Here is a 72089-nt window from a genome sequence, read left to right as displayed (position 1 = left end):
AGCATTACTCGATCTGCCAAATGATACAGTTTACATGTGAAACAAGAAAAAGTTACTTTCCTGATTTCACTTACTATGTTACTTACCCATTCCTCCATCCAAAGCACCGGTTTCAGGATGCCTCGTTAAAGGCATATTACTAATATATAAGAAGGTATTTATTAAAGCACAAAGAGATAAAATTGTGAGAGATAAAGTACCAGACAATCAGCTTCCGCCTTAGATTTTACAGACTGTGGGCCTTTTTCAGGTTTTCCCTATCAGGCGCCAGTGCGCACGTGCAGGTCCCGTCCTGTGCTCCCCTCCAATGCAATGTGATCTTGTCTGATTGAAAGGCAGAGGCATTTGCGGGGAGGCGACGTGGCGTTGCAGGGTGCTTCAAACGGGGGCAGGGCAGCTGTGCGATGTCACACGCAGCCGCACCGAAGGAAAAACTGGCGGCGGTGCACCTGCGGCAAGGGCCATCCACAGTTGCTGCGATGGCAATTCAATTGCGGTTGCAGCCGCAGGGTGGGACCGTCACAATGCTGGGCAACCTTGCCCTATGCTGGGCGGCCCCCAGCATGGGATAGAAACAATTGCACATTCTGTAAAAAAGCAGACTCTGCAATCCAAACAGAATAAGGTCCTGTGTTAGAAAGATGACAGTTACACCCCTTTCAGAGTCTAGCAATCCGGTACTTCAACTCTGCTAGTATCCCAGGTTAAACACGTGTTCAACCCGGATCGCTGTGGGGTGTGAACGGTAATCCGCACCCATTCACCATTTTGGAAGATCTGAACTCCAAGCGCTGCCGCCACCACCATGACTGACATCACCGACCCGGCAATATGCCGGGTTGGTGACACAGTCTGAAAGGGTTCTCAAGCGTGTCGCACACGGGAAAGAGCCGTGTACATGTCCCGGGTGTGACCTGCGTAATGCGGTCTAAAAGGGGTATTAGGAGCTGATTGGTTGGTACTTTATCACTCACAAATTTCTCTATCCAAGCTTTAATAAATCCCCCCCCAACTATTTACTAACAACCATATTACACAGTGCTGTATAGATTTCAGCTAGGATTCTCACAGAACTATGAAAACTGGAATAACTGTAATTCAGGGAGAGACGATATCACTCACCATGCTCTACAGCTTCACAGATAATAGTGGTTGGAACAAACATTGATGCAAATGTGTCATGGGGCCAACAAATAGCACAAAATGAGTCTTATAATTCAGTATTTACACCATATCCACAGGCATTTTCTCCCTTCATGGCGTGTCCAGCCACATTACAAATTATACAGTGCCAATCTCTCGCTCCTGTACCTTAAAACAGAACACCAATAGTGAGTGCTCATTGGGACATCACACAAGAAGGGGGATGTGCAGAATTTAACGGATCAGCTTGTGTCCTCATCATCCTATTGTGCAGGCAGAGCAGCATTTTGGCTTCCATGATGTAACTCATTCACTGCCAAGGCACAGTAGCCTTTGCCTTGTAAAAGTGAAAGCAGCACTTTTCTCAGTGGAAACAATTACATACTGTAGGTTGGGAGATTTTCAGTTGTCATGACTGGGGTTTACATGTTACAGGCTTAGGACATCCACAGTCACTCACTGCTTAAGACTTGTAAGGGCTGTCAATTAAGGGGTTAAATAAAGTGTAAGGCTGTGGGTTTTGTTTTTTCAATTGTATAAATCAATGTGTCATTAATTAATACTATGCTGGGATAAATAAGTGGTATATTTACTAAGCAGTATATTTTCAAAACTCTTTTTTGTAGATCTTGCTGCCGTATTTAAAAGGGCAATAATATTTAAAACAAAACAAGCCTGATTTTACATTTACTATTATTGCCTTTTTTTAAAATGGCATGCAAAATCAGCAAAAATCGTGGGAGTTGAAAATCCATTGCTTAGTAAATATACTCTGAGCCGCACAGGTGATATCTCCAAAGTGCTCTAACGAATGCTACTGCTGTTCTACTTAATATTTAGGGAATAATCCCTAGCAGCCTTGTAGACACGGCAATGAAAGAGAACTGCAAGTTACTAAAGCGTGCACCATGCGGGGGCAAGAGGGAGAGTTAAGGAAGGGGAAGAAGTGGCCTACCTGTATCCTCCTCATAGTGCAGGAAGCAGCAACACAGCGCTCTTCAGGGAAGGGACCATCCCGGGAGATATGATGGAACTTTGCAGCACACAGTTGCTATAGCTGTGTATAATGTTACTGACTGTATGTGTACTTGGAAGTCTCTATCCCCGGCGATGCTCCTCCTCCAGGATCCAGCAATTCCTCCAGATCAGAGAGAAGAAGGGGGGCAGGCAGCTTGGAGCTCCTAAAGCGAGGCTGGAACAGTCAGCATCCCCTCCTACTCCTCCAGCATCATTCACCGGCATCACCACCCACCTAAAAGTTACAGCCCTGGAGACCTGATACTGCAACACCAGTTATATGACACCTTCTCCAGCAACAGCACCTACAGCACTCACTGGCATCCCCTGCTGGGCTGTACATAGTTTCCATCTGCACTCTATGGTCCACCTTGGATGCTAGATTCTAGGTCGTTAGTACTAGGGAATGACATGCTATGAAGGTATATTCAGATGTCCTTACTGAGCTTAACCAAGGAAATCTGATTTGTACTGGATTATAGTAAACTGTCAGTACAAAGTCTTGTTTTTATAAAACTGTTACAGAAAGTATACAGCTTGCATTGTGCGCTTGGGTTGAGTATATATAGGTGCATACACACTTGCCGATAAAGTGAACGACGTCGCTCATTTTCACTCTTTCTGAGCGACGTTTACTTTCTCGGCAAGTGTGTATGCTGGTGACGACGAGCCATGAACGGCCACGCGGGTCGTTAACGACCCTCGCTGTCGGCCGTGCATGCAGCTCAACTTGGACTGTCGTCCAAGAGCTGCCTGCACGGCCCAGCCGTGGTGTGACATTACTGAGCAATATGGTCGTCATATCACCTATCCACCTGGGGTGTCAACATTTGTATTTAGATATTACAGAACTGAACACAAATTATTACAGTAAAAAATAACTTTGTTACAGTCCCTTTTTTGGGGGGGGGGGGGACTGGAACTAAGTTATTATTTTATTGTAATAAAGTGTCAATTTAGTAATGTCTAAACATAAATATTGAACCCCCCACCACCACCAGTTATACTCACCCCAAGCGCACAAAGCAAGCAGCATATCTTCTCTAACAGTTTTCTAAAATCAAAACTGTGTACTGACCGTTTACTAGAAGCATCCAGTACAAATTACAGTTATTTAGTTTAGAAAGGAAATCTAAATATACCGTACTTCCATTCCATGGATTGCTTGCTTTCTTTTCTTCATATATTCTTAAATTGCATAGGGAAGGTGGTCACCTTGTTACTATAAAAAGAGCCAGCCAGCTGTTTCCAGGCTCGGACTGGCCCACAGGCCAGGGGTACAGGGGAAACAGCCGGTAGGCCCCACTGCCTGGGGGGCCCGCCTCTTCTAGGGATCAGGTTCTAGCTGGGCACTTGAATTATATATTATACATATGTTACCTTATACTTCACAGGATTATGATGTATTTTCTACCGTACATTGCTGTCATTAATCTGGCACATTATCATGCATGCACTAGCATTAATTACTATATAAGTTATAAAGGAGTCCAGACCAGGTACTCTATAATGGTTAGCCAAACCTCTGTGGTGGCTGGCCACACCCCCTTTGGAGGCTGGCCACACCTCTAATCATGGGCCCCTACCACTGCATACCCCCGGAGGGCCCTTCATGCTCCAGTCCGACACTGGCTGCTTCCATTGGTAATTTGTTTGACACACTGGCAGGACCATTGCTGGGATACTGTAGTTGCCAACCCCTGCAACCTGCAAATTAGCATCCTTCTTTTATACAAAATAATAATATTTATTTACATCTACAGAACTAGCTGGAAGGGGGGGTTACACTGTGCCTGCCCAGCTCCCGTACTCTCCACCATATGGATAGATTCATTTTTCTGGGCTGCAGATATCTGTATGCAGTCTTCCAAGTAAAGGGCCCCATATGTACTGTACATCAGGCGGCCGATTCCTCAATTCATCCAGAACCGCCAATGCGCTAACCAGTGACGATCGTTGATCGGCGATCATCTGGAAAATTCGTCATGTCTAATGACCATTTTCGGGTCAGGATCTGGGAATTAAGATTTTTCAAACTCTTGAGTATCTCCGATTTACCGACCTGGTGTCTGGATTGTAAAATTGCGTCAATCAGTTGCAGATGCATAGGATCAAAACTGTTGTAGACTTGTAGACAGAATCACTATCCGATCTTAAATTGAATCTAACCCTCACCAGTGATGCCTAAACCTGACCCTCCCTTCCCCTTTCCAGTGTCCTAAACCAGATCTCGCTGGGTTAGTTACATTAAATATAATATATATTAATAACTTAAATACAAAAGCACAGGGGGCAAACACTTATTCTTTATGAGTTTATCATTGGAGATAACTATGACTAGTATTACTGTAAACAGGTTTGTAGGTTCTCTTTTCAGGTAGCGCATTCATTTTTACCCAGATGTTCATTCAAAGTACAGTGTGTACACAGGTTATGGATGAATGGGTCTACATGGCGCCATTGTGATCACAGCACATGGGCAGGCTGCTATAATCGCTCCATTGCATGAACATCGGCCATTGCCCTAACACTCATATTCTAGTCTTGTTACCACTAATGTGGAGAGGATCTACAGAAAACTGTACAAGAAGCATCAGGCAATGAGAGGCTGGGCTATTCTCACTATAACATGGAAACCCAAAGTGTTAGGAGTCCCAGCTTGTTTAGGAAAAAGGTAATTTACAGATCCTCATTACAGATAGATCTCCAGGAGAAACTTAAGGGCCCTACAGACTGTGCGATCCGCCGCCGAGCTACCCGACGGTGGATACGGGCGACCCGGTGGCGGGGGGAGTGAAGTTTCTTCACTCCCCCCCCCGTCACCCGGCTCCATAGCAGTGCAGGCAAATATGGTCGAGATCATCCATATTGGCCTGCATGCACAAGCGACGTGGCACCAGCGATGAACGAGCACGGGGCCACACATCGTTCATCGCTGGTGCCTCCACACTGAAAGATATGAACGGTATCTCATTCATTTCTCTGACGTCCTAGTGGATGCTGGGAACTCCGTAAGGACCATGGGGAATAGCGGCTCCGCAGGAGACTGGGCACATCTAAGAAAGATTTAGGACTACCTGGTGTGCACTGGCTCCTCCCACTATGACCCTCCTCCAGACCTCAGTTAGATCTTGTGCCCGGCCGAGGTTGGATGCACACTAGGGGCTCTCCTGAGCTCCTAGAAAGAAAGTATATTTTAGGTTTTTTATTTTACAGTGAGACCTGCTGGCAACAGGCTCACTGCATCGAGGGACTAAGGGGAGAAGAAGCGAACCTACCTGCTTGCAGCTAGCTTGGGCTTCTTAGGCTACTGGACACCATTAGCTCCAGAGGGATCGACCGCATGGAACCGGCCATTGATGTTCGGTCCCGGAGCCGCGCCGCCGGCCCCCTTACAGAGCCAGAAGCAAGAAGAGTCCGGAAAATCGGCGGCTGAAGACATCAGTCTTCTCCAAGGTAGCGCACAGCACTACAGCTGTGCGCCATTGCTCCTCATACACACTTCACACTCCGGTCACTGAGGGTGCAGGGCTCTGGGGGGGGGGGCGCCCTGAGTAGCAATAAAAACACCTTGGCTGGCAAATATATCACAATATATAGCCCCAGAGGCTATATATGTGATAAATACCCCTGCCAGAATCCATTAAAAAGCGTGAGAAAAGTCAGCGAAAAAGGGGCGGAGCTATCTCCCTCAGCACACTGGCGCCATTTTCTCTTCACAGTGCAGCTGGAAGACCGCTCCCCAGGCTCTCCCCTGTAGTTTTCAGGCTCAAAGGGTTAAAAAGAGAGGGGGGGCACTAAATTTAGGCGAAATATTATATATACAAGCAGCTATTGGGGAAAATTCACTCAGTTATAGTGTTAATCCCCACATTATATAGCGCTCTGGTGTGTGCTGGCATACTCTCTCTCTCTGTCTCCCCAAAGGGCTTTGTGGGGTCCTGTCCTCAGTCAGAGCATTCCCTGTGTGTGTGCGGTGTGTCGGTATGGCTGTGTCGACATGTGTGATGAGGAGGCTTATGTGATGACGGAGCAGATGCCGATAAATGTGATGTCGCCCCCTGGGGGGCCGACACCAGAGTAGATGGATAGGTGGAAGGTACTAACCGACAGTGTCAACTCCTTACATAAAAGGCTGGATGACGTAACAGCTGTGGGACAGCCGGCTTCTCAGCCCGCGCCTGCCCAAGCGTCTCAAAGGCCATCAGGGGCTCAAAAACGCCCGCTCCCTCAGATGGCAGACACAGATGTCAACACGGAGTCTGACTCCAGTGTCGACAAGGTTGAGACATATACACAATCCACTAGGAACATCCGTGACTTGATCCCGGCAATAAAAAATGTGTTACACATTTCTGACATTAACCCAAGTACCTTTAAAAAAGGGTTTTATGTTTGGGGAGAAAAAGCAGGCAGTGTTTTGTTCCCCCATCAGATGAGTGAATGAAGTGTGTGAAAAAGCGTGGGTTCCCCCGATAAGAAACTGGTGATTTCTAAAAAGTTACTGATGGCGTACCCTTTCCCGCCAGAGGATAAGTCACGTTGGGAGATATCTCCTAGGGTGGCTAAGGCGCTCACACGTTTGTCAAATAAGGTGGCACTGCCGTCTTAGGATACGGCCACTTTGAAGGTGCCTGCTGATAAAAAGCAGGAGGCTATCCTGAAGTCTGTATTTACACACTCAGGTACTATACTGAGACCTGCAATTGCCTCAGCATGGATAGTGCTGCTGCGGCGTGGTCTGATACCCTGTCTGATAATATAATACCCTAGACAGGGATAATATTTTGCTAACATAGAGCATATTAAAAGACGTCGTCTTATATATGAGGGATGGGATATTTGCCGGCTGGCATCCAGAATTAATGCAATGTCCATTCTGCCAGGAGGGCATTAGGGACCCGGCAGTGGACAGGTGATGCTGACTTTAAAGGCACATAGAGATTCTGCCTTATAAGGGTGAGGAATTGTTTGGGGAGGGTCTTTGGGACCTTGTATCCACAGCAACAGCTGGGAAAAAAAAAAGTTTTACCTCAGGTTTCCTCACAGCCTAAGAAAACTGTATTATCAAGTACAGTCCTTTCGGCTTCAGAAAAGCAAGCGGGTCAAAGGCGCTTCCTTTCTGCCCAGAGACAAGGGAAGAGGGAAACAAAAATCTTCCCCGCTTCCTCTGAGTCCACCGCATGTTACTGGGACTCCACTGGTGGAGCCAGGTGCGGTGGGGGCGCGTCTCGGGAACTTCAGCGACTTCTGGGCTCGCTCACAGGTAGATCCCTGGGTTCTGCAAGTTGTATCACAGGGATACAAGCTAGAGTTCGGGGCGACTCCCCCTCGCCGTTACCTCAAATCAGCCTTGCCTGCTGCCCTCGGAGAGGTAGTACTGGCGAAAATTCACAAGCTGTACTTCCAGCAGGTGATAATCAAGGTACCCCTCCTTTAACAAGGCCGGGGTTACTATTCCACAATGTTTTGTGGTACCGAAACCTGAGAGTTCGGTGAGACCCATTTTAAAATTGGGATCCTTGAACACATATATAAAAAAATTCAAGTTCAAGATGGAATCGCTCAGGGCGATTATTGCAAGCCTGGACGAGGGAGATTACATGGTATATCGGGACATCAAGGATGCTTGCCTGCATGTCCCATTTACCATCCTCACCAGGAGTACCTCAGATTTGTGGTACAGGATTGTCATTACCAATTCCAGACGTTGCCGTTGGGCCTGTCCACGGCACCGAGGGTATTTACCAAGGTAATGGCCGAAAGGATGATACCCCTTCGGAAAAAGGGAGTTTTAAATTATCCCATACTTGGACGATCTCCTGATAAAGGCGAGGTCCAGGGAGCAGTTGTTGGTAGGGGTAGCACTATCTCTGAAGAGCTACAACAGCACGGTCGAATTCTAAATATTCCAAAGTCACAGCTGGTCCCTACGACACATCTACTGTTCCTGGGAATGGTTCTGGACACGGACCAGAAATAAGTGTTTCTCCTGGAGGAGAAGGCCAAGGATCTGTCATCTCTAGTCAGAGGCCTCCTGAAACCAAAACAGGTGTCGGTGCATCACTGCACGAGAGTCCTGGGAAAAATGGTAGCTTTCTGCGAAGCAATTCCATTCGATAGGTTCCATGCAAGAACTTTTCAGTGGAACCGGTTGGACAAGTGGTCCAGGTCGCATATCAGATGCATCGACTGATAACCCTGTCTCCATGGACTAGGGTGTCTCTGCTGTGGTGGCTGCAGAGTGCTCATCTTCAAGAGAGCCGCAGAGTCGGCATACAGGACTGGGTCCTGGTGACCACGAATGCCAGCCTTCAAGGCTTGGGGGCAGTCACACAGGGAAGTATCTTCCAGGGACTATGGTCAAACCAGGAGATTTCCCTACACAAAAATATTCTGGAACTGAGGGACATTTACAATGCCCTAAGTCAAGCAAAACCCCTGCTTCAAAACCAGCCGGTACTGATTCAGTCAGACAACATCACGGCGGGCGCCCATGTAAACCAACAGGGCGGCACAAGAAGCAGGATGGCGATGGCAGAAGCCACAAGGATTCTCCGAGGGGCGGAGAGTCATGTGTTAGCACTGTCAGCAGTGTTCATTCCCGGAGTGGACAACTGGGAAGCAGATCTTCTCAGCAGACACAACCTCCACCCGGGAGAGTGGGGACTTCATCCAGAAGTCTTCCAAAGGATTGTACACCATTGGGAAAGGCCACAGGTGGACATGATGGCGTCCCGCCTCAACAAAAAGCTATAAAAGATATTGCGCCAGGTCAAGGGACCCTCAGGCGATAGCTGTGGACGCTCTGGTAACACCGTGGGTGTACCAGTCGGTGTATGTGTTCCCTCCTCTGCCTCTCATACCCAAGGTACTGAGAATAATAAGAAGGAGAGGAGTAAGAACTATACTCGTGGTTCCGGATTGGCCAAGAAGAGCTTGGTACCCAGAACTTCAAGGAATGATCTCAGAGGACCCATGGCCTCTGCCGCTCAGACAGGACCTGCTGCAGCAGGAGCCCTGTCTGTTCCAAGACTTACCGCGGCTGCGTTTGACGGCATGGCGGTTGAACACCGGATCCTAAAGGAAAAAGGCATTCCGGAGGAAGTCATTCCTACGCTGATTACGGCTAGGAAAGATGTGACCGCAAAACATTATCACCGCATATGGCAAAAATATGTTGCTTGGTATGAGGCCAGGAAGGCCCCAACAGAGGAATTTCAACTGGGTCGAATTCTGCACTTCCTACAGTCAGGAGTGACTATGGGCCTAAAATTGGCTTCCATTAAGGTCCAGATTTCGGCTCTGTCAATTTTCTTCCAGAGAGAACTGGCTTCACTGCCTGAAGTTCAGACATTTGTAAAGGGAGTGCTGCATATTCAGCCCCAACTTGTGCCTCCAGTGGCACCTTGGGATCTCAACGTGGTGTTGAGATTCCTAAAATCATGGAGCTACTTAAAACCGTGGATCTGAAATATCTCACGTGGAAAGTGGTCATGTTGTTGGCCTTGGCTTCGGCCAGGCGTGTATCAGAAATGGCGGCTTTGTCAGGTATAAGCCCTTATCTGATTTTCCATATGGATAGGGCAGAATTGAGGACTCGTCCCCAGTTTCTCCCTAAGGTGGTATCGGCTTTTCAATCGAACCAACCTATTATAGTGCCTGCGGCTACAAGGGACTTGGAGGATTCCAAGTTACTGGACGTAGTCAGGGCCTTGAAAATTTATGTTTCCAGGACGGCTAGAGTCAGAAAAACTGACTCGCTATTTATCCTGTATGCACCCAACAAACTGGGTGCTCCTGCTTCTAAGCAGACTATTGCTCGCTGGATTTGTAGTACAATTCAGCTGGCGCATTCGGCGGCTGGACTGCCGCATCTTAAATCAGTAAATCTCTAAAAGCCCATTCCACAAGGAAGGTGGGCTCATCTTGGGCGGCTGCCCGAGGGGTCTCGGCTTTACAACGTTGCCGAGCTGCTACTTGGTCAGGGGCAAACATGTTTGCTAAATTCTACAAATTTGATACCCTGGCTGAGGAGGACCTGGAGTTCTCTCATTCGGTGCTGCAGAGTCATCCGCACTCTCCCGCCCGTTTGGGAGCTTTGGTATAATCCCCATGGTCCTTACGGAGTTCCCAGCATCCACTAGGACGTCAGAGAAAATAAGATTTTACTCACCGGTAAATCTATTTCTCGTAGTCCGTAGTGGATGCTGGGCGCCCATCCCAAGTGCGGATTGTCTGCAATACTTGTATATAGTTATTGCCTAACTAAAAGGGTTATTGTTGAGCCATCTGTTGAGAGGCTCTATTATGTTCATACTGTTAACTGGGTATAATATCACGAGTTATACGGTGTGATTGGTGTGGCTGGTATGAGTCTTACCCGGGATTCAAAAATCCTTCCCTATTGTGTCAGCTCTTCCGGGCACAGTATCCTAACTGAGGTCTGGAGGAGGGTCATAGTGGGAGGAGCCAGTGCACACCAGGTAGTCCTAAATCTTTCTTAGATGTGCCCAGTCTCCTGCGGAGCCGCTATTCCCCATGGTCCTTACGGAGTTCCCAGCATCCACTACGGACTACGAGAAATAGATTTACCGGTGAGTAAAATCTTATTTTTTTGAACGAGATCGTTCATATCTTTCACTGATATCGCCCAGTGTGTAGGACCTATTACTGTATTTACCACACACTGAAGACACAAAATCTGTTTGCAGGAATCTGTAGGTGTTGGAGATTCTTATCAGCCTGGCCTGAGGATTCACATTCGCAACATTACACTGTGGAGGGCAGGGCAACAATGATGTGATTCACAGCAAATAGCGTCAACATGCTCTTGTCACACCCATATCATGAGTGAAGTGGGTAGGATCTATTGACTACTCTTCCCTGGACTCAGGAGCTACCTCCCTATGCAGGAGTCTCTCTGAAAATTCAAGATGAGTAGGCATGTAAGATTCACATAGACCAGGGGTATTCAACATGGGGCCCTGCTGTGGAACTATACAGCGGCTCTGCTCTTTCTCTGAGTTGAGCCACCAGCATAGCACCAGAGCGGGTGCAGACTGCACAGATTCGGCTGCAGGCCTACAACGCTGCCTGTGGGGTAGTCTGGGTATGCCGGAGTTGGGGGGAGAGAGGTTTCTGGCTGTCCCTAACAAATATGGCAGCTGGTCATGGAGGAGGGCTGCTGCGCATGCCTAGCTGCAGCAGCTCCTCCTTCCATGGGCCTTTGTGGAGTCAGTCTGACTATGGGCAGTCAGCCACCACCACCCTCCTACCCCTACCACAAAGTAGCAACAGTGCAGGGATGGACTGAAGTCACACAGCACAGTGCTAGAAATAGTTTTTAAAAAGTAAGTTTTATGACAATATGGGGCAAACGCACATTTTTAAATGTATTCAAATAAGTGGCACTGTGTGAAAATAGGATACTCGCTCACATATATGTGTGTGTGTGTGTGTGTGTGTGTGTGTGTGTGTGTGTGTGTGTGTGTGTGTGTGTGTGTGTATATATATATATATATATATATATATATATAGTTTACATACCCCAGTTCTTAATACCGTGTATTGCCCCTTTAACATCAATGAGAGCTTGAAGTCTTTTGTGGTAGTTGTGGATGAGGCTCTTTATTTTCTCAGATGGTAAAGCTGCCCATTCTTCTTGACAAAAAGCCTCCAGTTCCTGTAAATTCTTGGGCTGTCTTGCATGAACTGCACGTTTGAGATCTCCCCAGAGTGGCTCAATGATATTGAGGTCAGGAGACTGAGATGGCCACTCCAGAACCTTCACTTTATTCTGCTGTAGCCAATGACAGGTCGACTTGGCCTTGTGTTTTGGATCATTGTCATGTTGGAATGTCCAAGTACGTCCCATGCGCAGCTTCCGGGCTGATGAGTGCAAATTTTCCTCCAGTATTTTCTGATAACATGCTGCATTCATCTTGCCATCAATTTTGACCAAGTTTCCAGTGCCTTTGTAGCTCACACATCCCCAAAACATCAGCGATCCACCTCCGTGTTTCACAGTAGGAATGGTGTACCTTTCATCATAGGCCTTGTTGACTCCTCTCCAAAAGTAACGTTTATGGTTGTGGCCAAAAAGTTCAATTTTGGTCTCATCACTCCAATGACTTTGTTCCAGAAGTTTTGAGGCTTGTCTCTGTGCTGTTTGGAGTATTGTAAGTGGGATGCTTTGTGGCATTTGCGTAGTAATGGCTTTCTTCTGGCGACTCGACCATGCAGCCCATTTTTCTTCAAATGCCTTCTTATTGTGCATCTTGAAACAACCACACCACTTTTTTTCAGAGAGTCCTGTATTTCAGCTGAAGTTATTTGTGGACTTTTCTTTGCATCCCGAACAATTTTCCTGGCAGTTGTGGCTGAAATTTTTGTTGGTCTACCTGACCGTGATTTGGTTTCCACAGAATCCCTTATTTTGCACTTCTTAATCAGGGTTTGAACACTGCTGATTGGCATTCACAATTGCTTGGATATCTTTTTATATCCCTTTTCCTGTTTTATACAGTTCAATTACCTTTTCCCGCAGATCCTTTGACAATTATTTTGCTTTCTCCATGACTCAGAATCCAGATACGTCAGTGCAGTACTGGATGAAAGATGCAAGGGTCTTTCAGGAGTCCAGAAACTCACTGACCTTTCTCTGACGTCCTAGTGGATGCTGGGGACTCCGTAAGGACCATGGGGAATAGACGGCTCCGCAGGAGACTGGGCACATCTAAAGAAAGCTTTAGGACTATCTGGTGTGCACTGGCTCCTCCCCCTATGACCCTCCTCCAAGCCTCAGTTAGATTTCTGTGCCCGGCTGAGCTGGATGCACACTAGGGGCTCTCCTGAGCTCCTAGGAAGAAAGTATATGTTAGGTTTTTTATTTTCAGTGAGACCTGCTGGCAACAGGCTCACTGCACCGAGGGACTAAGGGGAGAAGAAGCGAACCTACCTAAGTGGTGGTAGGTTGGGCTTCTTAGGCTACTGGACACCATTAGCTCCAGAGGGATCGAACACAGGACCCGACCTCGTCGTCCGTTCCCGGAGCCGCGCCGCCGCCCCCCTTACAGAGCCAGAAGCAAGAAGGTGGTCCGGAAAATCGGCGGCTGAAGACTTCTGTCTTCTCCAAGGTAGCGCACAGCACTGCAGCTGTGCGCCATTGCTCCTCATGCACACCACACACTGCGGTCACTGATGGGTGCAGGGCGCTGGGGGGGGGGGGCGCCCTGAGCAGCAATATTAACACCTTGGCTGGCGAACTGACACCATATATAGCCCCAGGGGCTATATAGGTGTTTATTAACCCCTGCCAGAACTTTTACAATAGCGGGAGAAAGCCCACCGAAAAAGGGGCGGAGCCATCTCCCTCAGCACACTGGCGCCATTTTCCCTCACAGCTCTGCTGGAGGGATGGCCCCCTGCTCTCCCCTGCAGTCCTGCACTACAGAAAAGGGTTAAAAAGAGAGGGGGGGGGACACAAATTAGGCGCAGTATATATATATATATATATATATATTATGCAGCTATAAGGGAAAACACTCTATAGGTGATATCCCTGTGATATATAGCGCTCTGGTGTGTGCTGGCATACTCTCCCTCTGTCTCCCCAAAGGGCTTTGTGGGGTCCTGTTCTCTGTCAGAGCATTCCCTGTGTGTGTGCTGTGTGTCGGTACTGCTGTGTCGACATGTATGATGAGGATAATGATGTGGAGGCGGAGCAAATGCCTGTGAATGGGATGTCACCCCCTGCGGGGTCGACACCGGTGTGGATGGACTTACGGAAGGAATTACGTGACAGTGTCAACTCCTTACATAAAAGGTTTGATGACATAGGACAGCCGGCTGCTCAGCTTGTGCCTGTCCAAGCGTCTCACATGTCATCAGGGGCTCTAAAACGCCCGCTACCTCAGATGGCAGACACAGATGTTGACACGGATACCGACTCCAGTGTCGACGACGATGAGACTAGTGTACCTTCCAATAGGGCCACCCGTTACATGATTGAGGCAATGAAAAATGTATTACACATTTCTGATAATACCCCAGATACCACAAAAAAGGGTATTATGTTTGGTGACAGAAAACTACAATGTAGTTTTCCTGCATCTGAGGAATTGATATGAGGTATGTGAGGAAGCGTGGACTTCCCCCGATAAGAAATTGATAATTTCTAAGCAGCGTACCCTTTTCCGCCAGAGGATAGGTCACGTTGGGAAATAACCCCTAGGGTAGATAAAGCGGTTACACGCTTATTAAAAAGGTGGTACTACCGTCACGGATACGGCCGCCCTGTAGGACCTGCTGTTAGAAAGCAGAAAACTACCCTTAAAGCTATATACACACACACGGGCATTATATTGAGACCTGCTATTGCCTCGGCATGGATGTGCAGTGCGGCAGCTGCGTGGTCAGATTCCCTGTCGGATAATATTTATACTATAGATAGGGACCATATTTTGCTGAAAATAGAGCATATAAAAGACGCTGTCTTATACATGCGTGATGCACAGAGGGATATTTGCCGACTGGCATCACTAATAAGCGCTATGTAAAACCATTGCCGCCAGACGGGGGTTATGGACTCGGCAATGGTCGGGCGATGCCGATTCAAAACGGCACATGGAAGTTTGCCCTAGAAGGGGGTGGAACTGTTTGGGGATGGTCTTTCAGACCTCGTTTCCACAGCTACGGCTGGGAAATCAAAACTTTTGCCACAAGCTACCCCACAGCAAAAGTAAGCACTGTATTATCAGGTACAGTCCCTTCAGCCCAAGAAAAGTAGAGGGCTAGAGGCTCATCTTTTCTGCCAAGAGGAAAAGGTAGAGGGAAAAAGCTGCAGCACACAGCTAGTTCCCGGGAGCAGAAGTCCTCCCCTGCGTCCGGTAAGTCCACAGCATGACGCTGGGGCTGCTCAGGCGGACCCGGGTACGGTGGGGGCCCGTCTCAGAAATTTCAGCGCACAGTGGGCTCTCTCACAGGTGGATCCCTGGGTTCTTCAAACAGTATCTCAGAGGTACAGGCTGGAATTCGAGACGTCTCCCCCCCGCCGTTTCCTAAAATCTGCCTTACCGGCAACTCCCTCTGCCAGGGAGGCAGTGTTGGTGGCTATCCAAAAAACTGTATTCACAGCAAGTGATTATCAAGGTACCCCTCCTTCAACAGGAAAAGGGTTACTTTTCCACAATGTTTGTGGTACCGAAACCGGACGGTTCGGTGAGACCCATCTTAAATTTAAAATCCTTGAACACATGTAACAAAAGATTCAAGTTCAAGATGGAATCGCTCAGGGCGATTATTGCAATCCTGGACAAGGGGGATTACAGGGTCTCTCTGGACATCAAGGATACTTACCTGCATGTCCCCATTTACCCTCCTCACCAGGAGTACCTCAAGATTGTGGTACAGGACTGTCACTATCAGTTCCAGACGCTGCCGTTTGGATTATCCACGGCACCGAGGGTCTTTACCATGGGTAATGACCGAAATGATGATACTCCTTCGCAAGAAGGGAGTTTTAATTATCCCGTACTTGGACGATCTCCTGATAAAGGCGAGGTCCAAGGAACAGTTGGTAAGGGGGTAGCACTTTCTCGGGAAGTGCTGCAACAGCAGGACTGGATTCTCAATTCCAAAGTCACAGCTGGTCCCGACGACACGTCTTCTGTTCCTGGGAATGATTCTGGAAACAGACCAGAAGAAAGTGTTTCTTCCAATGGAAAAAGCAGAGGAGTTGTCATCTCTAGTCAGAAACCTCCTAAGACCGGGACAGGTGTCGGTACATCAATGCACACGAGTCCTGGGAAAAATGGTAGCTTCGTACGAAGCAATTCCATTCGGAAAGTTCCACGCAAGGATTTTCCAGTGGGACCTATTGGACAAATGGTCCGGGTCCCATCTCCAGATACAGCAGCGGATAACCCGGTCGGCAAGAACCAGGGTGTCGCTGCGGTGGTGGCTGCAGAGGGCTAATCTACTAGAGGGCCGCAGATTCGGAATACAGGACTGGGTCCTGGTGACCACGGATGCCAGCCTTCGGGGCTGGGGTGCAGTCACACAGGGAATAAAATTCCAAGGACTATGGTCCAAACAGGAGTTTTTCACTTAACATAAATTTTCTGGAGATAAGAGCCATTTACAAGGCCCTAAGCAAAACAAGGCCCCTGCTTCACCAGCCGTACTGATCTAATCAGACAACATCACGGCGCTCGCCCATGTAAACAGGCAGGGCGGCACAAGAAGCAGGAGGGCGATGGCAGAAGCCACAGGGATTCCCCGTTGGGCGGAAAATCATGTGGTAGCACTGGCAGCAGTGTTCATTCCGGGAGTGGACAACTGGGAAGCAGACTTCCGCAGCAGACTCCACCCGGGAGAATAGGGACTTCATCCAGAAGTCTTCCAAATGCTGGTAAAAAAACCACAGGTGGACATGATGGCGTCCCGCCTCAATAAAAAAGATATTGCGCCAGGTCAAGGGAACCTCAGGCGATCGCTGTGGACGCTCTAGTGACACCGCGGGTGTACCAGTTGGTTTATGTGTTCCCTCCTCTCCCTCTCATACCCAAGGTACTGAGGATAATAAGAAAAAGAGGAGTAAGAACTATACTCATTGTTCCGGATTGGCCAAGAAGAGCTTGGTACCTGGAACTTCAGGAGATGATCTCAGAGGACCCATGGCCTCTGCCACTCAGACAGGATCTGCTGCAGCAGGGGCCCTGTCTGTTCAAAGACTTACCGCGGCTGCTTTGACGGCATGGCGGTTGAACACCGGATCCTGAGTGAAAAAGGCATTCCGGAGGAAGTCATTCTTATCCTGATCAAAGCCAGGAAGGATGTCAGCCTGAAGTTCAGACGTTGTAAGGGAGTGCTGCATATTCAGCCCCTTCTTTGTGCCCCAGTGGCACCTTGGGATCTCAATGTGGTTTTGGAGTTCCTGGAATCACATTGGTTTGAGCCACTTAAAACCGTGGATTTGAAATATCTCACATGAAAAGTGGTCAGGTGTTGGCTCTGGCTTCGGCCAGGCATGTGTCAGAATTGGCGGCTTTGTCATAAAAAGCCCTTACCTGACTTTCCATATGGATAGGGCAGAGTTGAGGACTCGTACTCACTTTCTCCCGAAGGTGGTATCAGGTTTTCACTTGTACCAACCTATTGTGGTGCCTGCGGCTACTAGGGACCTGGAGGATTCCAAGTTACTGGACGTAGTCAGGGCCCTGAAAAATTATATTTCCAGGACGGCTGGAGTCAGAAAAACTGACTAGCTGTTTATCCTAGATGCACCCAACAAGCTGGGTGCTCCTGCTTCTGAGCAGACTATAGCGCGCTGGATTTGTAGCACTATTCAGCTTGCGCATTCTGCAGCCTAAATACCGCAGCCTAAATCTCTAAAAGCCCATTCCACAAGGAAGGTGGGCTCATCTTGGGCGGCTGCCCGAGGGGTCTCGGCTTTACAACTTGGCCGAGCTGCTACTTGGTCAGGGGCAAACACGTTTGCAAAATTTTATAAATTTGATACCCTGGCTGAGGAGGACCTGGAGTTCTCTCATTCGGTGCTGCAGAGTCATCCGCACTCTCGCCCGTTTGGGAGCTTTGGTATAATCCCCATGGTCCTTACGGAGTCCCCAGCATCCACTAGGACGTCAGAGAAAATAAGATTTTACTCACCGGTAAATCTATTTCTCGTAGTCCGTAGTGGATGCTGGGCGCCCATCCCAAGTGCGGATTGTCTGCAATACTTGTAAATAGTTATTGTTACACAAATCGGGTTGTTATTGTGAACCATCTATTCAGAGGTTCCATTGTTATCATACTGTTAACCGGGGTTCCTATCACGAGTTATACGGTGTGATTGGTGTCGCTGGTATGAGTCTTACCCGGGATTCAAAATCCTTCCTTATTGTGTCAGCTCTTCCGGGCACAGTGTCCTAACTGAGGCTTGGAGGAGGGTCATAGGGGGAGGAGCCAGTGCACACCAGATAGTCCTAAAGCTTTCTTTAGATGTTCCCAGTCTCCTGCGGAGCCGTCTACTGCGGACTACGAGAAATAGATTTACCGGTGAGTAAAATGTTATTTTTACACACACACACACACACACACACACACACACACACACACACACACACACACACACACACACACACACACACACACACACACACACACACACACACACACACGCACACACATTACAAGCAAACAGATCACAGGTGAGGATGGTTACCTTTAGTAGCCATTCAAACCCGTTTGTGTCAACTTCTGTGCATGTTATCAGGCCAAAATCTCCAGGGTATGTAAACTTTTGATCAGGGTCATTTGGGTAGTTTCTGTTGTCATTATGATTTAAAAAGAGTAAACACAGTTGTTTGACAATAAATGGCTTCACCCAACCACTAACCATGAGTGAAAGAAAAGTTTGTGAGTTATCATTCATATTCTCTGACAAATGGCCAGAAAATCACAAATTCTGCTAGAGTATGTAAACTTATGAGCACAACTGTATATATATAGATTTCTGCAGCGGGGTACACTGGTATTCCAAAGGGAATAACATCGGGGTGTATAGTTGGATCTTGATCCGAGGCACCAACAGGCTAAAGCTTTGACTGTTCCCAGGATGCACTGCACCGCCTCCTCTATAGCCTAGGCACTGGAGCTCAGTTTGTAAGTTGGTGCCTGCAGTGCAGGCAGCTAACAGGGAGTGCTGCGCTAGGCAGCCCTAATAAGAGCTTCTCTTGAAAAAAAAGAAGACTTCAAGGGCCGCAGCATGGGGGTCATTCCGCCCCGATCGCTCGCTGCTGTTTGACACAGCGCAGCGATCGGGTCAGAACTGCGCATGGGCCGGCGCCGCAGTGCGCCAGCGCATGGCAGCTTTCGTTACCTGGCGATCGCCTCTGAGACAGAGGCGGTCGCTAGGCGGGAGGGGGCTGAACGGCGGCGTTAAGCCGCCATTTAGGGGGAGCGGTCCGGCCAACGCAGGCGTGGCCGGACTGTTGGGGGGGCGGGCCGCAGCGGCTACGTGACGCCTCACGCAGCCACAGCGGCCAGCGGGAGCGACGAGTAACTCCCGGCCAGCCGCAGGAGCTGCGCTGGCCGGGAGTTACTCCTCAAATACAAAGGCATCGCCGCTGTGCGATGCTTTTGTATTTGTGCGGGGGGGCCGGCACTGACATGCGGGGCGGACTAGCCCTGTGCTGGGCGTCCCCCCGCATGTCTGAGTTAACGATCGTATCTGTGCTAAATTTAGCACAGCTGCTATCAACTCGGAATGACCCCCCATAGGCACTACATGCTATATGTCACACTGACATATCGTGCTGCGGCTCTATCACCTCCCCCGGCAGCGCTGTATACTCCCGCGCCCTGGTTGCCAGGTACTTATAGAAGTCTTCTCAGGCACACACACATCGCAGCTGCTCACCTGGATCGCGTGGCCGCAAGCTACGGAAATTGTGATCCGTCCGCGGTCCCTGGCGTGGACACTGTGGCCGTGCAGGGACCCCACTATATCCACCAGGGCGAGGAGCACAGGTCGGATTTACTAAAATCCGTTTCACATGGGCTCCATAGTACCCGGTGGTGAAGCCCAACAGAAGGGATAAGGCGCTGACCTGTAGCCCCTCCCCCAGCTCCAGGCGCCATCTACAGCAGATGTTCCCATCCTGGAGCTGCATCTCTCTCTCTCCTTCACTCCCTGTCAGCGTTTGGGCGCTATTACACAAAGCTGCGCTGATTCTGGGACTGCTGGGCACTGTCTCCTCTGTAAATCCGCCTGTATCATCAGCGCTGTGCATTTACAGGACACTTAAGTATTTTACATGTTGTTTACACAGCGTTAGTTAAGTGCATAACTATATGAATATTTAGTACTCTGTGATATACATCCAGTGTTTACTGTGCATTGTTATATCTATATACATACATAGCTCTATGTAGTATTACTAGACCAGTGCAGTTTTATTGTTATATGTAATAATTTCTGCATTGTACCTGTGACTGTGTGTTCATATAGCTGCTGTGTGGTTTTCCATTCTGTGTATCCCCACATATTGCTGTCGCTATATTCTGTACCCTAAGAGGGGCTAAGTGCATCAGGGTCTCATATATTATATAGTGTTCCACAGGATATACTATTTGGTATTTTTCTCTGTGTGTTTCAGTCAACCCATACTGCTTAAATCCTCTGTTTGTGCTCTGCATTTGCAGTCACTTTACATAGGGGTTTTTTGTCAGGTACTGTGTTTATCTGACTATATTGTACTGTTAAGCCCCAAGGCTACATTCCCAATAATGTCTGCTGTACAAGGCAGGAAATCCGTGGACGCTCCTGCATCATGCAGTGCTGCTGCATGGATTTACCTGAGGAAAATATTTCAGCTGAGGGTCCAGGTAGTGGGTGTTCTGCACCCCCAGTCAGCCTGCAGCACCAGTGACACACCAAGACCTACCTTGGGCTGCTTTTTCTAATATGCTGACTACGCTTGTAACAAAACTTATGCCCCTGTGGGACTTCTTGTGCCATTACAGCCACATATCGTCCCTGTAGTTAATCCGCCATGGGTGGATACTCTGTCAACTCAGTTACAGCAATTAAATCAGTCCTTGGTTAAACAAAAGCCTAACCCTCGCCCTCCTAGGACCAAAGGGTCATCTAAACAGGCCATTTCTTCCTCACAATCTACTCATGTTTCGGACACTTCTTCCAATGAAGATGGGGAATATACTGATCCATCAGACACTGATTCAGCTGCTTCTGATGAGGAATCTGCAACACAAGTTGATGTTCCTGATTTAGTGGAGGCTATCAAACTGATACTTAAGATTGAGGATCCTCCTGATACGTCTAAGAAACCTGATAAGTTCGAACGTCAGAAGGTTACTAAATTAGTCTTACCACATTCTGACCATTTAATTGACATGCATCAGGAATCCTGGGAGTCTCCAGGAAATAAATTTTCCCTGGCTAAAAAGATGTTAGCTCGTTATCCTATCTCTCCAGCGTTAAGTAACAAGTGGGAAACCCTGCCACCAGTGGACTCACATGTAGCCCATCTTGTGGTGTCATCTACTCTGCCCGTCACTACCCTCACCTCTCTGAAGGAACCGACGGATAAGCGTGTGGAAGGATGCTTAAAGTCTATTTACACTCTTGCGGGTGCTGTACATAGACCCACTATAGCAGCCTCTTGGGCTGCAAAAGATATTAAAGCATGGGTTCAAGCAGTAGAAGCAGAGCTACCTCTGAATTTTCCTGATAATGCCAGACAAAATGTCTATCATATAGTACCACAGCCTCTCATTACATTCAGGAAGTGGCCTCTGATGCCGAGGTTATGGTGGCCAAAGCATCTACTACATCCATTCTGGCTCGCCGGATTCTGTGGTTGCGCTCCTGGTCGGTGGACCTGGACTCTTAAAAGACCTTGGAGGTGCTCCCTTTTAAGGGAGATATACTATTTGGGGAAGAACTAAACAAGATTGTGACTCACTTGGCGTCTGCCAAGACTGCATGTCTCCCAAGTAATAATCCTTTGGCTCCTAAGGCTAAGAGTACCACCGTTCGTTCCTTTCGACCTCCAGGTAAGGCAAAGGGTCATGCGTACCCAAGACAAGCTTGCGCTTCCAAAACCTCTAAGCCCAAACCTGAACGATCTTGGGCCGCCCGTCAGCCTGCTTCCAAATCAGACAAGCCTGCTGCATGATGGGACGGCCTCCCCCTGGGGGACCCCAGGGCGGGAGGTCGACTTCTACAGTTTGCCCAGGTATGGTTACAGACCACTTCAGATGCCTGGGTGCGGGAAGTCCTCTCTCACGGATACGCCATCTCTTTCTAAAAACGTCCCCCTCGCCAGTTTTGCTCAATGTTTATCCCTTCAGATCCATTATAAGCAAAAACTCTGCATTTGGTTGTACAATCCCTCCCGGATACAGGAGTGATAGTGCCGGTGCCTCTATCTCAGAGAGGCAGGGAGGTACTATTTGACACAGTTTCTAGTTCCGAAGCCGAATGGATCCTCTCGACCCATTCTCAACCTCAAATCTCTGAACAAATTTGTGAAGGTATCCAAATTCCGTATGGAAACTCTTCGCTCTATTGTTCTGGCTTTGGAGCCCAAGGATTATATAGTGTCCCTGGACATACAGGATGCTTACCTTCACGTACCTGTTGCCATGTCACATCAGCAGTATCTGCTGTTTGCTATTGGCAACCTGCATTATCAATTCCAAGCCTTGCCTTTTGGCCTGACTACAGCTCCTCGGATCTTCACCAATGTCATGGCAGTCATGACGGCTGTTCTCCGTCATCAAGGCATCAGGATCCTGCCATATCTGGACAACTTGCTGATCCTGGTGAACTCCCCAGAGGTTCTCATCCGTCATCTAGAACTGACAGTCCAATTCCTACAAGCCCACGGATGGCTCATCAATTGGAAGAAATCCTCGCTGGTCCCTGCTCAGAACATGGTGCACCTGGGGGCATTCCTGGACACACACAACCAACGTTTGTTCTTGTCTCCAGAGAAGGTTCTGAAACTCCAGGACAGGATAAGATGCTTCCTCTCTCGCCCAAGAGTGTCGATACACTCGGCGATGTAAGTACTAGGCCTCATGGTGTCGGCTTTCGACATGGTAGAGAACGCTCAATTTCATTCCCGCCCTCTGCAGAGGTTAATTCTTTCCAAGTTGGACGGCCTGCCTCACAGGATCAGATCTCACATGATCTCCTTGACTTCGGAGGTTCGTCTGTCACTGAGCTGGTGGCTACAGGACCAACAATTGAGCAGGGGTCGTCGCTTCTGGATCTCCAACTGGGTCCTCCTAACGACGGATGCCAGTCTGCGGGGTTGGGGCGCGGTGTTGGAGCAACACTCTCTCCAGGGTCAGTGGACCAGGGAGGAATCTCTACTCCCGATAAATATTCTGGAATTGGGGGCAGTGTTCAGTGCTCTGAAGCTTGTCCTGCCTCTGGTACAGAACAGGCCTGTTTAAGTACAGTCGGACAACGCCACCACGGTGGCGTACATAAATCATCAAGGCGGCACTCAAAGCCGCATGGCAATGATGGAAGTGTCAAAGATTCTTCTATGGGCGGAACGCCATCTGCCAGCCATATCGGCAGTGTTCATTCCGGGAGTCCTCAACTGGGAAGCGGACTTACTCAGTCGTCAGGACGTACATGCCGGAGAGTGGAGCCTTCATCCAGAAGTCTTTCAACTTCTAGTGGACAAGTGGGGCCTACCAGATGTAGACCTGATGGCGTCTCGACACAAGCACAAGGTTCCGGTCTTCGGAGCAAGGACAAGGGATCCTCAAGCAGCGTTCGTGGATGCACTAGCCATTCCATGGAACTTTCGGCTGCCATACGTGTTCCCTCCAGTGTCACTCCTGCCCAGGGTAATTCGGAAGTTCAAGCAAGAAGGAGGAATGCTACTCCTAATCACTCCAGCGTGGCCCAGATGGCATTGGTTCTCAGACCTGCAGGGTCTCTCGATAGAGTGTCCTCTTCTACATCCTCAACGCCCAGACTTCCTCATTCAGGGCCCCTGTGTCTACCAGGACCTGGCTCGACTGGCTTTGACAGCGTGGCTCTTGAAGCTTCACTCCTGAAGGCCAAAGGATTCTCTGAGGTGGTTATTCAAACTACGTTGAAGGCCCGTAAACCAGCTTCAGCTTGGATTTATTATAGGGTCTGGAATTCTTACTTCACCTGGTGTGCTGCTAAGAATTATGATACTTACAATTTCAGCACTGCCAAATTTTTGGCTTTTCTGCAATAAGGCCTGGACTTAGGCCTTCGCCTAGCCTCCCTCAAGGTTCATATTTCTGCCTTGTTGGTATGGTTTCAGATAAAAATTGCGTCTCTTCCTGACATTCATACTTTCACTCAGGGTGTTTTATGGATTCAGCCTCCCTATGTCCCTCCTGTGGCTCCATGGGATCTGTCTGTTGTTCTGGATACCCTACAAGGGGCTCCATTTGAACCTCTTGAGTCTGTGGACCTTATGTGGCTTACGCTTAAGGTCTTGTTTCTACTGGCTATTACCTCTGCTAGGAGGGTGTCGGACTTAGGTGCTTTGTCCTGTCATTCACCCTTTCTGATTTTTTACCGTGACCGGGCAGTTCTTAGAACTTGCCCTGGTTATCTACCTATGGTGGTGTCGTCTTTCCACCTTAACCAAGAGATTGTGGTTCCGGCCTTTACCTCCCCTGGTTTGTCTTCCAAAGAGCAGTCTTTGGATGTGGTACGCGCTCTCTGTATATATGTGGAGAGAACAGCCTCTATCAGTAGGTCTGATTCTCTTTTTGTACTTTTTGGTTTTCACACACGTGGCTGGCCTGCGAATAAGCAGACTTTGGCCAAATGGATTAGAACGGTGATTGCACAAGCTAATGCGCAGGCTGGGCTCCCAGCTCCTACTGCTATCAAGGCCCATTCTACTTCTTCTGTTGGACCTTCTTTGGGGGCCCGTTGTGGCACGTCCCCAGAACAATTGTGCAAGGTGGCTACGTGGTCCTCAGTGAACACGTTCATCAGGTTCTATGCCTTTGATACTTCCGCCTCCCAGGATGCTTCCTTTGGACGCCGGGTTCTTGTGCCCGCTACAGTGCATCCCCTCCCATGAGGAACTGCTTTAGGACATCCCCGATGTTATTCCCTGTGGAATACCAGTGTAACCCACTGCAGAAAAGGAGATTTATGGTAAGACTTACCATGGTTAAATCTCTTTCTGTAAGGTACACTGGATTCCACAGGGCGCCCACACCAATGCACTTAGCTTCTTTGGGTTTGTATGGCATTAGCCGCTGGTACCTTCTCCTGTCGTGAGAATGTGGCTAAAGACTATCGTCTCTCTTACCTGCTACTGCATTGGACTGGTTAACAACACTAAGCTCCAGTGCCTGGAGGTGGGGCTCTAGAGGAGGCAGTGAAGTGCATCCTGGGAACAGTCAAAGCTTTAGCCTGTTGGTGCCTCGGATCAAGATCCAACTCTACACCCCGATGTTATTCCCTTTGGAATCCAATGTACCTCGCAGAAAGAGATTTAACCATGGTAAGTCTTACCATAAATCTCTCTCTCTCTATTTCAGGGACGTGCGGTGAGCTAAATGGCTCAGGAGGCACTGGCTAACCCCAGTGCCAGATTTATATGCAATATATAAGCCAAAGGGTACATCTGGGCATTATACACAGGTGCAGCAGTATGAACTCCTGGAAATCTGGTGAGTTTTGATTAGAGATGTGTGGAAAGGATACACAGGTGAGGCACTGCCTCACCTGCCATAGATTTTTTACTCCAGAGTTTGGGCTATAAAAATTATTAGAATAATGCAAAGAAGATAATTCAAACAAATTATCAGTATTTTTCATATATTTTATTCAGTAAAAATTCTGGTTTAAACGTAAGTATGGCAGGAAAGGCTCTGCCTCACCTGCCCCACCCCACCGCACGTCACTGCTATATATATATATATATATATATATATATATATATCTCATTAGATAGAAGGTTACATAGGACCCAGTCACCCAGGCAGGGAGGAGGAGAAGCTGGGATCTCAAGGTCACTTACAGCTCTCTTTTTCTCTGGTCGGGAAGCTCCGTCAGTGGCTCATGAAACCCGATACACCTGTCTCTCTGCCTGCACGGCATACTGTCCTGCTTGCATTCTGGCTGCCTGGTTCTGCTGCTGCACAAGAGGGAGAGCTAGTGATGTCAGTGTGCTTCAGCCAAAGGGCGTCCTGACAGGGGGGGGGGGGGGGGGGACAGTATCCCCTGCGCTCGCGCCCCCTTAATTTGGCTATGGATAGCACACTAAGGCCAATTTTACTTTTTTGAGTGCCGATATATACAGTACTATGCAAAAGTTTTAGGCAGATGTAGAAAAGATGCTGCAAAGTAACAGTGTACAATACAATTAACCCTGCGCTTGAAAAATATAAATAAGCATCTCCCATAAAAATAACAATTCCTTTTATGTGTGAAAGGAGCGCTGACTGTGTTCTATATGAAATATTTGCAAACAACTGTGAAAGAAAAATTGAGTTAAAAGTAATGTTTACAGCACTTTTATGTGCTGGTGCAGTAGTCCGTTCGTGGGTTCTGTTTTAATTGCCGGCATTATGTCCCGCACTGCGGCAGTGGTCGGAGGCTTACTCACTATCTACCACTACCTGAGCTGCCTAACTTAAGGATGATTCTTCAGGTTTTCCTCCGCTTGGCTGGTCCTCGCACGTTGTTTCTCTGCTCTTACACCTCTGTAAGAATTGAAGCACAAAGAACGGGCAATGCAGAGGACCATAGATGCAGTGGTTGGCCAAAGAACCTAAGTGTATCAGATGAAAGACACATCATGCTTACTTCCCTTCGAAATTGGAAGATGTCCAGCAGTGCCATCAGCTCAGAGGTGGCAGAAACCAGTGGGATCGTGGTACACCCTGTGATGTTAGTGTATTAATATTTGTAGACACTCCCTTACTAATAGGTGTAAGCCTGAATCTTTAGTGATGGTCCCTGGGACCAGGGGGATGCTGGGAAGTGGGTGGTCTATTGTGCAGTGTGTCTGGAGCTGGAGGGAATAAACAGCACCGCAGTGAACTCACATGTCTCTGTGTCCTGATGACTGGATTTACAAACGTATGAACAAAACATGGTGTCAGAAGAAGTTTAACTTGGACTGCTAGTGCTCTCAGAGTGTGAAAGAATCTTGCAGAAGTCTGTGGCTGGGATACTCTGTGTCTGCAAAGCCTGCCGTGTGCTCCTATCTTCAAACAGTGAGCAACCATGGATAAACTAGCTCCTCCAACCGGCATGCTGATGTCTGGTAACTTGTCTGAAAACTGGAAAAGATTTAAGCAAAGGTTTAATATATATCTTGCTGCATGTGGAGCTGATTCAGAGACTGACAAAACGAAGGCATCCATTTTCCTCCATGTGATAGGAGAGGATGTGCTGGACATTTATAATAGTTTTCAGTTTGCTGAGGGGCAGAATATGGTGCTATCTTCTATAATGCAAAAGTTTGAAGATTACTTTGTGCCAAGGAAAAATGTGACATATGAAAGATATAAGTTTTTCACATGTGATCAGAAGTCTGTAGATGGATTTGATCAGTATGTTACAGAGCTGCAATCACTCAGTAAAACCTGTGAGTTTGGTGATTTAAAGGATTCACTGATTAGAGATCGTATTGTCTGTGGAATACCTGATAATGGACTCGGAGAGAGATTGCTGAGAGAGCTAGACCTAACACTAGAAAAGGCAGTGACTATGTGTAGATCTGCAGAAATAACTAGATTTCAAGCCAAAAAGTTACACAAGGAAGCTGATGTGCATGTAGTGCAGAAAACAGAGACATGCAAACCTCCATTCTCAAGAATGAAGCAGTCTAAGCCACAGTCTAATAAGGAAATGTGTAGTAGATGTGGAAATGCTCACAATCCTAAAATGTGCCTGCATGAAATGTGGTAGACTTAATCACTTTGCTAAATGCTGTAAAATTAAAAGTAAAACAACCAAAGTGCATGCTGTTAAACAAACAGATGAATTCTTTGTGGATTGCATTGAAATTTGCAGTGCAGATAAGAAAGAATGGATTGTCCCTTTAACTGTGAACAAGATTGTCATTCCCTTTAAGCTTGATACTGGTGCGCAGGTGAATTTAATATCATTTCAAGACTATAAGACTTTTAGAGTAAAACCTAAAATTCACCCAGCCAAAGTGAAAGTTACAGGGTACACTGGGGAGGAAATTCCTGTGAAAGATACATGCTTAGTGACACTGAAATATAAGGGACAACAGTTTAAAACATCTCTACTGATTGTGGATAAAAATGTGCAACCGATTCTAGGATTAAGTTCCTGTGAGAAACTAAGCTTGCTAAAGAAAGTTTTTATGGTGACATCACAAGTAGAAGATGACTGCAAATCAATGTTTACAGAATACAGAGACTTGTTTGAAGGTCTAGGTTGTTTGCCTGGAGAGCATAAAATAAATATAGACACGCAAGTTTCTTCAGTGATACACCCCTGTAGAAAAGTGCCGTTTGCGCTGAGAGAAAAACTGAAACAAGAGTTAAATCGCATGGAAGCCTTGGGTGTGATACAGAAAGTTGATGAGCCTACTGAATGGGTAAGCTCCTTAGTAATTGTTGAAAAGAAAAATGGACAACTCCGAATATGTCTAGGCCCCAGAGATTTAAACAAAGCTATTAAACAAGAACATTTCAAACTACCAACCAGAGATGGAATCATGTCGCAATTTGCGGGAGCAAAATGGTTCAGTAAATTGGACGCATCTTCAGGATTCTGGCAAATGAAGCTAGATGAGGCCAGCTCAAAGCTTTGTACATTTAATACACCAGAAGGTCGATACAGATTTCTTCGACTACCATATAGAATATTGTCTGCTCCAGAAGTATATCACAAAAAGATACACATGATTTTTGAACATATTCCAGGTGTTGAAACAATGATGGATGACATTATTGTCTGGGGATCTACAAAGGACGAACATGATTCTAGATTGAGACAAGTAATGGAACTTGTCAAGAAAGTGAATCTAAAGCTAAACAAGGACAAATGTCAATTTGGCATGAATACACTTACCTTTATGGGCGACGTGGTCTCGGATCAAGGTGTAAAACCAGACCCAAGGAAAATATCAGCCATAGTGAACATGGAACGTCCGAACAACAAAGACGACGGCAGAAGATTCCTAGGAATGATTACTTACTTAGGAAAGTTTATTTCTCAACTCTCTGAACAAACAGCCTCTCTTAGATGGTTGTTGGACAAAGATAACGAGTGGATGTGGTCACATGCACAAGAAGAAAGTTGGCAAAACTTGAAACAGATCATTACAGAGCAACCAGTGCTAAAATTCTTTGATCCTGCGAAAAGAATAAGAATTTCAGCAGATGCTTCGCAATTTGGCCTAGACTCAGTGCTGTTACAAGAACATGAGGATACTTGGCAACCAGTAATCTATGCATCAAGAGCACTGACAAGTGCTGAAACAAGGTATGCTCAGATAGAAAAAGAACTTCTAGCGATCACATATGCATGTGAGCGATTTCATCAGTTTGTGTATGGTCAAACATTTACAGTGGAAACTGACCACAAGCCATTGATAGCTATCATGACGAAATCATTACATGACTGTCCCATGAGAATTCAACGAATGCTTATCAGACTACAGAAATATGATGTACACTTGCTGTACTGTCCCGGCAAATACATGTACATTGCTGATACACTTTCTCGCGCTGTGGACAAAAGTGAAGGTTCCAAAAGTCTGATGGATGAAGAGATAGAAGCCTATGTTAATTTGATCGTAGCTTCTCTACCAGTGTCTCTTGCAAGACAAGAACAGATTAGGAAAGAAACTGAGACAGATGACACAATGAAAGTGTTGGAAGATATCATTCTGAAAGGTTGGCCAGCAGAAAATCATGCGTGCCCGCTGCCTATCCATGATTATTGGATGTACTGCAGTGACCTTACAGTTGTCGATGGTATTATTTACAAAGGCAATAGGTTTGTCATACCTGCACGACTAAGAAAAACTATGCTGTGCAAGATACATGAAGGCCACTTAGGAGAAGAAAAATGTAAGCGGAGAGCGCGTGAAGTTATGTATTGGCCAAGAATGAACCAAGACCTAGCACAGACTACAGCTAAATGTGAATTATGTCTTATGTATAGACCGAAACAACAAGTCGAGCCACTGAGTCCTCATGCAGTGCCAGAGAGACCGTACCAGAAAGTTGGCGCAGATTTGTTTGATTGTAATGGGAAAACGTACATTGTCGTGACTGATTATTACTCTAACTACCCTGAGGTGAAGACACTACATACAACTACTAGTAAAGCCGTAATCAATTGCATGAAGTCAATCTTTGCAAGGCATGGTGTTCCTACGGAAGTGTTCACTGACAATGGTCCTCAGTTTTCCAGTGCTGAGTTTAGACAATTTGCTGATGAGTGGGAATTTGTCCATACTACGTCAAGTCCCCACTATCCACGCTCAAATCGGTTGGTGGAAAGTTCAATAAAAACTGTAAAGATTCTCATGAAAAAAAGCTCAAGAAGGTAAAGAAGATTTCTACAAAAGTCTTTTAATCTACCGCAGTACATCTTTACAGAATGGACTTTCTCCTGCACAAATGCTGATGGGAAGGAGGATTAGAGCAAATCTCCCGATACATGATGAACTGCTTAATACACATAACTCAGCATTGATCAGACTGAGTAAGGAACGTCAACAGGCGAAACAGAAACTGTTCCATGACAGGCGAGCAAAAAGCTTATCTGATCTAAAATCGGGTGACCAAGTTCGTCTCAGAGATCACGAGAAAGGTATTTGGGGGCAGAAAGGTATTGTGCAAGCACAAGTAGCACCAAGATCTTATACTATACGTACAGAGCATGGAACGGAAGTAAGAAGAAATCGGGTGGATTTAAGATCTCAACCTAACCATAATGAAGACAACATGACTGAAGAATACCCTCCATCTGACATGTTTGATGATCCTCATAATGGTGAACAAACCACGATTCTAGAAAGGTCCAACATGGTAGATGAAACACAGACTGTGTATGAAAGACCCAAAAGAGAAATACGCAGACCTGAGAGACTCATTGAAACGTGTTAGATGATGTTCTTAATATGACGTTGTTAATTGTTGCATTGAAGCGTACAGGGCTTATCTTTAAAGAAAAGAGGATGTGATGTTAGTGTATTAATATTTGTAGACACTCCCTTACTAATAGGTGTAAGCCTGAATCTTTAGTGATGGTCCCTGGGACCAGGGGGATGCTGGGAAGTGGGTGGTCTATTGTGCAGTGTGTTTGGAGCTGGAGGGAATAAACAGCACAGCAGTGAACTCACGTGTCTATGTGTCCTGATGACTGGATTTACAAACGTATGAACAAAACACACCCATCTACTGTTCTTAGAAGTCTGATCAGAAGTGGTCTACATGTAAGAATTGCAGCCAAAAAGCCATACCTTCGATGTGGAAACAAGGCCAAGTGACTCAACTATGCATGAAAACATAGGGGTAAATTTACTAACATTCGTAATTTTCCGTTTGAGGTCAAAGTTCAATCACGAATGACATCGAAAGTGTAAATATGCAACTTTTTGAATTTATTACGACTAATTTACTAAGCTGCCGTATTCTGCATTTTCGGTTTTTCCGATGTCGATGTCATTCGTTTTTTTAGGCAGTGTTTTACGTGAGTGACTTGTAAAACACTGCCGACTTTAATACAATGAATCTCGGCCGGATCTGAGAGATCCGTGCTGGGCTTCATTGTGCACCTTGTAAAAAAAAATAAAAATGTTTAAACTTAAAAAAAAAATTGCGTGGGGTCTCCCCTCCTAAGCCAAACCAGCCTCGGCTCTTTGAGACGGTCCTGGTTGCAAAAATATGGGAAAAAAATTGACAGGGGTTCCCCCATATTTAAACAACCAGCACCGGGCTCTGCGCCTGGTCCTGGTTCCAAAAATACGGTGGACAAAAAGCGTAGGGGTCCCCCGTATTTTTGAAACCAGCACCGGGCTCCACTATCTGGACAGATAATGCCACAGCCGGGGGTCACTTTTATACAGCGCCCTGCAGCCGTGGCATTAAATACCCAACTAGTCACCCCTGGCCGGGGTACCCTGGAGGAGTGGGAACCCCTTCAATCAAGGGGTCCCCCCCCTCCAACCACCCAAGGGCCAGGGGTGAAGCCCGAGGCTGTTCCCCCCATCCATGGGCTGCGGATGGGAGGCTGATAGCCATTGTGTAAAAAAATGAATATTGTTTTTAGTAGCAGTACTACAAGTCCCAGCAAGCCTCCCCCACAAGCTGGTACTTGGAGAACCACAAGTACCAGCATGCGGCGGAAAACCGGGCCCGCTGGTACCTGTAGTACTACTACTAAAAAAATACCCCAATAAAAACATAAGACACACACCTTGAAAGTATAACTTTAATACATACATCCACACCACCATATACACATACTTACCTTATGTTCACACGAGGGTCGGTCCTCTTCTCCATGTAGAATCCATGGTGTACCTGTTGAAAAAATTATACTCACAAAATCCAGGGTAGAAGGCTCTTCTGCTTGTAATCCATTTGTAATCCACGTACTTGTCAAAATAAAAAAACGGACACCCGACCTCGAACTGAAAGGGCCCCCATGTTTTCACATGGGACTTCTTTCCCCGAATGCCAGGAACCCCCTCTGACTTATGTCTAAGTGGGTTCCATCAGCCAATCAGGGAACGCCACGTTGTGGCATCCTCCTGATCGGCTGTGTGCTCCTGTACTGTCTTGACAGGCGGCACACGGCAGTGTTACAATGTAGCGCCTATGCGCTCCATTGTAATTTGTAACCAATGGTGGGAACTTTGTGGTCAGCGGTGAGGTTACTTTCGGTCAACCGCTGACCACAAAGTTCCCACCATTGGTTACAATGGAGCGCATAGGCGCTACATTGTAACACTGCCGTGTGCCGCCTGTCAAGACAGTACAGGAGCACACAGCCGATCAGGAGGGTGCCACAACGTGGCGCTCCCTGATTGGCTGAAGAAACCCACTTAGACATAAGTCAGAGGGGGTTTCTGGCATTCGGGGAAAGGGGTCCCATGTGAAAACATGGGGCCCCTTTCAGTTCGAGGTCGGGTGTCCGTTTTTTTATTTTGACAAGTACGTGGATTACAAATGGATTACAAGCAGAAGAGCCTTCTACCCTGGATTTTGTGAGTATAATTTTTTCAACAGGTACACCATGGATTCTACATGGAGAAGAGGACCGACCCTCGTGTGAACATAAGGTAAGTATGTGTATATGGTGGTGTGGATGTATGTATTAAAGTTATACTTTCAAGGTGTGTGTCTTATGTTTTTATTGGGGTATTTTTTTAGTAGTAGTACTACAGGTACCAGCGGGCCCGGTTTTCCGCTGCATGCTGGTACTTGTGGTTCTCCAAGTACCAGCTTGCGGGGGAGGCTTGCTGGGACTTGTAGTACTGCTACTAAAAACAATATTCATTTTTTTACACAATGGCTATCAGCCTCCCATCCGCAGCCCATGGATGGGGGGGACAGCCTCGGGCTTCACCCCTGGCCCTTGGGTGGTCGGAGGGGGGGGGACCCCTTGATTGAAGGGGTTCCCACTCCTCCAGGGTACCCTGGCCAGGGGTGACTAGTTGGGTATTTAATGCCACGCCCGCAGGGCGCTGTATAAAAGTGACCCCCGGCTGTGGCATTATCTGTCCAGCTAGTGGAGCCCGGTGCTGGTTTCAAAAATACGGGGGACCCCTACGCTTTTTATCCCCCGTATTTTTGGAACCAGGACCAGGCGCAGAGCCCGGTGCTGGTTGTTTAAATATGGGGGAACCCCTGTCAATTTTTTCCCCATATTTTTGCAACTAGGACCGTCTCAAAGAGCCCGAGGCTGGTTTGGCTTAGGAGGGGGGACCCCACGCAATTTTTTTTTCTAAAAATGAACACTTTCCCATCCCCTTCCCACTGATAAACATGCACGGATCTCATGGATCCCTGCATGCCTATCCAAACACGGGATAAAAAAGCAGGTCTGTTTTTTTTTAGCACTTTTTTACGAATTGTATTTCTGCACGGCAGTGTTTGGCTATTGTCGGCAGTGTTTGTGATTTGCACTTTTTAGTAAATTCCCGATTTCTACCAAATTGCAGGCGTATTTGACCGATGGTGTATTGATTTGTGATTTTTTTCCTAGGACTTCCAAAATATTACGAAATCCCTCATCACTGCCGTGATTTTTGCTTAGTAAATTACCGAGATGACACTTTGAAGAAAAAACGGCATCTCGGTCAAAATCGGGACCTTAGTAAATATACCCCATAGGGTGCAGAAAAATGGCACCAGGTGCTCTGGATTGATGAGTCAAAATGTGAAATATTTGGCTGTAACAGAAGGCAGTTTGCCCACCGAAGGGCTGGAGAGCAGTATAATACTAATAATAATAATAATAATGAGTGTCAACAGGCAACAATGAAGCACGATGGAGGTTCCTTGCATCTATAATGCAATACCAGCAGGTTTAGTAACTGCCAACATATATTATTCTCGGCACAGGTGGGTGAGAGAGTAGGTTATTTAACCAATCAGGTACCACTGGGCCTATGAGCTGTAACTCATTATTCCAATGATTGCAATCCAATTACTCACATCACCCTAGGAGAGCAGTATAGCCTGAGAAGAGAATGGATGGTATCAGATGATACCTACGCATACTAGCCCTTTGCTTAGGCAATGGTCCCCAGTGTAGTGGATACCACAGTGTGGCTGTATTGAGAAAAGTCTATCAAAACAACAGAATAAACACAAATGAGATCTCCAATGCTTCTGTATTGTGTTTCACCCTTTTTTTCACCAATCTTCAAATTCTTCCAAACAATATGTCCCAGGCAGGTAAATATAATTAGGTAAATTAACTTTTTACTTTTTGTGTCTCTGTATAAACAATGAATAAATCTGTCTGATGGCAGCCCCTGCTTGGCTTCTCTGCTCATCCACTAACTGGGAGAAGGGACCTCACCAATTCTGCGCTCTGCTAAGATCTCTTCTACCATTTTCCCATGGGTCCAGCTTTAATTTTAGCACATGCACTTTGGCCGGGGGAGGGGGACATTAAGTGAATGTATACCTGTAGTTAGGGCCTGCTTAAGAGCCATTCTAGCAGAGTGGCCAAATGGGGGTGCCTCGACCATGGGCTTCCACTTACCAGACATCATGTCTGGTGACAGGCACAGCACCAGCCACCAGTAGCATCGCCAGTGGAGTGTTTTCCCTGCAGCCATCTCTCTGGGACCAGGGACCACAGCATCTTTAGGTGTGAGTGCCCTCCTCCCCGTCCATCGCCTGCACCAACTGCAGCATGCAGGGTAAGATGGCGGCTGCCACTGTGACCTGGGTGGGGAGGCAAAGGAGGGGAGCATTCCACTCTAGCGATGGACATTCACCATCAATCTCTCAAAATCATAGATGGTTAAGGCAGATGTAGAATACATTTACCATCAATGGCGGAACACAGATCCCCCTCCCCCCTGCCATCGATGGTGGGTGTGGGGCCAATGGTGAATTTTTTTTATTGTGCCGAGAATAGGAGATGGATGGCCAGACAGACCTGACCACAACACTCACAAGTGCTGTAGCTGCATTTTGGCAGTCTTTTTGAGACAGTGCAAGCAAAGACAATCTGCTACAGGTGAGCTGAAGTCTGTCCGTCCCCCTCAGCAGTGCACAGAAACATTCATCCGCTGAAGCAGCCACACTGCTCAAGCGAAACTTGTACCCTCTTTCTCTAGCAAACCCTCTTTTGCGCATGCGCATCTATTCAGTAGAGGAAACCCTAGATCGTAGATGGTAGCATAGTTTCTAACTCTCTCTCGTCTGTGGTGGATTGGGGCAATTCACTGGAGTGTTCTTTTTTTGTGTGAGGGACAATGTGTGTGTATTTTTTTTCTGTAGGACCATCATGTGTTTTTTTTCCCTGTGGGAGACAATGTGTGTGTCTTTTTCCTGTCCGGACCAATATGTGTGGCATTTTCCTGTAGAGGGCCAATCTGCATGTATTTTTTTCCTGTGGTGGCCAATATGAGTGTTTATTCTTAATAATAATAATAATAATAATAATAATAATCAACGTTGGCTGCAGCTCATACCACATAGTGTAGGGGAGCGGGATTCCCGGACACCTGCAGTCCGATTCTCGGACACCTGCAGACAGCACATATGTTACATACATCCCTGCATGTTTGCTCATATGTGCTATCCCGCTCACCCCTGTATTATGAGGTGTGAGCTGCAGCCGCCACTGATAATAATAATAATAGTGGTAATAATAATTTAGTTGGATGAGGGTGTGTGTGTGGGGGTGGGGAGACGACAACAACTTCCGCCCTTACAGCACCTTAATGTTTTATCCATTCTCCGTTTGTTTGAGGTTATTTTGTGTTATCTATGCACCATTGGATGCTCGCCATGCTTCGGGCTCGGTGTCTCACTTCGCCCGCCATTGGTTACTATTTCAGATATTTGGTGACATGGACCGAGAGGATTATGAGAAAGGTCCTCTCCACGAAGGGTAACTAGATGCTACATACCTCCCAACTGTCCCGATTTTCGCGGGACAGTCCCGTTTTTTGGGGACTGTCCCGCTGTCCCACCCGCGGGCCGCAGTGTCCCGCGGTGGGGGGGGGGGGGGCAGTTGGGAGTCTCTGTCACCCGCTGCCCTGCTTAGCAGAGCAGCGGTGAATAGACGCTGTGCGCATGCGCACAGCGTCTATTCAGTGCAGACAGAGGGAGAGGAGGCATGCCAGCGGCTCACAGAGCGCTGGGCATGCCCCCTCAGTGACGAAAACGGGGGCGTGACTCGCGATCGCGGGTCCTCCCGCGAAACCACGCCCCCTTTTCGGGAGCGCGCGCGCGGCCTTGCCGCGCGAGGGTCCCGCTTCCCCGAACAAGAAAGTTGGGAGGGTATGGATCATGCTACCATGCTAGTAGACCTGGGGACACCCCTGCCTGTCTGATATCACGTACAATGGATGAGTCACGAGACGGAGATTACATTGCGTTTGCGTTACTATTATTGAACTAAAATAGTGTAATCCCAAATTGACAATGTCCAGAATTTTTTTTATAAGTCCTCGAATAAATGCAATTTCATAGTGAGCTTTGACAATTCCCTCACGGAATTTATACTTGACAAAACATTTATTACTACACTTTGGGATCAAGTTACAAAATAGCCGGGGTGTGGATAGCCTTACTATGAAATGTAATAAATAAAAACTCCCAAGCTATAAATATACGAAAAACAAAAGCTCCGACAAAATGGCGGCCATAACATGGAGACCACCAGCAGCAGCAACAGCTACGCTCCCGTCCCCTTCTGTGTGCGTCTCGCGAGCGTTGACAGTAATGTGCGAGGTGACGTATCACGCTACCCGTGGTGGCTGCTGGGTAGAAGCTTGGCGGCCCGGTGTACGTAGCAGTGTGTGAGGCGCTGCGTGTTCGAGTCTCCTCCGCTCCAGCCCGTCGGGATCATGGCGAGCGTAGCTGCCGCGGGAGTGGTCGGGGTGACCAGCGGGTCCAGCCGCAAGCGGCTCATGAGAGAGGAAGATATGACGAAAGTGGAGTTCGAGACCAGCGAGGAGGTGGATGTGACTCCCACCTTTGACACGATGGGGCTGCGGGAGGACCTGCTCCGAGGCATCTACGCGTATGGTGAGGCCGGCCGGTGTGGTTCTGAGGCTCTTTGCTCCCGCATGCTGCGACTTATAGTTCCCCAGCAGCTGGAGAAGAAGGGACCAGGCCCGGGGTGTTGTCACACTGCTCATTTGTGCTCACTCTGGCCAGTGGTTATACTGGACACACTGGTGCTAGATACAATGTATTGGTAGATACAATAGGACAGATGTATTAAGCCTGGAGAAGTGATAAAGCAGTGATAAGTGCAAGGTGATAACGCACCAGCCAATCGGCTCCAATATGTAAATTGACAGGAGCCGATTGGCTGGTACGTTATCACATTGCACTTATCACTGCTTTATCATTTCTCCAGGCTTAATACAGCTGTCCCAATGTACTGGTAAGCCCAGAGCCGGCCCTGGCAAAATGGCTTCCCCTTCAGTTGCAGCCTATCATGGAAAATTCTCGCCTCTTACCATGGTGCGCCAGGCCTTTGAGATATATACTGTACAGTTAAGTGGTTCTCAAACTGTGTGCCATGACACCCTGGGGTGCCTCGGGACACTTGCAGGGGTGCCTTGGATTGGTGGTCCAGGAACAGTGCAAATTATTTATGGTCAATATAAAAAGCAAAACCAGTGGGTTGATTCTATATCGGAGTGGGAGAAGGGACCTTCTGACGTATCTAGGGGAGGAGACACGTCACCAGGGGGAGGAGCTACGGGCGAACAGGGTACCCGAAAATTACCCTCGCCACGGTTCGGGCTCGGTGGCTCGCTCCGCTCGCCACCTGATTACTAAAGGTAATAGTTGGTGCCGTGGATAGTAGAGGAACTATCCTGCTGGCCTTGCTCCTCCCCCTTGTGTTGTGACTCCTCCCCCAGACGGAAAAGGTCCCTTAGCCCACTTGATTCTAGCATCTACCAAAACCAGTGCTGGTGGCTGTCAGTTATAAAATGTGGGCAAACAGAAGCAAATCCTGTCCCTCACCACATAACTGAACCTAAGGATGACATATAAACACAATTTACTTAATTGAATTCATTTCTCAATAAGATACTTATAGCCTAGGGGTGCCTTGAAAATAAATTCTGATACTCTTGGGTGCCATGATTCAAAAAAGTTTGGGAGCTACCGGTATAGTCTGTCCTGGGCCCCTAATGTAACCCCAGTTGTTCGATAAAGGCTGTAGGTGCTGTTCCCTATGCCTGTCACTTGTGGGAGGATATGGTTGCTATGATGCAATATGTTTTGTGTTAAAATATTAAGTACTAATGGGTACGGAGACTGGTGAGTTATGGAGGGAGGGAAAGTACTGGTTAATACTTTTGGCATACCCATTACATTCCCCATCTGTCCCTAACTCAGTCTTAGGGGGATATTAAATTACCTGCATCCACTGTCGGGTGTGAAAGTATCGCCAGGGGGGAACACTATTAAATTAGCCCTGATAAGCCAGGGCGTGCCGTGGCTTTACAGGGATGTGTTTCACCTGCCTCCGGCAGGCGAAGCAAAGTCCCAGGAAACAGCCCTGTTTCATTCGAAAACGGGGCTGTTTCTACCAAAAACACGAAGGTTTCCCTGAACATGCATGTTTTCGAGTGAAAAGGATTTTTTTTCCGGGTGAAAAGACATTGATGAAATATCGGGAAATTTTACCTGAAGCTTCATCGTCTGGTATTGAATATCCCCCTTAGGGTGTATCCAATTGTCCCGCCAGGCGCTATCCTTTTAGCCTCGATAAGCCGTCGCTAGCCACAGTTTATCAGGGATTTTGTTTCACCTGCCTCAGGCAGGCGAAACCAAATCCCCAGAAACAGCCCAGTTTGCATCCTAAAACAGGTCTGTTTCTACTGAAAACACACAGGTGTCACTGAATTTAGAGTGCATACACACTGTGCAATATTATAAACAGTATCACTCATTTTCAACCTTCTGAGCAATACCATTTGTAATATCACCCAGTGTGTACGATACAAACAATTAACAATGTGCGCTCCCGCGGGTCGTTATCAACCCCCTCTGTTGCTTGTACACACAGCTCAATCTGGCAATATCGTCAGAACCTGCATGTACGGGCCGGCGATGAGATTACGTCACTATACGATATCATTAGCGATATTGTACAGTGTGTATGCACTATATCAGCCACGTGGGAGGGTAGGGAAAACACTAGGCGATATCGCTCATGGAGCGTATTGTCAAGTGTGTACCCGGCTTGATATGTCTCAGCTGAAAAGATCTTCCCTCTCCAGCTGCTCCACGTATTCTGTGAATCCCTACACTTGTTCCCCATTAGCTTCTATTTAAAGAGCTGAGAATTAATATCTGTGCAATGCGATGATCATGACAAGCAAGTTACATTCAAAGACATAACATAGAAGGTAAAATGACCCTGCCAAATGAGCTTACAATCCAAGAAGTATTCTAAAGACTCTAAATTACTCTACCCACAAAACCATCAACATCTTCCTTTCATATATATCTACCTCTGACTTGCTACAGTACATCCAGTAACCAACCCTCCCACCTTCAAAATTATTCCCACGCTGTTACATACTTATGAGATTCCCTATCATACTTGACTAGTCTCTCCACTGTTATGAGCTCTTTGGGTGGCAATCAGTTGTTTTTCCACCTGCAGCCACTAGATGGTGCCCAATTGTAGTTCTGTTAGGGCGCGATGGCTACCGGCATCTGCATTTCAGCTCGCATCCTGAAGGTGGCGAGCTGAAAAGTGACCCATTTGGGCGCCCAAATGACACTTTTTGCGATCGCACCCAGCACTTTGGTCCGCTTTAGCAGCGTAAAGCCCTCTATGGGTGTGTTCAGCGCGAAAACTAAATATAATTGAATATCGGCCCGTGATTTCCTGTCATTTTAGATGGGAGATCTGGCGTGAGAATCAATTGAATACCGCCCTTTAAATCAGGGGTGGGGAACCTTTTTTCTACCAAGGGACATTTGGATATTTCTAAAATCCTTTGGGGCCATACAAAAATGATCAACTTAAAAATGACCCTACGCCCCGGTAGTTATGCCCCTTAGAGGTACTGAGTGCGTGCCAAAAAAATGGGTGTGTCCAATTAAAATGGGGCGTGACACACATGCCCCCAATAGTGCAGTGCCAGATACACAAATGCCCCCGCAGTGCCAGACCACTCACCGCTGCTGCAGCTCCGTCCGGCGGTGTGTGTCAGCTGTCGTGCAGGGCAGGGAGAAGAGCGCGGCTATGTCAGGCTGCGGCGGCGTGTAGGACCTCGAACCAGCCGCCTGTTCGTAAGCCAATCAGAGCTCGCAGTTTAGCAGCGGTGGCTCCTGATTGGCTGCCGGTCCGCGAGCTCTGATTGGTTCACGAACTGGCGGCTGGTTTGAGGTCCTACCCGCCGCTGCCGGACATAGTAGCTGTGCTCTCCTTCCTGCCCTGACAGCTGAGACACGCCACCGCCGGTCAGAGCGGTGGCGTGTCTCGCTGACAAACAAGCGGGTGGGCCGGAACAAACGGCTTTGCGGGCCGGAGGTTTTCAACCCCTGCTTTAAATGCATTTTGGAAACGCACATCTTAGACCCTGCCCTGCTACCAACTGTACTACCCACACTTCTGTATCAGTATCTATTGTACAGCTGGGCATACACTATATATCTGGCAGACCATCTGTCCAAGCTGGCTGGTTGGAATGAAAATCTGGTAATGTATGGGAGCAAATAACAATCTGCCACTCTGATACTTATGTCAGTGTTATTTACCCTGTACATGTCCTATATTGTCTTCAACTGTAAGTCACTATTGTCCCGTTTTGATTTCTCATGTATGTACTCTGTAATTGGGCCCTGCTGATCCCTTGTGGCGCAATATAAATAAAGGATAATAACCATTTGCTTCCAAACACTGGAAAATGGACTAAAACTTTAGTTCAGATAAATTGGTTAAATCATGCGTTTTGTCCGTTTTCCAGTGTTTGGCAGCGAATGGTCGATTGTAATTTGAACCCATATATTACCAGATTTTCATTCCAATTAGTCAGATTGGACAGGTGGTGTGCCGGATAATTGTATAGCGTATGTCCAGCTTAAGCAATGTGTTGTAGTCTTGTCTCAGCTCTGTCCCTTTCCCACTTAAAGCTCTTTTATGAGCAGGGTCCTTCTTACTTTTGTATTTACATGTGTTTTCATTTTATTTACGTTGTACCATATCTCCCTATCTAATGTGTGCCTTATTTTCCCATCCTTGCGGTACTGCTGGATCACTAACGACAATAACATTACACTTCCTATACTTTCTGTAATAATGCCAAGCCAAAATCACATATCCAGACCGAGTCTGATTTTTCTATCAATGCCGTAATAATTGGAAGGTATTTCTTGTGGTTTTTATTAAGTTTCTGTAAGGATGATTTTGTGTGTGTTCTTTTAGCAGATATACTGACAGACTCATTTTTCTGTACTTTCAGGATTTGAGAAACCATCAGCTATTCAACAGAGGGCCATCAAACAGATAATCAAAGGAAGAGATGTAATAGCACAGTAAGTGTCAGACCTGGAGTGTTGGATCAGTTTCAGGCATGCTGGTCAAAAGATGACTGCTATCAGCCTGTATGCACGTCCTCTTCAGGCAGCGCTAACTGCTACCAATTATGCCAGAATGGATCCAGCTAAACTACATAGCATCAGATTCTTTCCTTCCTAGTCATCAACGCTGTATAGCTGAATTGGTCACAGCGGTCTTATCTCTGCACAAAAGCTTAGCTACAGGTTCAAAATTTGTGACCAACTTAATGAGAACTTTAGTAGAATGATTGAATAATTGGGGGAATTCAGTTGTTTCTTCCCCAGGCTGCCACTAGATGGCGCCAAATTGAGCAACAATTGAATTGCACGGGGAGGTGCATTTCAGCTTGCAGCCCCCCATGCTGGAGAGCTGAATTGTGTGAAAGTAAAAGATCTGTTGTATCATTATCGTTTATAGGCATGTTCTTTGTTATGGATAGGCAGTGCTTTCATGTGCCACATCTTAGTGTTGTGCATACATTATCCCTGTAGAGTTCGTCTCGGAATGTTCTAGGTTTTTTTTTTAGCATAGATCACAAATGTGCACGTTAGTCAGCCAGGGGGCCAGATGTAATGCCGTCTGAGTTTGGCAGCCGTGAAGCATGCTGGCCGAACTTGGACTTTTTAAAGGGGCATGATTTTGCCTTGTAAGTGATTGTCCCTTTAAAAAAAATCTGAGTCCGGCCGGCATCCCGCCCAGGGTCTTATTTTGTCCAGCTTCATATAGTTTTGTGAGGTGCATCCTTGCAGCCCAACTCTTTAGGTTAGGTTGTAGGTTTTTATTTACAAAGAAGAATATACCAGTCCAAAGCATGTACTTAAAGGTGCACAACTCATGGGCAGAAGTAAGCGGCGGTATTTCCTGCACTCTGGCATAAAAGTGTAATAGGCTGCGATTTGTGGGAGCCAGAGAGATAGTCACCAGGTTTAAAGTGGCTATTAGTTTAAAGTGGTATGGTATGGGGATGTAGTTACATTGCCGGCAGTCGGGAAGCCAGCGGTCAGGATACCGATGCCGGAATCCCGACCACTGACAATGCCGCCAGCCGGAATCCCTGCTAACGGGCTATTCACACTCGTCTGTGTCCATGACACCCGTAGAGTTGGACTGGAACCTGTGGGGAGCCTGCAGAGTGTTTCATTGCACTCGCCCCCCTGCCGGCATTCCAGCGGCAGGGAACCCGGCGTCTGTATGTTGACCGCCGGGATCCCATACCCAACGCGTGGTATGATATGTCAACAGTCATAATATCAGGAGAATGTCTATATGATCATAATTTCGACTGTGGTCATGTAAACACTGTAGGAATGTTGACATATCATCGCAGGTGGCCCAATGGTCACTTACCTGCTCCTGACAGCTTCAACGGTTTCTGGTGGTCATGCGATAGTAAAAGTAATTTTTCGTGCACTTTAGCTTGTCACCCCGGGGGGTGGGGTGGGGTAGGGGGCGTATTGAAATACATGCGGCAGCCATTTATGATGGAGCTCTGAAGAAAGAGTTACTGTGATATGCTGTATGAGAAGAACTGTCTTAGGATATGATTGTATAATTATATTCTTTGTAATGCTGAATTCTAAAAAAGTTAATCAGCAGGATTTTACTGTGAGGTTTTGTGGAAAAAAAAAAAAAAAAAGCCAATGACAATGTTACTGTATCTTTTTGTTATTTATTTTGATTAGTTTTCCGTGGGTAAAATAATAAAAAAAATAATAATATTAATTTTTTTGCTATTTATTCTGCTGAATATACCCCCTTTCTGCCTTTCAGATCACAGTCTGGTACAGGCAAAACAGCAACATTTTGTGTGTCCGTTCTCCAGTGTTTGGATATTCAGGTAATTTCTAGTCTAAGTTATTGCTGACTTTTTCACATTTGCTAGCATTATATAATTATTGAACTTTAATCTTTAGATTAGATCAATATTCTATGGGGGGAATTCAGTTGGTTTGCGTGCCCTATCTCCCATGTAAAGTGAGGGGAGATCATGGGGTGCAAACCAATTGGGTGGTTTCTGTAGACACTAAAGTTCTGTTTTGTTAAACATAATTGAAAAATGACACACAATAAAAAAGAGATCGGAGTTTGATCGCTTCAGTTACCCAGGGGAATTAATATGCAGAATTAATGCCAAGTTAGTTACAAGAAATTATCAAAATTCAGCGCAAAACAGGAGGAAAGACTGTCACTCCTTATGGGCACTAGCCTTTTCAAAGCATAACTTGTCAGGCGCTCATCTGTATGTAAAACATAATGGTGTTCATATGGTGACATGTCTTTGTGCCTGTAATCTATAAGGAGCAGTGGCAAATTCAGTCATTAATCTTCCCAGATCTATGAAGTTATTTTCCATGAGAATAATACATGCATGTAGTAGACGCTAAGCAGGCACATTAATGAAATAGGCCAGTGTAGTGTAGTATGGACAGAAGTGTCACATAGGTGTGAAACAAAAAATAACATTAATGAAACCTAAAACAAATTGCCCGAATGAGAGTTAAAGAATTCTTTCATTGCACAGAATGAAGAGATTGGCGGTATTTGCATCGCTAAATGGTTATTTATATACTGGCACCCCAGTATTAAAAAGACCACTGAATTATTAATTTACAGAATATTGAAGTGACACATGTTCACCCATTACACTTTTCAACTGTCTTCAGTCTTTTTATTATATTTGTCAATTTAATGAGCATAACTATATTGTATTGGTTTCCAGGTCCGTGAGACACAAGCATTGATTTTAGCACCAACCAGAGAATTGGCAGGGCAAATTCAGAAGGTAAGACAGCATGGCTTCTCACTTACAAGCATAGACTTGAACATTCAAAAGTGGTATTACTATCTCTTTACAATCAAATGTTTTCTGTGTTGCAGGTGCTTCTCGCTCTGGGTGACTATATGAATGTGCAGTGTCACGCATGTATTGGAGGAACCAATGTAGGAGAAGACATCCGTAAACTGGATTATGGACAGCATGTTGTCGCTGGCACACCAGGACGTGTCTTTGGTGAGCATTCATGTATAGGCTGAGTTAGGACTATTGGTACTGGGAGATTCTTGAGATTTCAATAACCGTAAATACATGAAAGCTTTCTTTCTTTCTTTGTGCTCAGTTTTCTGGTTTCCACCTCTATTACACACAGATATGATTCGCCGCAGAAGCTTAAGAACACGCGCCATTAAAATGCTGGTTCTGGATGAAGCTGATGAGATGCTTAACAAAGGTTTGTGTTTCAGCCAATTGTTCCCTTTTTCTTTCTACCTAGTTAAGATGGTTACCAGTGGGTGTTTATATATCAATCATTTTATATTTGTTTACTGGTCTGTTAAGGAAAACTGACGCTTGGTTATCCCCTCATGGTTACAGGCTCTTGAAGCTAGTCTGTCCTTTATATCAATGAGCTTTATTGCATGCTCCCAGAGCTGAAGAGAACTCTGGAGTGAGGTCTACTCTCCCATTCTGTTCTGTAAGCTTGAGTGTGTCACAACGGTAGGGGTCTTGTACAATGGATACTGTCACCACGTAACATTGACCCACAAGGTTTTAGTGAAATAACTTTATATTTATGCACTTAGTGCTCACATTATTATAGTGTTAGGTGACAATACACAGGGGCATAACATGTAAATCAAATTTTTTTTTTATCATCATTTCTCTATCGTCCTAGTGGATGCTGGGGTTCCTGAAAGGACCATGGGGAATAGCGGCTCCGCAGGAGACAGGGCACAAAAGTAAAGCTTTACGATCAGGTGGTGTGCACTGGCTCCTCCCCCTATGACCCCCCTCCAAGCCTCAGTTAGATTTTTGTGCCCGGCCGAGAAGGGTGCAATCTAGGTGGCTCTCCTAAAGAGCTGCTTAGAAAAGTTTAGCTTAGGTTTTTTATTTTACAGTGAGTCCTGCTGGCAACAGGATCACTGCAACGAGGGACTTAGGGGAGAAGAAGTGAACTCACCTGCGTGCAGGATGGATTGGCTTCTTGGCTACTGGACATTAGCTCCAGAGGGACGATCACAGGTACAGCCTGGATGGTCACCGGAGCCTCGCCGCCGGCCCCCTTGCAGATGCTGAAACGAGAAGAGGTCCAGAATCGGCGGCAGAAGACTCCTCAGTCTTCTAAAGGTAGCGCACAGCACTGCAGCTGTGCGCCATTTTCCTCTCAGCACACTTCACACGGCAGTCACTGAGGGTGCAGGGCGCTGGGAGGGGGGCGCCCTGGGAGGCAAATGAAAACCTAATTTGGCTAAAAATACCTCACATATAGCCTCCGGGGGCTATATGGAGATATTTAACCCCTGCCAGAATCCACTAAAGAGCGGGAGACGAGCCCGCCGAAAAAGTGGCGGGGCCTATCTCCTCAGCACACAGCGCCATTTTCCTTACACAGCTCCGCTGGTCAGGACGGCTCCCAGGCTCTCCCCTGCACTGCACTACAGAAACAGGGTAAAAAAGAGAGGGGGGGGCAAAATTGTGGCAAAAATATATTATTAAAGCAGCTATACAGGGAGCACTTATTATAAGGCTATCCCTGTCATATATAGCGCTTTTGGTGTGTGCTGGCAAACTCTCCCTCTGTCTCCCCAAAGGGCTAGTGGGGTCCTGTCTTCGTTAAGAGCATTCCCTGTGTGTCTGCTGTGTGTCGGTACGTGTGTGTCGACATGTATGAGGACGATATTGGTGTGGAGGCGGAGCAATTGCCAAATATGGGGATGTCACCTCCTAGGGGGTCGACACCAGAATGGATGCCTTTATTTATGGAATTACGGGATAGTGTCAACACGCTAAAGCAGTCGTTTGACGACATGAGACGGCCGGACAATCAATTAGTGCCTGTCCAGGCACCTCAAACACCGTCAGGGGCTGTAAAACGCCCTTTGCCTCAGTCGGTCGACACAGACCCAGACACAGGCACTGATTCTAGTGGTGACGGTGACGAATCAACCGTATTTTCCAGTAGGGCCACACGTTATATGATTTTGGCAATGAAGGAGGCGTTACATATAGCGGATACTACAGGTACCACTAAACAGGGTATTATGTGGGGTGTGAAAAAACTACCTATAGTTTTTCCTGAATCAGAAGAATTAAATGAGGTGTGTGATGAAGCGTGGGTTGCCCCCGATAAAAAAATGCTAATTTCAAAGAAGTTATTGGCTTTATACCCTTTCCCGCCAGAGGTTAGGGCGCGCTGGGAAACACCTCCTAGGGTGGACAAGGCGCTCACACGCTTATCAAAACAAGTGGCGTTACCCTCTCCTGAGACGGCCGCACTTAAAGATCCAGCAGATAGGAGGATGGAAAATATCCAAAAAAGTATATACACACATACAGGTGTTATACTACGACCAGCTATAGCGACAGCCTGGATGTGCAGTGCTGGGGTAGCTTGGTCAGAGTCCCTGATTGAAAATATTGATACCCTGGATAGGGACAATGTTTTACTGTCTTTAGAGCAAATAAAGGATGCATTTCTTTATATGCGTGATGCACAGAGGGATATCTGCACACTGGCATCACGGGTAAGTGCTATGTCCATTTCGGCCAGAAGAAGTTTATGGACGCGACAGTGGTCAGGCGATGCGGACTCAAAACGGCATATGGAAGTTTTGCCGTATAAAGGGGAGGAGTTATTTGGAGTCGGTCTATCGGATTTGGTGGCCACGGCTACAGCCGGGAAATCCACCTTTTTACCTCAAGTCACTCCCCAACAGAAAAAGACACCGACTTTTCAACCGCAGCCCTTTCGTTCCTTTAAAAACAAGAGAGCAAAGGGATATTCATATCTGCCACGAGGCAGAGGAAGGGGGAAGAGACAGCAACAGGCAGCTCCTTCCCAGGAACAGAAGCCCTCCCCCGCTTCTACAAAAGCCTCAGCATGACGCTGGGGCTTCTCAAGCGGACTCGGGGGCGGTGGGGGGTCGTCTCAAGAATTTCAGCGCGCAGTGGGCTCACTCGCAGGTAGATCCCTGGATCCTGCAGATAATATCTCAGGGGTACAGGTTAGAACTAGAGACGAATCCACCTCGCCGTTTCCTGAAGTCTGCTTTACCAATGTCCCCCTCCGACAGGGTGACGGTCTTGGAAGCCATTCACAAGCTGTACTCTCAGCAGGTGATAGTCAAGGTACCTCTTTTACAACAAGGAAAGGGGTATTATTCCACTCTATTTGTGGTACCGAAGCCGGATGGCTCGGTAAGACCTATTCTAAATCTGAAGTCCTTGAACCTGTACATAAAGAAGTTCAAGTTCAAGATGGAGTCACTCAGAGCAGTGATAGCGAACCTGGAAGAAGGGGACTTTATGGTATCCTTGGACATCAAGGATGCGTATCTCCACGTTCCAATTTACCCCTCACACCAGGGGTACCTCAGGTTCGTCGTACAGAACTGTCACTATCAGTTTCAGACGCTGCCGTTCGGATTGTCCACGGCACCTCGGGTCTTTACCAAGGTAATGGCCGAGATGATGATTCTTCTTCGAAGAAAAGGCGTATTAATTATCCCATACTTGGACGATCTCTTAATAAGGGCAAGGTCCAGAGAACAGCTAGAGATGGGATTAGCACTGTCTCAAGAAGTGCTAAAACAGCACGGGTGGATTCTGAATATTCCAAAATCCCAGTTAATTCCGACAACACGTCTGTTGTTCCTAGGGATGATTCTGGACACGGTTCAGAAAAAGGTTTTTCTCCCGGAGGAAAAAGCCAAGGAGTTATCCGAGCTTGTCAGGAACCTCCTAAAACCAGGAAAGGTGTCTGTACATCAATGCACAAGAGTCCTGGGAAAAATGGTGGCTTCTTACGAAGCAATTCCATTCGGCAGATTCCACGCAAGAATTTTCCAGAGGGATCTGTTGGACAAATGGTCAGGGTCGCATCTTCAGATGCACCAGCGGATAACCCTGTCTCCAAGGACAAGGGTATCTCTTCTGTGGTGGTTACAGAGTGCTCATCTATTGGAGGGCCGCAGATTCGGCATACAGGATTGGATCCTGGTGACCACGGACGCCAGCCTGAGAGGCTGGGGAGCAGTCACACAAGGAAGAAACTTCCAGGGAGTGTGGACGAGCCTGGAAACGTCTCTTCACATAAACATTCTGGAACTAAGAGCAATCTACAATGCTCTAAGCCAGGCAGAACCTCTGCTTCAGGGAAAGCCGGTGTTGATCCAGTCGGACAACATCACGGCAGTCGCCCATGTGAACAGACAGGGCGGCACAAGAAGCAGGAGTGCAATGGCAGAAGCTGCAAGGATTCTTCGCTGGGCGGAAAATCATGTGATAGCACTGTCAGCAGTGTTCATCCCGGGAGTGGACAACTGGGAAGCAGACTTCCTCAGCAGACACGACCTTCACCCGGGAGAGTGGGGACTTCATCCAGAAGTTTTCCACATGCTGGTAACCCGTTGGGAAAGACCAATGGTGGACATGATGGCGTCTCGCCTCAACAAAAAACTGGACAGGTATTGCGCCAGGTCAAGAGATCCGCAGGCAATAGCTGTGGACGCGCTGGTAACGCCTTGGGTGTACCAGTCGGTATATGTGTTTCCTCCTCTGCCTCTCATACCAAAAGTATTGAGAATTATACGGCAGAGGCGTAAGAACGATACTAGTGGTTCCGGATTGGCCAAGAAGAACTTGGTACCCGGAACTTCAAGAGATGATCACGGAAGATCCGTGGCCTCTACCTCTGAGAAGGGACTTGCTTCAGCAGGGTCCCTGTCTGTTTCAAGACTTACCGCGGCTGCGTTTGACGGCATGGCGGTTGAACGCCGGATCCTAAAGGAAAAAGGCATGCCGGAAGAAGTCATTCCTACTTTGATTAAAGCACGGAAGGAAGTAACCGCGCAACATTATCACCGCATTTGGCGAAAATATGTTGCGTGGTGCGAGGATCGGAGTGCTCCGACGGAGGAATTTCAACTGGGTCGATTCCTACATTTCCTGCAATCAGGATTGTCTATGGGTCTCAAATTGGGATCTATTAAGGTTCAAATTTCGGCCCTGTCGATTTTCTTCCAGAAAGAATTGGCTTCAGTTCCTGAAGTCCAGACTTTTGTTAAGGGAGTGCTGCATATACAGCCTCCTGTGGTGCCCCCAGTGGCACCGTGGGATCTCAATGTTGTTTTGGACTTTCTCAAATCTCATTGGTTTGAACCACTAAATAATGTGGATTTGAAATATCTCACATGGAAAGTGACCATGCTACTAGCCCTGGCTTCGGCCAGGAGAGTGTCAGAACTGGCAGCTTTATCTTACAAAAGCCCATATCTGATTTTCCATTCGGACAGGGCAGAACTGCGGACTCGTCCGCATTTTCTCCCTAAGGTGGTGTCAGCATTTCATCTGAACCAGCCTATTGTAGTGCCTGCGGCTACAAGTGACTTGGAGGACTCCAAGTTACTGGATGTTGTCAGAGCATTGAAAATATATATTGCAAGGACAGCTGGAGTCAGAAAATCTGACTCGTTGTTTATATTGTATGCACCCAACAAGATGGGTGCTCCTGCGTCTAAGCAGACGATTGCTCGTTGGATCTGTAGCACAATCCAACTTGCACATTCTGTGGCAGGCCTGCCACAGCCTAAATCTGTAAAGGCCCACTCCACAAGGAAGGTGGGCTCATCTTGGGCGGCTGCCCGAGGGGTCTCGGCATTACAACTTTGCCGAGCAGCTACGTGGTCAGGGGAGAACACGTTTGTAAAATTTTACAAATTTGATACTCTGGCTAAGGAGGACCTGGAGTTCTCTCATTCGGTGCTGCAGAGTCATCCGCACTCTCCCGCCCGTTTGGGAGCTTTGGTATAATCCCCATGGTCCTTTCAGGAACCCCAGCATCCACTAGGACGATAGAGAAAATAAGAATTTACTTACCGATAATTCTATTTCTCGGAGTCCGTAGTGGATGCTGGGCGCCCATCCCAAGTGCGGATTATCTGCAATAATTGTACATAGTTATTGTTAACTAATTCGGGTTATTGTTGTAGGGAGCCATCTTTTAGAGGCTCTTCTGTTATCATACTGTTAACTGGGTTTATATCACAGGTTGTACGGTGTGATTGGTGTGGCTGGTATGAGTCTTACCCGGGATTCATAAATCCTTCCTTATTGTGTACGCTCGTCCGGGCACAGTACCTAACTGAGGCTTGGAGGGGGGTCATAGGGGGAGGAGCCAGTGCACACCACCTGATCGTAAAGCTTTACTTTTGTGCCCTGTCTCCTGCGGAGCCGCTATTCCCCATGGTCCTTTCAGGAACCCCAGCATCCACTACGGACTCCGAGAAATAGAATTATCGGTAAGTAAATTCTTATTTTTTTTAATTTTATGTTAGAAACATATACATCAACTGTAAGTATATAAACAATGAACAGCGTATTTGTATAAACAATATGGTCGTTACAGAGAGAATTTTTTTTTTTTTTTGACAGATAAGCTTACTTGAGAGGGATGGTGGGCGAGTGTGGTGCGGTTGGTAGAGAGGTCATGTGGGAGACGAAGGAGCAGAAACTGAGGGGTCCAAAACTATGTAGGGAGGGAGAGGGCGAGGGAGTAGAGCGGTGTCTTTAAATGGACGTGGGTCCAGGGAATCAGTGGAGAGAAAAAAGAGAGAGGAGGGGGAAGAGATAAAATGAGAAAAAAAAAAAAAGAAAAAAAAAATAAAAAAGGGGGGGGGGGAGGGGAATGTGGGAGGAGTGATTGTGGTTGCAGGGCGGAGTCCTTGTTTAACCCAGTCCTGGGAGGGGGCGGTCGTGGAGTCTGTACCATGGGAGCCAGGTGGAGTGAAACTTTTTAACTGTGTTATGGCGAAGGCTAGTAATGTATTCCATGTTCGCAACAAACCAGATTCTATTTGTGAGAGCCTGGCTGCTGGGGGCTTCGGGGTCCTTCCATTTACTTGCTATTTGATATTTTGCTGCGCAGGATATGAAGAGAACCAGGTTTTTAGAGTCTTTAGGGATGTGGTCGGGTGGAGAGCAGAGGAGTAGGTTCGCGGGTGATAGGGGTGTTGGTAAGTCGATCAATCGTGAGATAAGTTTACGGACCTTTGCCCAGTATCGAACAATCACCGGGCAGGTCCACCAAATATGGTAGAATGTACCTACGTGGCCGCAGTTTCTCCAGCAAAGGTTGGAGGTGTCGGGGTAGATTCTATGCAGTCGGTCCGGTACTAAGTACCATCTTGTGTATATTTTATATGAGTTTTCTCGTATGGCCACGCTAATGGAGCAATGTGAGATCGCGGTGCGGATTGTGTCCCAGTCCTCGTCCTCAAAGTGGCACCCCATGTCTGTCTCCCATGCAATCTCATGTGGTTCAAGAGGTGGGGGTGTTGGACTAAGGACAGTTTTGTAGAGGAGGGAGATGGTGCCTCTATTGGTGGGATTGTAGATACAAAGTCTTTCAAGAGGTGTGGGGGCCGGTAGAGGAAACTTTAGTTGTAGAGAGGATAGGAAGTGGCAAATTTGTAGGTACTGATAGAATAGAGAGTTAGGTAGGTTGTGCGCAGATTGTAGATCCGAAAATGATTTAATGGAGTGGGTCCCCGTGAAGTGGTGTATTCTGGTGGCTCCTGCCGAGATCCAAGAGCGGGCCATTTCTCGAGAAAGTCCCGGGGTAAATGCCGGGTTGTTCCATATGGGAGTCAGGGGGGAGGGGTGGCTTGATAGTTTTAGTTTTTTGTTTAGGTTTCGCCAATGTGTAAGTGTCAGTTCTATTGCGGGGGGGGGGGGGGTGCGGTGGGGGGGGGGTGCGTATTTTGCTTGAGAGCCAACGCGAGTGGGAGATAGATGGGAGTCCCGACAGATCGCTCTCTAAATCGACCCATCTTTTAGTGTGTTTTGGGGCATGCCAGGCAACCATTTGACTTAATCTGGCTGCATCGTAGTAGCATTGAAGGATGGGAAGACCCAGACCGCCGTTTTGGGAATGTTTAGCTAAGATATGCCGCCGGATTCTAGGCTTTTTGTGGTTCCAGATAAATTTACAGAGGGAGGACTGAAGTTTGCTGAGGGTCTGTGAGGGCACAGAAATTGGGAGTGTCTGAAACAGGTAGAGAAGTTTGGGAAGGGTGTTCATTTTTATTGCGTTAATTCGTCCCACCCAGGAGAGTAAGTAAGATTCCCATTGTTGGATATCAGTAAGAGTTGATGAGATGAGAGGGGGGTAGTTAGCCTTGTAAAGAGAACTGTAAGATTTGGTGATGGAGATTCCGAGATATTTGAGGGAGCGTCTGCGCCAGGAAAAATTAAAATTCTTTTGTAATTGTAGCTTAGTCAGTTTGGGAATGTGTAAAGAGAGGGCTTCGGATTTGGTCTGGTTAATTTTATAACCCGAGAGATTGCCATATGTGGTTAGTTCTTTAAAGAGGTTCGGGAGGGAGATAGTTGGGTTTGTCAGGGTCAGAAGGATGTCGTCGGCGAAGAGGGAGATGGTGTATTGAGTGTGGTTGACTTGGACTCCCGTGATGTCGGGATTGGTCCGGATGTGGTTTGCAAGGGGTTCAATGATGAGTGCGAATATGAGGGGAGACAGTGGGCATCCCTGTCGTGTTCCATTTGAAATTTTGAGGGGGTCCGATAGTAGGCCGTTGGAGAGAACCGACGCCGAGGGGTTCTGGTATAGGGCTTGTATGGCTTGAAGGAATTTACCCTGAAGGCCAAAACGTTGTAGGGTCTGTCGCATGAAGGGCCAGGAAACTCTGTCAAAGGCCTTCTCTGCGTCTAAAGCAAGGGTCAGGGACGGGGTCTTGTGTAGGTTAATGTGGTCGATGATATCCACGACACGCCTAGTGTTGTCAAGTGCCTGTCTGGATTGAACGAAGCCCACTTGGTCGGGGTGTATGAGCGAGGGGAGAATGAGATTAAGTCTATTAGCTAGTACTTTGGCAAAGATTTTCAGGTCTGAGTTTAAAAGTGATATGGGTCTGTAATTTGAAATGAACTGGGGATCTTTATTAGGTTTTGGGATCACGGTAATGACGGCCTTGGTAGTGTGAGGGTGGAAAGAAGACCCGTTGAATAGTGACGTGAGGTGAGGAATTAGTACAGGTTGGAAAGTTTTATAGTATGACATTGGGTAGCCATCTGGGCCTGGGGCTTTGGATGGTTTCTGACTACCGATGGCTAGGGCTAATTCTTCGGGGGTGATGGGTTTGTTAAGGGCCACGGAGGTGTTGGTGTCGATACGAGGTAGATCTGCGGAGGCTAAGTAGTCAGCAACCGTGGGGTGCGTCGGGTCTATAGAGGAGGAAGTGTCTGGTAAGTTGTAGAGCTGTTCGTAATACGTCCGAAAGAGAGAGTTAATAGTCTTTGGGTTGTAGTGTAGGGAGTCATGTTCGTCTTTGATGGCCAGGATAGCAGTGTGTGCCTTTCGAGCCCTTAATCTGCCGGCTAGTAGAGAATCGGCTTTATTACTTTTTTCGTAGAACTTTTGTTTCAGCCAGCGGAGTGAGTGCTCGGTTTTTTCGGCTAGTATAGCATTCAAAGCAGCCCTGGTTGAAGTGAGTTTTGAGTAAAGGGGTTGCGAGGGACGTTGTTTGTGGAGCGTTTCTAAATTGTGGACTTCAACTGTAAGGGATGATATTTTTTGTTTGCGGTCTTTGTTTCTATGTGACGCATAATTAATGATGTGTCCCCTGATTACGGCTTTGTGAGCTTCCCAGATTAATGGGGTGCAATTGGAGTCAGTCATGTTTAAGGAAAAGTAATCTTCTAGAGCTAGCTTGATTTTTTCCTGAAATTGAGGAATTTTCAGGAGCGTTTCGTTTAGTCTCCAGTTGGGGCGAGTTGTAGGGGTGTCAAGGAGGTCGAAGGAGGCAGTGATTATGGAGTGATCTGACCAAGGGTTAGTGAGGATAGATGAGTCTAGTACGTGTTGAGAGAGCATTGTGCCGCAGTAAAAGATATCAATACGGGAGTATGATTGGTGCGGGGTCGAGAAGAAGGTATAGTCTTTGGCAGTTGGGTTGAGAGCTCGCCATACGTCGAAAAGGCCAGATTTGTGGATGTGTTTGTTTAAAGAGCGTGAGGGTGAGTCTCGATGGGGGCGGGTTTGGCCAGAGGATATGTCTAGGTCTGTGTCTGGGACAGTGTTGAAGTCCCCTCCCAGAATTAAGTAACCTTTTCTGAGTTTATTTAGGTCTGAGAAAAATGTATTGAAAAAGGGGGATTGCCCGGAGTTGGGGGCGTAGACTGTGGCGATCGTGCATTCCAGGTGTCCGATCGTACCTGTCAGAATGATATATCGGCCATCTGAGTCTGTGTGGGTCGAATGGAGTGTGAATGGGATTTTGGAGTGGATCAGAATGGCCACCCCGTTGTGTTTTGATTGGCTTGAAGAGTAATAGGCTGTTGGGAAGCGTTTAGTGCTTAGGGAGGGGTGTGACCGGGAGTTGAAGTGAGTTTCTTGAATGAGCACAATTCCCGCTTTTAGGGTTTGAAGAGAACGGAACAGGGACGAGCGCTTCTGGGGGGTATTGAGACCCTTGGTGTTCAAGGATGCCAGGAGTAGGGGCATCTTTGTGGGTGTGGGGAGGATACGCAAAGGAGAGGTGGAGGAGAAAGAGAGAGGTGTAGAAGGCGGGGAGGAAGAGGAAGTAAAACAAAAGTGAGAAGAGAGAGAGAAAAGAAGAAGAAAAAAAAAAAAGGGGGGGAGGGGGAGAGTTAGGGCGAGCCTGTGTAGAAGTTCCTTACGACCAGCGAGAAGGAACGGGCACAGAGAGTAGGATCAAAGGATCCAAAGTGGAGGAGCGTCGGGTAACGAACGTACTCCCTCCACGGAGGGGAAGCGGTAGGGGGGCGGGCCTAGAAGTTTGAAAACAACAGTGCGGGTTTGTGTTGTAAGTAGGGGGGTTGAAGGAACACGTCCCTCCAGTGGTGGTCTGTGTGGAAGAGGTATTAGTAGCTTAGAGGTGAATAAGTCTTTATGTGGATGATATGTGGTTAAAGGGTGTTGTGTAAGGTCAAACAATAAGTGCGGTGATCGCACTGCAACATTAGTGACAACGAAACTAAAAAGTAGTTAAATCTTCGAACTGAGCATCTTGGTTCCTATATGAGAATATATGGTACGTGTAAGTCATCAGTATGCTGCGTGAAGCATATATGTGGGTGGGCCCAAGGGGGTAGCCTTAACCGCTGGTCTTTGGGTAGCGGGGCTAGTGAGGTGGGCTGGGGATAAGTATGAGCAGACAATGTTCAATAGGTATATGGAACTATCAAGATGTAAAACTAAAACAGGTAAAATAGTCAACAGGAGTATTATAACAGTATATTGAATGGAGTGTCCATGTAGTAATAGGTACTGAGGCGATCAGGGTGGGTGAAGGTTAGAACTTTGGTCAGCGAGTGGGTCAGAGTCCTCCAGGTGGGATAGGAAATCATTTCCTTCTCTCGGGTCTTTGATGACGATTGTTTTTCCGTTATATTCGATCAGGAGCTTGAAGGGGAATCCCCAGCGGTAACGGATACCTCGTGTGCGGAGAGCTGATGTTAGATCTCTGAGTTCCCTCCTTTTAAGTATGGTGGAGGGGGCTAGGTCCTGAAAGAATTGTAATTTGACGTCCTCGAACAGTATGTGTGGTTTACCCCGGGTCGGGAAAAGGAACATCTGTTTATCTTTGAAGTTGAGGAAGCGCATGATGACGTCTCTCGGGGGCTCGCCATCGCGGGGCCTAGGTCGGAGGGCTCTGTGAGCTCTTTCTAAAGGTATCTCCCGAGAAGCTGCGTTTGGTAGAAGGGCGGAGAACAGCCTTTGGAGGTATGTTTCGAGGGCTGCCGGGATAATGGACTCTGGGATGTTGCGGATTCTGAGATTATTTCTCCTCTCGCGATTTTCCAAATCCTCGTTCTTGGATCGGAGCTCCGTTATATCTTGGATGAGATGGTCTATATCTCTGACCGTTTCTATATGATCTTTCTGTAGAACGTCTTGTCTGGCTTCTAGTTTGGAGGTTCTGGAGGATAAGGATGAGATATCTGACCTAATAGAAGTAACTGCTCTGTCGAGTTTGGTTTCTAGTGATTCCTTGAAGTCCGGTATGAGCGACTTCAGAGCCATGATATCTTCCTTGGTCGATGGGGCGGGTGAAGGTAGCGGGTCGTCGCCACCTGGGAAAGATAGGCTGGGAGAAGAAGGGCCAGAGGGTAGGGAGGATTTGTCGCCCTTGTCGGTTTTGGTGAAGTGTTGAAAGATGTCTGTACCTGCACGTCTTCTTGTGTTCGGGTTAGGTTTGGACATGTTTGCACCTTGATAGGTGGGTTTGGGGTATAAGGGACCACACAGTGAGTTGAGATATATGGGGTAGGATGAGACTTTCTGGTTACCAGGGAGGGAACCACTGGAGGGTTGAGTTATGATGTAATCAATGGAACATGAGGGTTGATGGGCGTCTTAGAGAGTTGAGGGATACCTGAACGGTGCCGTTTGTGGGTGTGTCAGTCACCACGTATTTGGAGTGGAGTAGTATCTTTCGTGTGGCACTTGTACGTCACACTCACAGCGATGGGTGGTCTTTGGTAGATCAGATATAGCGATCCTCTGTCGTGTTGTGCAGGCGCGTATTGTAGATGAGTAGGTACGACAATGAGGGGGGTAGGTATGGTGCTAGAGAGTGTGGCGGTACCTTTCGTGTGGGGGAACTCGGACTGAAAGAGTGGTGTGCTTTTGTCCAGGAGTCACCCCGGGGAGGATCAGGTGCAGGAGTATGCCGGTCGTTGAAAGTGTGCGGTGTCGTGAACAGGAGTCAGCGTGTCACCGTTGGTCTTGTTAGGGGCCCCTGCGCTGGCTGTGAGACGAGGAGCCTCGTGGTGGCCGCGGGCGGCGCTCGGCTTCACCGGCGGTGAGCGCGGGAGAGGGTTAGTCCTGGGGCCTCCAGGTCACCGGTGGGTCTAGGTGGGTCAACGGGCCTCCGTGGTGCCCCCTGCTGGTTGCCTTGAGGTCTGGTATCTGGGTTGTATAGGGGAGGTAGGCTGCAGCCCACAGAGGGGCCTAATTATTATCTTGGCTCCGCGGTCTCTCCGTCCAGGGAGGTATAATCTGGTGGCTAGGTTTTGATGTGGCGCCAATCCCAAGATGGCCGCCGGCAGTGTCCCGTCCCGCGGGACTCCTTCGCGGCCGTTGGTGTATGGGGTCAGCGCAAGGGGGGCACTGGGGGTATGGTGTTAGGCTTGGGGGACCTCAAGGGAGCGTTCAGGCGGCCGCCGTAGCTCCGGTGTGCTCGGCGGCGCCAACCACAAGATGGCCGCCGTCAGTGGAGCAGGAGACGCGCTGGTGCAGCACCGGAAGTGCGCGTCCGTCCTCAGCCGCCGGGATCCGAGCTCCGCACTGCAGGCCACCAGCGGCGCTGCAAAGGAGTCCCGGAGGTCAAACCGCAGGCTCCACAGTGAAGAAGGCGGACGAGGGGGGGAAGGGGGAGCTCCGTTCGTTGCAGGCGACGCCCAACACAGCAGGTCCCACGGAGCTTCTCGGCGGACCGGAAGTCAAAATCAAGTCTGCGGCTTCGTCCTCTGGCACAGGCCGCAACCTGCAGGGACCGAGGAAGCGGTCCCCCGGCTCCGCGGATAGGTGCACAGGTACCCAAGGTCGTCGGGGGTATTAATTGGGCACTGGGGTGGCGATATTCCTAGTGATAGGCACTATTTTAGTGTGTGGGAGCAGGAGCTCAAGTTCCCTGCATCCAGCTGCCACTTCAGTCAGGCTACGCCCCACATGTAAATCAATTTTAATGGAATCAAAATGTAGTCTGCGACCTGACAAGTACTTAATACGTGCTAATGATTGTGTTGGTGTTTTTAAATATCTACCTCTGAGTATTCACAATTCTAGGTTTCAAGGAACAGATTTATGATGTGTACAGATATCTGCCTCCCGCAACCCAGGTTTGCCTGATCAGTGCCACACTGCCACATGAGATCCTGGAAATGACCAACAAGTTTATGACTGATCCCATCCGTATCCTGGTGAAACGGTAATTGCTTCAATTTGCTACAGTCATCTGTACTTGTTCCCGATTGATTGTAATTGGGAGCCTGAAGATTTTAAGCAGCATTATATTCTATACAGCCTATAATATGGTACTGCTTATTATGCAGCTATTAATGTCCTTTATTTCCTTCCAGTGATGAGCTGACGTTAGAAGGCATTAAGCAGTTTTTCGTGGCAGTTGAGCGAGAAGAATGGAAGTTTGACACATTATGTGATTTGTATGATACCCTCACCATTACACAGGCTGTGATCTTCTGCAACACCAAAAGAAAGGTATACCACATTTTATATTGTCAAAATATGTGGTTACTTCAGTTTTGTACATTGCTATTAATGTCATCTTGCATTGTTGTAGAATAACCATCACACAGGGTATGACTGGGTATCAACAGTTTATGTAATCCAACTGTAATTTAAATCTCATTTATCAAGCGGTCATTAGCTGGGATGTTTCTGCAAATTACATTGTTTTTCATCCTGTCAATAGTATCAAAAGATAAGTTTTACTTCAGTAATTTTAAGTTTACTGGTATCAATGCCTATTTCCCTATAGATTGTAAGCTTGCGAGCAGGGCCTTCCTACCTTTGTCTGTCTGCTTTTACCCAGTTTTGTTCTATTACTGTTCTAATTTGGGCAGTACGGATGGTGTAATGGGTTAGCATTACTGCCTCACAGCACTGAGGTCATGGGTTCAATTCCCACCTTGGGCCTAACTGTGCAGAGTTTGTGTATTCTCCCCGTACTTGCGTGGGTTTCCCCCGGGTACTCCGGTTTCCTCCCACAATCCAAAAATATACTGGTAGGTTAATTGGCTTCCAACAAAAAGTAACCCTAGTGTGAATGTGTCTGTGTGTATATGTGGTAGGGAATATAGATTGTAAGCTCCACTGGGGCAGGGACTGTATTCTCTGTAAAGCGCTGCGGAACATGTGTGCACTATATAAATAACTGGTAATAAATAATAATAATTGTAAAGCGCAACGGAATATGCTGCGCTATATAAGAAACTGTTAATAAATAATAAAATAAATGTTTAATGGGGTTTTGTGACTGAGGAAAGTGCTTCCTGTAGTATTGTCTCTTACAATCAGCTATAAGTAACTTTTTAATATTAAGTATATATGTAAGCAATTGTACTGTAATGCTCTTCACAAGAAATTCCTACTGGCTCCAAAAATATAAGATTTGAATCTTAAGTGCTGAGTTGGAAAGTACTATAGTGTATCATTGAGTTGATCCCCCTCCCTTATGTATTTTTACCTAGGTGGACTGGCTGACAGAGAAAATGAGGGAAGCCAACTTCACGGTATCTTCAATGCATGGTGACATGCCGCAGAAAGAGAGAGAGTCCATTATGAAAGAATTCAGATCAGGAGCTAGGTATGCATTTTTATGCACACAGTCATCTTCATTGTTTGTGCTCTTTTGTGAGGACTATGAATAAGTTTGTTCAAACGTGGTTTAAATATAGTTTCTCTTGCATCCATAGGGGATACTGGGGAATGCTTATTACAATGGGGGTCTTCAACTGACTGTGTGCTGTCCCCTCCCCTCTATGCCCCCTCCCACAGCTCAGTTTAGAAAATGTGCCCTCAGAGCTGGTCACATCTCCGGAGGGCTCCAGAGTTTTTCTTCATATTATTTTAAACTTTATTATTTTCAGACAGGGTAGCTGGCAACAACCTGTCTACTACTAGTACTCAGAGGATTATGTGTCAGGATTGTTGTTCTGTTTGGCTATAAGTGGTTTTTGAGATCGGATGAGGTTCAATCCCCAAGGCCAAGATGTTGGATATTTTTGAACTCCATTATAGCCATTTTTTGTAGTTTGAAGGCGCTGTCTGCGGTTGTTTCCCGAATGGTTTTTCTGCAATGCATAATAATCTCAATTTTTAAAGGACAGTTATCTGGGATTATTTTTTTTCTTTACTGTTTTTGGACAGTTGCCCAGTATTGGCTGTGGTATTAGAATGTTTATTGGCAGCCATCTTGTATTTCAGAGTATCAAAAGCAGTCAGTGGTTCCCACCGTCCAGTCACAAAGGACTGACCTTTTTTCTCTCTACAGCCGAGTACTTATCTCAACTGATGTGTGGGCCAGAGGTTTGGATGTTCCACAGGTTTCCCTAATTATTAACTATGACCTTCCCAACAACAGAGAATTGTACATCCACAGGTATGTTGATCGCCTATATAATCAACACGGAAACTAGTGTAACTGAATGTATATGACGAGCATGTGTTTTTCTCTATCCATAGAATTGGCCGCTCAGGGCGCTATGGAAGAAAAGGTGTGGCAATTAACTTTGTAAAAAATGATGATATTCGTATCTTGCGAGATATTGAGCAGTACTACTCTACTCAGATTGATGAAATGCCAATGAATGGTAAGTGTGATCTGTGTAAATTGACAATATGCAATATTTTTTTCCCCTTCACTAAAACCATATTTTGACATCACTTACAACCAGTGTTCTCCCTAGGATCAGTTTTGTTGGCACACCTCCTGCCTTTTTTAATGAACTGCCTGGCCCTATCCTGCTCCAGGGGTCTGATGGTCAGAAGTCACGCTGCCCTTATGTTACTGTGATACGCACAAGCACCAAGATCCCTCCCATCAGAGATCCCACCCTCCCTAATCATTAAGAGGCAGGGCGTGACTTGGATGGCAGGAACATGACGGAAAGTGCAGATGTGCACTGTGTCCAGTCATCTAGTGGACAATATTTGCAAGTCTTTTAAAAGCAATTTTTATATAAAATAGTTAATTTTGAGTTCAAATCAGTATAATATCAACATTTTTAATTACTTCAAAGTATTGTGTTGCCCCCACCTGGCAAAGTTTCCTGGAAAAAACATTGCATCTAGTTTCCACCGTGACTGATCATCACTTTTGCCGCCAAAGTCAGCCTCTACAAACTGCACCAACATCAAGCTAAATTAGCTGTAACACTCCAAATAGTAAGTGATCCAAGGGGGGCCGGGCCGGTTGGAGGAGCCACAGTCAGCTACTGAAAGTCTCTATTTACAGCAGACAGGTGCAGAAGATGAGGGTGAGGTGCACTGTTTCCAAGCTAGCCGGATAACCTAAGTTGCCAGCATGCATCAGGACTGGGGGGGAGGGGGGGCAGGAAGGTGCAGAGAGACGTGGGCGGACTTGTCCAGAACCCGTCAGAATGGTTGAATGGGCAGGGGCCCCAAGGAACAAACCTAAAGGTGTGGCAGAGGGCACCAGAGCTCTGCATGGGATAGTAGCTGGAGCTGCCCCATTTTATTTTTTCGGGGGTGGTGGCTGTTGGCTTAAGTCTCCCCCCGAGCCCATCTGAGCTCTTATCCACCCTGCATGTTATTGTTACGCAAAACTATGGTACTACCAGGACTTACTGCTCTTGGAAATATGTGCTCATGGCTTTACAGCTCGTCCGCTTGTTGAGGACATGGTTGGAGAATTATTAATCTCTTACCGCCTTCTTTCACTGTGCTGTTTATACCACTGAACTCAAACATGCATGTTGTGCAATCTTACTTATATCTTCCTTTGCATGCGCTGCAGTTTGAATTTTTCTTTATCATCCACTAGGGGTCACTGGAGTACTCTTGGGATATGGACGGGCGTAGCCGAACAAAGGCACTGAATATTCAAATTTAGGACTCTTCCCCCCCCCTCCATATCCCCAAGTACCTCAGTGTACTTTGCCAGTGTTTTTTCGGTGCTCACAGATGAACATCGGCTTGTGGCAAGGCCACATTTCAGAAGATTTTTATTTTTAATTTTTACACTTCCCGTCCCAGTTTATGGAAAAACATGGGTCCGGGATGGTGCCGCTGCAAGGCAGCGGATGGCGTGTCGGTCCTCACAAAGAGCACCCTCACAGCCACAGGCGCTATAAGCAAGCGCATGGCGTGTCGGTCCTCACAAAGAGCACCCTCACAGCCACAGGCAGCCACTGTCTCCTGCAAACTGAACGGAGCTTACAGAAAGAAGCTCCGTCACAGCCAGGATGAGACAAAGAGCTGGAAGAAACAGCCTAGAAAGGCGGCACAAGGTATGAGTGTCAGGGCGGTCAGCTCACGCTGCCGCCCTGCTGTGTGTGTGTTATAGCCGCTGAACACGCCGCTGAAGGTCTTCCTGAACGATGCGCAGAGCGGCCGCACGTCACTCAGACGCCGGCCGCTCTCACTACGCTGATGCCCCGGCACAGGCGCCGCCGAGATTACCCGTGTGCTAACGAGCGGCCACACGTCACTCACGGACGCCGGCCGCTCTTCCAGTCACCGCACGCCGCTGAGGCCGGACACAGGGAGACTGTGTACGGCTGTAGGAAGGCGCCGCCGCCGCCCGCTCTTCCTGACGGCTCCCCGGCGCTATATACAGCGCTTTCCTCCTTTCCCTGCACCCGATCCCCGTAAGGTAACATGGGGAGGCAGGGGGGGGGGAGGGGGAGTAATGCCCATAGCAGCAGCAGAAGGCTGCATGGGTTAAAGATAGGCTGCTCAAACTATCACAAGCAGTGCAGCAATTTTAAAGTCATGGGCTATAATAATCAGGAAATTATATGTTTCAGCACAATTTATATATATAATAAGTAAATTTTATATATATAATATATAATGAAGCTGTTTGCTAGCACAACTGTGTATAATATCAGTATCAACTGTGATTATATGGTTAAGTAAATTTTATATATATAATATATAATGAAGCTGTTTGCTAGCACAACTGTGTATAATATCAGTATCAACTGTGATTATATGGTTAAGTACATTTTATATATATAATATATATATGAGGCTTGGCCTAGCAATGGCCTATCAGGGGCATAGCCTATTGCAGGTTTAATCATGTTTTCTGTTCTTTTCTGTTAAGACTGCAAGATAATAACACTGCAGGCAGTGTTCATATTAATAGAGGCTAACTAAATGCATGTATTTTACATACACCTGTATTATCACTGTATAATCTGTATAATAGGCTATTAAGCCTATATTAAAACTGCAGCAGGTAACTGTACTGTGATTTTCTGTAAAAGCATGGCATGACGGCCATTTCAATCATTGCTGTTTTTCCAGTTATACATTCCGGCCATACACCTCTGCTCCACAAGGAGGCGCAGGGGTGTTAGTGGGAATTTTTTGTTCAGGATAATTCTAGAACATTCCTGCCCTACATCTTTAAGCCACCAGAAGGCGCAGGGGTGTTAATAGGAATTTGGTTCGGGTTTCATATGCCCATGTGAACTGCTTTTCACATAAAGAACACTTTAGTTTCCTAAAGATTTCCGTACAGAGAAACAACCATGAGTTTCATATAAATATGCTGTTCAGCAATAACATATATATATATATATATATATATATATATATATATATATATATGTGCCATATAATCGGGCAAGTGTCTGTCTGTTGCCAATTATGTTGTCTGTCTACATAGCGAATAAGGCTCTAGTGCAGACTAAAAATACTTTTAAAAATATTACAGTGGCAATTCAAATTAAAAGAGCGGTAATCGGAGTCTCGGAGTTACTCCGCCAGCTCTAACAAAAGACAGTTTTTTTTTTTCCAAAGGGCCAATTTCCCTTTGGGTACCAGAGGGTTTATTTCACTGGTCTTATAATTTAATGCACGATTATAGGTCAAATCTCACACCAATAACTACGAGTAAGAACGGTACATTACTCCAGCACTCAGATAGTGCGGGGTTTTGGACAATCATACATAATCGTTTCCAAAAGAATGCGATCCGCCATTGGTAGATGCGTTTCTGTCAAACATTATAAAAACCCAGGATACATTTGGGTCACTAGAAGCTATGTATGAAACCATGCCGATCACTGTTAAAAGAAGCTGCAGAGTATATCTGTAAAGCTTCTGCTAACGCCGGTTATTTTCATTGTCGCTAGTAAACGCGACAAGGCCAGAGCTTGTTTGCTCCTAAATTTGATATGCTTGTAACGGCATTTTATCCCTTGATGATATTCAGCCATTAGCGCATACAGTATACTTGTCACGGTGTTTTTAGTCACGCCTTGTAACGACAGGACGTTACAGTCAGCAAACCAGTGGTTTGATGACCTCTTTTACAATTGTGGAAGCGTGTCTTTACATGTTACATTTGAGAGGTTTCATGACTTCAACTCATATATGTCTCAGCTATTTACAGCTTAAAGTACAAAACTGCTTCTGTCGAAGGGTTTGGCAGGTGATCATTTACTCTTTGCTGGCTTATAAACCAGGCAATAGTACGCCAAGTTACTTATTCCCCTCTGTTTGGGCAAAACCAAACAGCTCCGTTGCTATATCAATAAGCAAGTCATTTACTACAGTTAGAAAATGGATTTTCTGCAGTTAGTATTTGCTTATTGGAGCCACAAAATTGCATAATTGCATTTGATCTTCATGTCGACCGTTGCTTATCGCTTCCGATATTTACCAATGTGATGATGGGATGATAGCTCATCTCACATACGAACTATGTATTAACAAAGTTCCTCTAACTTGCGCTATTAAGGTATACTGCGATAGCAGATCAAGTTCGAAAACAATCGCATCTAATTCTGTCTAAACGATGTCAATTCCTAGGTAAGATTACAAATACGGTAAATCAAAGACTTTTACCTACTACACCAGCAAGAAGGTACATCTAGTAATTAGTGCAAAACACGCACACTAGCGGTACATTGGTGTATTCACCTATTAAGAATAAAGATGTGTTTTCAATTTAGGTCCCCACCCTTCACTCGCGTTTCCCACAGAGGGACAAGGGTGCATATACTCTGGACGACAGTCGCAGAGAGTCAGGATTTGTAGTTACAATCAGCGCAAAGGTTCTAAAACACGACAGATGGCTGTCGATACATGTCCTAGAACTCTGTGCATTTTACAATGCAATAAAGGATTCGCTTTCAGTCTGACCAGGGATAGACTCTGGTTTCTCTTCAGAACGAATAAATCTTTCGCTTTTTACTAAAGATTTCTGTGGAGAGGAACAACCGTGAGTTTCATGTAATTTTGTTTTTCATGCCTGGCTCACGCTGCCCTTAAGCAGTCAAACAAAGCAACGGCAGTTGCATACTCAACAACCAGTGAGAACCAAGAAGCCGCATGGCAATGCGGCAGGTAACTCAAATCTTCAATGGCTCAGAACGCCATTATGTGAAAATGTCGAGATCAATCCGTGAGTGGACATCTGTTAGACATACGATCTCACCCGTCAGGGTTTGGATCTTGAAAACTGGACATTAAATCCAGAGGTGTTTCATATGTGAGTCCACAGAAGGGGGTTACCCTCAAGTATACATGATGGCATCTCGCCACAATTACAAAAGCTCAGTATGTGTACATCACATTCATGGGGTCATTCAGCATCGTGTATCTGGCTCCACCATTTTCCGCTTCTCTCTTCGTTGCCAAAACGGATCAGAAGACAGTTCGTCACAGTCATACTGGTGGTATCTCATGGGTTTCGGAGAAGTTTGCTTCTCGAATTTTCAAGGAATACTTGCACACGATCTTGGCCCGCTCATAATACGTCCAACCTGTTACATCAGGGAACGTTCTTTTACCCATAGTTACCTATGTACCTATTATCTATGTACCGCAGCTGCAGTTGACGGGATGAGGGTTCAGTGCTCGCTTCGGCAGCACATATACTAAAATTGGAACGATACAGAGAAGATTAGCATGGCCCCTGCGCAAGGATGACACGCAAATTCGTGAAGCGTTCCATAAGACCGCCCTCTTAAAAAAATAGAGCATTACAGTATCGGTTATACCAACCATGTAACGAAATAGTAAGCCGCTTAAGGCAGCTCATTATTAAAAAATTTCGTGTGCTTACATAGGTTGTAAACCTCGGAAGTTTCCAACATCATACTTCAAGTACCCGTATTCTGTTAAACGGGATGGGATGGAAAACTGCGTTCATCTGCACTAACAGTGCAGGTATCTGTGTGGTAAACGTATTTTCAAAGACGTTTGCCTCTATTTGCGTCTGTAAATATCTTTCTACAAGGTGTCACCAAAGTTCAGACTCTATTTATCCCACCTACAACGCCAGGCGATTTGAGGTTGGGATCAGATTTATTACAGTTTTCATATTTTGGAACCCTTTCAACAAAGGGAAATTAAGTTTCATATTTTTTGAACCTTTACAACAAATGAGAATTAAGTTTCTCACTTTGGAAAACATTTTTCTTCTAGCCTTGGCTTCTAGCCTTGGCTTCGGCAAGGGTTTTGTTTTCATATTTGGGTGCCTTGTATTCCAAGCCACCGTATTTGAGTTTCTCATGACAAAGCAGATCTTCGGACGAAATCCGCTTTCGTATTCTTCACATCAATATACCAATAGTGGTTCCTGTGGGGACAGCACATTCTAGAATTCGGAATGTGGTACACGCATTACGCGTTTATATATGTACCAAACGTCTACAGTACGTGATATGAATATGTTGTTTGTTCTATATGATACTGCAAACTGGGGTTAGCCAGTTTCTCAGCAGACATTATCCAGTTGGATAATAATGACTACAAGTCAGACTTACTTTAAGGCTAAGTTACAATCGCCTACGTCAGTAATAGTTCATCCCACAGGTTCTGTGGGAATGTCAGACCCAACGGGTCGTGGAGCGTCTACGACGCGGCTACATAGCCTTCAGTGCACCACGTTTGTGCACGTTTATACGTTATAAATGGTGGCGCCATCAGCATTTAGCTTTGGCTGCCTACTGTTACAAGTATCAAACAGCTCTCCCGCCCACGAGGGAAGCTTTGGTACGTCCCAAGAGTACTCCAGTGACCCCTAGTGGATGATAAAGAAAATAGGATTTTGGTACTTACCAGGTAAATCCTTTTCTTTGAATCCATAGGGGGCACTGGACGCCCACCCAGAGCAGTTTTACCTGGGTTGTTTTAAGCTCAAGGGAGCTTAGTGAACAAATTTTACTTGGGGGGTATTAAGCTCAAAGGAGCTTATGGTAACACATTTTCACCGATTGGCTCAAATTATAAGGTTCTATCGGTTAAGGTGTCAACTGTTTAGTTGACAATAAGGTTACGGATCAACTTTGTGGTTGTCCGTTATGTTATAGGGATTCTCCATTGTCAACCTCTCTATATCCTGTTCGCTCAGTAAAAAACACTGGCAAAGTACACTGAGGTACTTGGGGATATGGAGGGGGGGGAGAGTCCTAAATTTGAATATTCAGTGCCTTTGTTCGGCTACGCCCGTCCATATCCCAAGAGTACTCCAGTGCCCCCTATGGATTCAAAGAAAAGGATTTACCTGGTAAGTACCAAAATCCTATTTTCTATGAGTTTGTCTACAGATGCCCACCTATTTTGCACTTCAAATAGTAGCACAGACTCTTCAATCCTAGGGCAGAATTCAGTTTGTTACATTGCGCCCGATCTCCTGTCTCAAGTAACAGGAGTATTTGATCTTTCCTTCGTCGTCCACTAGAGGGCACAGGAGTCATGGCTATCGTGTCCATGGAGGTTGGGTTTAGCAGAGTAAACCAACTAAACCTAAAGTGCAAACAGTTTCGTTTGGGTGGTAGACGGGTCAAGTTTTGTGCATTGAAATGCAGAATCCAGCAGCCATTTGTGTCCGAACGGAGGTACAATTCAGTAGCTCTGTTTGGGTGCCATCTAGTGGCTGCGGGTGGAAAAAGAATTGAATTACGCCCCTAGTGTCTGCATTTCTGCCCATGCCTATACTATCCTCTTAGACACAGTCACTTAAGAAATAGCAAGTTCAGCTGTTTTGGTCACAAACTCCTGAGAAACGCGTCCCTACAAGGTCTCTTTAGCTATACTAGTTAAAGATAAAGGCAACCCAAGGTTTTTATTACCATCCTAAAATGTTCGTTCATTAACAGTTGACTCTCTCTACATAGAGCCCTTGTTTTCAATATGCTTAGTGATCCTCACATTGTTGTACATTATCTGTAGTATTCTACACTCCTCCCCTTTTTCAGTTGTTCTTTATTAGTGAAATAAAATGTACTTTCACATGTTCATTAATTATACATTTTTTCTTTTATAGTTGCAGATTTGATTTGAAGAGTGGATGTTATGTATAGAGGGACCGTATGGAGCAATCAACCATTGTTTTATGGAGTCTGTTTTCATTTGCTAAGCAAGTTTTACTATTATCTTTTCCTTCGTACATGGGGCAAGCTGTTGTACACCACTGTAAATACTACATTTGCTGAATTTTCAATAAAAAAATGACAAACCCATTATTTTGGATCAGTATTGTGTTTACACTGAGCAGCTAGATGGGAAAAAAAAAAAACCCCATAATAACAGCCTGCAGTTTATAGGCCTGACTTCATCCTGAAATATATTGTAAAAAATGGTGTAAGTATCCACAAGGTTTCATGAAAGACTGGTAATTAGAAACTAATATAAGCATTGAGAGGGTTTGAAACATGAATATTGGTAATTGGTTTCTCATAAAAAAAAAAAAAAAAAAAACACTATACAATTTGTGGTTTTCTCCTTTAGTGCTCCGTGGCTGCCCTAGCACTGGGATGTAGACCAATAATACAGTAGGGAGGGCCACAAAGAAAGCATTAAACGCGTGCTAATTAATCAAACAAACAGGGGCATATCCAGTTAGAGGCGGGATGTAATGCCATCCGAGTTGGCTGGAGGTGCGGGTTGCTAGTCGAACTCGGACACATAATTTTGAAAAAGTCAGAGATCGGCTGGTAACCCACATCTCCGGCTAACTCGGACAGCATTACAACTCGCTCTAGGTGCGAGTCTACCAAAATGTCACGTCTGCATGCTTTTACCCACATTTGTAGTATTCTATTGGTGCATGGTTATTTTCTCTGACGTCCTAGTGGATGCTGGGGACTCCGTCAGGACCATGGGGAATAGCGGCTCCGCAGGAGACAGGGCACAAAAGTAAAAGCTTTAGGATCAGGTGGTGTGCACTGGCTCCTCCCCCTATGACCCTCCTCCAAGCCTCAGTTAGATTTTTGTGCCCGGCCGAGAAGGGTGCAATCTAGGTGGCTCTCCTAAAGAGCTGCTTAGAGTAAAAGTTTTGTTAGGTTTTTTATTTTCAGTGAGTCCTGCTGGCAACAGGCTCACTGCATCGAGGGACTTAGGGGAGAGAAGTGAACTCACCTGCGTGCAGGATGGATTGGCTTCGTAGGCTACTGGACACCATTAGCTCCAGAGGGAGTCGGAACACAGGTCTCACCCTGGGGTTCGTCCCGGAGCCGCGCCGCCGACCCCCTTGCAGATGCCGAAAAGTGAAGAGGTCCAGAAACCGGCGGCAGAAGACTTTTCAGTCTTCATAAGGTAGCGCACAGCACTGCAGCTGTGCGCCATTGTTGTCAGCACACTTAATAGCAGCGGTCACTGAGGGTGCAGGGCGCTGGGGGGGGCGCCCTGGGCAGCAATGATAGTACCTTATTCTGGCTAAAAATACATCACATATAGCCCCTGGGGGCTATATGGATGTATTTAACCCCTGCCAGGTCTCAGAAAAACGGGAGAAGAAGCCCGCCGAAAAGGGGGCGGGGCCTATTCTCCTCAGCACACAGCGCCATTTTCCCTCACAGAAATGCTGGTGGGAAGGCTCCCAGGCTCTCCCCGGCACTGCACTACAGAAACAGGGTTAAAACAGAGAGGGGGGGCACTTATTTGGCGATATGACTATATATATTAAAATGCTATAAGGGAAAAACACTTATATAAAGGTTGTCCCTGTATAATTATAGCGTTTTTGGTGTGTGCTGGCAAACTCTCCCTCTGTCTCCCCAAAGGGCTAGTGGGGTCCTGTCCTCTATCAGAGCATTCCCTGTGTGTGTGCTGTGTGTCGGTACGTGTGTGTCGACATGTATGAGGACGATGTTGGTGAGGAGGCGGAGCAATTGCCTGTAATGGTGATGTCACTCTCTAGGGAGTCGACACCGGAATGGATGGCTTATTTAAGGAATTACGTGATAATGTCAACACGCTGCAAGGTCGGTTGACGACATGAGACGGCCGGCAAACCAATTAGTACCTGTCCAGGCGTCTCAAACACCGTCAGGGGCGTTAAAACGTCCTTTTACCTCAGTCGGTCGACACAGACACGGACACTGACTCCAGTGTCGACGGTGAAGAAACAAACGTATTTTCCTTTAGGGCCACACGTTACTTGTTAAGGGCAATGAAGGAGGTGTTACATATTTCTGATACTACAAGTACCACAAAAAAGGGTATTATGTGGAGTGTGAAAAAACTACCTGTAGTTTTTCCTGAATCAGATAAATTAAATGAAGTGTGTGATGATGCGTGGGTTTCCCCCGATAGAAAATTATTGGCGGTATACCCTTTCCCGCCAGAAAACACCCCTTAGGGTGGATAAGGCGCTCACACGCTTATCTAAACAAGTGGCGGTACCGTCTCCAGATAGGGCCGCCCTCAAGGAGCCAGCTGATAGGAGGCTGGAAAATATCCTAAAAAGTATATACACACATACTGGTGTTATACTGCGACCAGCGATCGCCTCAGCCTGGATGTACAGCGCTGGGGTGGCTTGGTCGGATTCCCTGACTGAAAATATTGATACCCTTGACAGGGACAGTATTTTATTGACTATAGAGCATTTAAAGGATGCATTTCTATATATGCGAGATGCACAGAGGGATATTTGCACTCTGGCATCAAGAGTAAGTGCGATGTCCATATCTGCCAGAAGTTGTTTATGGACACGACAGTGGTCAGGTGATGCAGATTCCAAACGGCACATGGAAGTATTGCCGTATAAAGGAGAAAAAGACAACGTCTTTTCAGCCTCAGTCCTTTCGTCCCCATAAGGGCAAGCGGGCAAAAGGCCAGTCATATCTGCCATGAGATAGAGGAAAGGGAAGAAGACTGCAGCAGGCAGCCCATTCCCAGAAACAGAAGCCCTCCACCGCTTCTGCCAAGTCCTCAGCATGACGCTGGGGCCGTACAAGCGGACTCGGGTGCGGTGGGGGGGGTCGTCTCAAGAGTTTCAGCACGCAGTGGGCTCACTCGCAAGTGGACCCCTGGATCCTACAAGTAGTATCCCAGGGGTACAGATTGGAAATTCGAGACGTCTCCCCCTCGCAGGTTCCTGAAGTCTGCTTTACCAACGTCTCCCTCCGACAGGGAGGCAGTAGTGGAAACAA

General features: G+C 46.7%; 2 protein-coding genes and 2 non-coding genes across 9 annotated transcripts in view; 3 read left to right on the top strand and 1 right to left on the bottom strand.

Annotated features, from left to right (window-relative positions):
- The window catches only part of NINL (ninein like), a 277291-nt gene extending 274861 nt beyond the window's left edge, over positions 1–2430 (bottom strand). For 4 of the 6 annotated variants that reach the window (XM_063918111.1, XM_063918115.1, XM_063918112.1 and 1 more), the window contains exon 1: positions 1123–1304. In XM_063918111.1, coding sequence (XP_063774181.1) covers positions 1123–1165 — 43 coding nt within the window. In that variant the 5' untranslated portion in view covers positions 1166–1304. The other 2 variants (XM_063918113.1, XM_063918114.1) reach the window with 2 other exon arrangements.
- Positions 2431–37106: 34676 nt separating this feature from the next.
- On the top strand, positions 37107–69173 carry EIF4A3 (eukaryotic translation initiation factor 4A3). Its single transcript, XM_063918110.1, has 12 exons — positions 37107–37437; positions 41853–41925; positions 43721–43787; positions 44670–44732; positions 44828–44960; positions 45097–45177; positions 58774–58915; positions 59067–59205; positions 60198–60313; positions 61001–61108; positions 61192–61319; positions 68978–69173. Exons 1-12 carry the CDS (start codon positions 37257–37259, stop codon positions 68992–68994), a joined length of 1248 nt encoding a protein of 415 aa, XP_063774180.1. The 5' UTR covers positions 37107–37256; the 3' UTR covers positions 68995–69173.
- Positions 65855–65969, top strand: LOC134913500 (U5 spliceosomal RNA). Its single transcript, XR_010177253.1, has one exon. It is a non-coding gene; the product is annotated as a U5 spliceosomal RNA (small nuclear RNA).
- Positions 66561–66667, top strand: LOC134913588 (U6 spliceosomal RNA). The gene has a single exon (XR_010177300.1). It is a non-coding gene; the product is annotated as a U6 spliceosomal RNA (small nuclear RNA).
- Positions 69174–72089: the final 2916 nt, after the last annotated feature.

The sequence above is a fragment of the Pseudophryne corroboree genome, chromosome 4 (assembly GCF_028390025.1).
Source record: "Pseudophryne corroboree isolate aPseCor3 chromosome 4, aPseCor3.hap2, whole genome shotgun sequence".
Taxonomy (NCBI): Eukaryota; Metazoa; Chordata; class Amphibia; order Anura; family Myobatrachidae; genus Pseudophryne; species Pseudophryne corroboree.
The sequence above is the reverse complement of the archived record's forward strand: the minus strand, read 5'-3'. Positions and strand labels throughout refer to the sequence as shown.

What these genes read in the sequence shown, in the direction of transcription:
- EIF4A3 (XM_063918110.1), top strand. Translation starts at nt 37,257, where the DNA reads ATGGCGAGCGTAGCTGCCGCGGGAGTGGTCGGGGTGACCAGCGGGTCC. An exon ending in TGATGAGATGCTTAACAAAG is followed by an intron (nt 45,178 to 58,773) that starts GTTTGTGTTTCA and finishes TCACAATTCTAG; the next exon opens with GTTTCAAGGAACAGATTTAT. An exon ending in AGAGAATTGTACATCCACAG is followed by an intron (nt 61,109 to 61,191) that starts GTATGTTGATCG and finishes CTCTATCCATAG; the next exon opens with AATTGGCCGCTCAGGGCGCT.